The sequence below is a fragment of the Halichoerus grypus genome, chromosome 3 (assembly GCF_964656455.1).
Source record: "Halichoerus grypus chromosome 3, mHalGry1.hap1.1, whole genome shotgun sequence".
In the NCBI taxonomy this organism is placed as follows: Eukaryota; Metazoa; Chordata; class Mammalia; order Carnivora; family Phocidae; genus Halichoerus; species Halichoerus grypus.
The window spans coordinates 155,650,603-155,721,222 of record NC_135714.1 but is presented as its reverse complement, the minus strand read 5'-3'; the positions used below and the strand labels follow the sequence as shown (position 1 = coordinate 155,721,222).

The following is a 70,620-nucleotide window of genomic DNA, read 5'->3' as shown; positions in this document are numbered from 1 at the left end:
ATCATGGGGCTTATTGTGGACCCAGGGCCCAAATAGCGATTATGCTAGTTGCTCAGGAGCACAAAGCACTGGCCCAGGCACACCCCAGGGGAGAGACAGCGAGCGGCACGATGCCCCTGCAGCCCTGGAGAACGAGCCTGCCCAGCTGCACGAGAACACTTCCACGGAAAAAAATATCCTGAGAAACAGAACAGAGGAGCATAGGGGAAGGGAAGGAAAAATAAAACAAGATGAAATCAGAGAAGGAGACAAAGCATGAGAGACTCTTAATCATAGCAAAGAAACTGAGGTTTGCTGGAGGGGAGAAGGGTGGGGGGATGGGGTAACTGGGTGACGGGCATTAAGGAGGGCACGTGATGAACTGAGCACTGGGTCTTAGATGCAACTGATGAACCACTGATCTCTACCCCTGAAGCTAATAATACACTGTATGTGACTTAAAATAAAAATTTTTTAAAAAATATTCTGGAAGCATAACTGTTCAAACATCAAAATGTAAAATCTTATTTTGGACACAAGTGTTTCTGGGAGTCCGTTTTACCAAACATCTGAACTTCCTTATTCCATGGCTCCACATGATAGGGGACACAAAGATGAATTAATGACACCGTTCCACAGGAGACCGTGATCGAGACAACGCTGTGTGGCAAATGCAATGAGACAGTGTCACCGAGGTACTGAAGAAGTAACAGCTAAGGCTTTTCTGGTGGTTCTCCTGGGCCAAGCACTGAGCCGGCCACATCACATGCCCTTTTAGGCAATGCTCTCTGCACTGAGGTCATCCCCCCCTGCACCGACGACGAGGAAAAAGCAGCAGAGTGAGATCAGATCCTTGCCCCGGGTTAATACAGCTAGGGAGTCACAGAGCCAGACACATACCCAAGTCTGATCTCCAAGTTTGAGTTTTTAACTACCACCCCAGAGAACCAGTCAGCTTGTAGGACAAGCATGGGGAGGAGGGTGGGGGTTGGGGGGGCTTCAGGAAAGGCCTGGCAGAGGAGGGGACCTCGAAGCTAGGCTCTGCAGGACATTTCCCCTTACCTGGATATGGAGCATTGGGTTTCTAGGTGGAAAGGTGTAGGGTACATATAGTAGGTGCTATGGAGACTCAAAAATGGAAACTCACGAAGTCTCGAATGAGGCAGGCTTCCCAGAGGAGGCGTGGGCCCCGGGACAAGCAGACTGGTGAAAAGGGATGCAGTGGCCAGAAAGTGCTGGGGATACACCTGAAAAATGCCCAGAAGCCCACCTGACGGCCAAGAACCTAGACCAGGTAGCTGGGCGGGGGAGGAGGCTCTGAGAGGGGCCAGCCTGAGCAAAGCAGATGGGATGCACAGGACCAAACGGTCTCTACCGCTTCGGGCCCTGGCAGAGAGGAAGTGTGCTAGGACAGGGAACACCTGCTCCACTTACCCTGGAGCTCTGTGTCTGAGACCATCTGGTCTCCCAGAACCCGTCCATTCTCCCAGGTCAGCAGCAGCCCCACCAGCAGCAGGAGAGTCTTCATGGCGCCTCCCTCTCCAATTCTGGAATCCCAGCAGGCCTCTGTTTGTAGAGAACAGGAGACTGTCATGGTAACAGCTAGCCAGGCTGCTGGTTTCCGGCCCGGCCTGCAGCCTACAGCAGCTTCTCCAGAGCCCCACGGAGGCCCTGCCCTCAGCTGGCCCCTCGGCTGCCATTACTGTGTTTTTATCCCCCAGGGAAACTGGGAGAAAAGCTCAGTCTTGCCCCTGGACCCCTTCAAAAGAAAGTGGCTACAGGGAGGAACCGTAGGAGAAGAAGCCTAATACAGAAGAAACGAGAACTCTGGAGTCAGAGCTCTGGGCTCAGGTCCAGCCCTCCCCCCCAATCCCCCCCCCCCCCCCCCGGCCGCCCCAGAATCGCTGACTAAGCCTGAGCATGTGCTTTCTGCATCCAGGAAGGATGTCTATCTGATACCTGCTCATGTCAAATAAACCCTCAGAACACCTCTCTGGGCTGACTCACTGGCCCCTCTCCTTCCCCAGCCCTGATGTGGGGACTGCGTAGAGCCCCCCCTGTGCTGTGTGCATCACTAATCAGGCCCACAGCAGGCGTTCCCAATCCATCACAAAAGAAAAATCCCCTTTTTTTCCACCAAGCCTCAACACCCCCTAAAACGGCCTTTCAAGACTCTGAGGCAGTGAGAGCCAGCCCTTTGGGGGTTGGCAGAGGAAAATAAAGGTCATTTGCCATCCCTCGCATGAGACCTGAGATCTATATCCCTGCACAGATTTGGGGTATAAATGCAGTAGAACAGGAGGCAATTGTCTTCAGAGAGTGGGGGGGCAAAGTCAAAGGGTTAAAGGGTGGACCTCACGCCTCCCCAGGAGAAGTTTCCTCTGGATGGATGGGCCCCTCTGCCGCCAGGTCCCTTTCCCGTGGCTCTCCCCTTTAAGCCCACAGTAGCATGCCCTGCCAAGGTGCCCCTGCCACCACTCAGCTGACTGCTGGGAGCCCAGGACAGCCCAGTCTTACACAATGGACCCTTTCCCAGAAGCTGGAGCTGTTGCATAAAACAGAACCCCTCTCCCCAGCAGCCCATCTTCTGGCCTCCTCCCTCTCCCCCTCCCCCCACCGCACCACTGTTTATCTGAATTCTCTCATTTCCCCTAACAGAACAGGGAGGTGGGGTTCCCCCCTTCCCGAAACTGTGAACATCTAAAAACTGCCCTCAGCTCGGCAGGCCCATAGGGACGTATTTGGTAGCACGTAAATAAAGGAAGCCTCGCCCGGAAAGTCATTAGTCAAGCAGCCAAGCTGTGCTTCCCAAACCAGCCACGCAGAGCAAAGGAGCAGCGTGGGAGAAGAGAGTGGGTCATTGCCTTCCCCAAAGACAGGGTGGGTGGCTATTTCAGGCCTGATAGAAGGCCCAGGGCTCACGGGCTCTGCCCTAGCTGCTCACTAAGGCCTGAAATGCCTCAGAGAGAAACAGAGCTTTGGCCACGTCAGAGAGAGAAAGCTAGCAAGAACACCCAGCTCTCGGGGAGAGGCCCCGGGATACTTCTCAGAAATTCATACAAGAGCCTCTGAAATAGGTCTGAACCAGGAGACAGGGCATTGGGCCCTGAAGAAAAGAGAGCTGAAGGCAAGAGCACTGACTGAGGAGTCTGGAAACCCAGCATCCAGTACAGTCTCCCACCAGGAGCCTGGGCCACGGGGAGCAGTCTCCTGGCCCAATCCCTCTGCCTCCAAGGGGAGGGCAAACCCAGAGACAGCATGGGGCTCCCCAGGCCCGCAGCAGGCTGGCAACCCCAGGAGGACAACCCAGCCCTCCCAACCTTCAGTCCAGTGTCCTTTCCCTGACACCATGTCACTTAAATCTGAGCCTCAGTGTCTTCATCTGTAAAATGGCCCCAGCGTGGACCTCTGAGACCTGAATGCCTTCTGCAAACACAGGGGTCTTAGATAGTCATAGTAAATTCTGACTATTTCGAAATCTGACCTAGGACCAGCTGTGGGCATTGGCACTATCTTTCGGGGAAGTGGAAGGAGGTGGCATGTTTCAGAGGGACCGAGGAGCCTGTGGTCCCTCCCTGTGGGGCTTTGCTCCTTTAGAGCACCTAGGAATCACCCGGGGGGGGGGGGGGAGAGAGGGCGGGAGGGTGGGGGGTCTTATGACAATGCGGACTCCAACTCAGAACGTGACATTGACACTGCTCTTCCAAGGACAGCACTGGAACTGCCCTCCGTATGCGCCGATTCTCCTCTCCTCTCAGCTCAGGCCTGGGCACCCGGCTGCCAACTGCTCTGACTGGGACAAGCCCTGCCAAGGTCCTCCACTCCCCACCTCCGCCAGGCAGCCTCTTTCCCCCAAGGACGCTTCACCCGCGCAGATGGAGCCACAGGAAGCACGCAGAGACCTAAGCCAAGCAGTCACGCAGCTGGCGTGCTGCACGGTTTTTTAAAGCCAAAGGCCCAAGCTCCTATCCTACTGCCTCCCCAAATGTAGAAACCAAACCGAAAAGAAAAATGAGGCACCTGTAATTCACACCATCCAGACGCAACACTGTGGTAGACCTCCTTCTATTTTCTATGCATTTGTGCGCAATCAGATCCCTTACACCCACTATCTTCAAATAGTCTTTAAAAGCACACCTCTGAGGCTGCAGAATGGTGCATTTTCTGGTGTCCTCTATTTTGCCATCCCACAAGGTTGGGCATTTACATTGTATGTAATTTCCCACTGTTATTATAATGAAGACTCCAGCCGGCACCCTATCATTGTATCTGTCCTTATTCTTAAATTCCCAATCTCTCTTTAAAAATAAGCATAATAAGCAGCTTCTTCTTCTTCTTCTTCTTTTTTTTTATTAGGTCCAGAAATTCTGGAAGATCAAGGCTTCAGTTCTAGTCCTGATTCTGACACCTACATGCTGTTTATCTTGGGAGAGGATCCTAAACCTCTCCAGGCCTCAGATTATCATCTATAAAATGAGACAGCTGGAGCAGATGTCTGCGATCTGATGGCGATTGTGACTTTTCTCTGATGTATCCTGGTACATTAGGAAGCAGAAAGAGTGGGATTTAAGTGGTTGCAACATGTACTTAAATCAAAACATACTTATAAACACCCTATGGAGAGAACTACGGATTTCGGGAGCAGACAAGATGACCCAAGCAGGCAAGCTGACAACCACCACTGGAGCTCAGTACCTGGACAAGGAGGATGCCACAGGAAGGTCCGGGCCTCCGGCATTAGTTCTCCAAGTCTCGGTTCCCCATCTTTGCAAAAGGAGGGTCATTACACCTGTCCTAGTTACCCCACAGAATTGTGGCTGGAGCTAGCGAGCACGGGAGCTCCGGAGTCCCGGCCTGAGCGCCACCGCCCAGCAATTCTGCTTTCAGCTCGGCGGCCTGGTGATGGGGCTCGGGCCACCTCCCTTCCCTGGTTCCCCGACTCCATCCAAAGCGCAGCTCAGACAGCTCAGGGAGTACCAGCGATCTTCCTGTCCTCTCCTTGTTGCCACCCCTGCCCGCCCTGGGTCCCGGTGGGGCTCTGCGCCGGGTAGGAGAGGTGGGGACATCTCACCGGTCCGCGGCGCCCGGCGACCGTGCGCAGCTCCTGGCGACACCGCGTGGTGAGCACCGTGAGGCGCGCGTATTTATAGCGCTCTGTCTCGTCTACACCCCCTTTGGGGCTGGCTGCAAACCTGCATGACTCACGCCCAAAGAATGCTGTGGAATTCACCGGGAGCTTTCTGGAAGCTGGCGCCGGAGGGGATGCGGAGGCGGGGTAGGGGGGCGCTCTCGGGCAGCACCGGGCGGGGGGCGCGCGTAGGGTGTGTTTGGAGGGGTGCGGGGGAGGCAGGGCATCTGCACGGAGATGGGCCGCGCCGGGGTGCTCCCCACTCGCCGGCGGCTCAGAGCTGGGTGACAGTGCCCCCAGGAGGGGAGAGCTCGAGCTAACTTGCGCAGCTTGGCGACCCCTCCACGGGGTTCCAGGGGTCCACTGCGCTCCCGGCCGGTTCCCAGTCCAAAATAAAATCGCACAGTTCTTTCACATTGAACGTGAGCTTTGTTCCACTTAAGTAGAAAAGCATCAGAAATAATGAGGGTGGGATGGAGAGGGTGTTGTGGGAGAGAAGAACACAGAGGGAGAAAGAAATATCGACTTCTCCCCCCATCACAGAGACCCCGTGGGCCTTTGGTGCACCTGCTGGCCAGGAAGAAACAGAAGTGTATTTTTAGGGGTGAACAGAGCATACATTTGGGGAACCAGAATGTCCCCCTGGCTCCTTGATTCCTAAACCTTAAGCAGTTATTGTCCCCATCCACTTGGGGCCCAGAGCTGGGCGGGCTTCATGGTGTGGGATTCGGCAGCCCCACACTTGGCTTGAGGGCTCTCGATGCAGTCTTGAAATTCCTCATAGTTGTTGAACAAGGGGTCCCGAATTTTCATCTTGCACCCGGCCTTGCAAATTATGTGCAGGTCCTCTTTGCAAGGGGGCTCACTCACCTCTGTCTGTCTCAGTTCCCTCTGCTGACAGGAGGAGCTTATTTCTAGACTCCCTTTGGCAGGGCGCTTTGGTGTGACAGAGAGATGGGAGACTTCTCGTCACCCCCAGGCAGGGAGGCCACCAACCCAGACGTCCCTCAGGTATAACTACTTCTTGGGAAGGAAACAGAGCCACCCACTCTGGACCCCCAGGACATTTGCACTCCAGGTGAAAAGTCAAGCTGCCTGCAGGTGGTTCTCACACCAATGGGGGGAGATGGATAGGCAGAGGGGGTGTAGGCAACCTGGTTTGGGTGGCCGACTTTGAAAACCATGTGAGACGGAAGGCTTTAGGGGAGAGGAGACCTGTATGGTCAGGGGCTGAGTTTTTCCGCTCACAACTTCAAGAAATACAGCTTGAGTTCCAGTCCCTGGTTGCCCAAGGTCCGGGGACAACTGGGACCCCACCGTTTTTCCGGAGGGAGCACGGATGCAGCTTCTAGGCCTATGAAGAAGTTGGGGCACTTGAGCTGGCTGCATGGATTTCTGACTACAGTCTCAGCTCTGCCCTAGGGTGCTGGGTGACCTTGGACAACCACTTTGCCCTCTGGGCCTCAGCCTCTTCCCTGTGGACAATGAAGAATCTGGAAGGTAGGTGTCATCTCTAAGGTCCCATTCAACCTCACCTGAGACAATGCCAAGTGTTGAGCAAATCAGCCCAGAAGGAAAAAAAATCCAGTGAAAATGTGGAACAATATTTCTCTCCTGAGGCTTCCTTTTATTTTTCTCAAAAAAAAGAAGAAAGTCTATCAGTAAAAGCTACATTTTCTATGGAAACTGCCTCCTCCTTAGCATATCAATGGCTGAGGTCACAGGAGCTGTTTTTGAGCACATTCCTTGTAACTTTTCTGTTCTGTGCCCCCCCCCCACATCTGGCACAGGAGGCACAATTCTGTGATAATTATATTTGTAAAAATCAGACGTTGGAGGACAGGCAAGGAGATCTGCCTTAGTCAGCTGAAGTCGGGGAAGGGAGGAGAGGAAGAAGGGATTTGGAAGAAAATAACACGATTCACAGACAGGACTGTGGTCCCCTAGGAATGATTACTTGATTACTCTAGCTACTAAGCAAACAAGGCTCAGAAGATTAAACTTTAAGGGGGAAAGTGGGAATTTTGAAAGCTCTCACACCATACTTCATTCAGCGCTGACTCCCCACCACCACCAGCAACGTTCCCCCCAGGTGATCATCCTGCCTCTGTTTGAATGCCCCCCAACGACTGGGAGCTTACTACCTGTATGCAAACAGCTGTCTAGAAAAGCTAATGATAGCATTAGGTTCTCAGAGGCAGGCTCCTGCAAGGGCCCCAAGCCCAGTTTTGTCCTTTGGAACCATACAGGAAAACCCAACCCATCTCCCCTTTGCTAGTCCTTCAGATATTTGAAGGCAGCGAAGTGCTTCTCCCAGTGATCTCCGGGCTTGTGGCTGCCTGCCCTGTCCTTGTTTGTGGATTCCTCCCCAGCCGTTCAGCCTTCTGGACCTTGCCTCTCTTGAGGCTCTGAGCCCAGCTGAGAACCTGCCAGTACCAGGGAGAGCTGACCACCTTTTCCCTGGCTCAAATGCTCTAGATGAGCTTTTGTTCAGCTGCTGAGTCACTCGGCTGATTCATATAGAATTCATCATCTTTTTGGCAGATGCGGCTGTTTAATCATTTTGCACCCATCTTGGACTTGTGCAATTAGTTTGGGGTTTGTAACTTGATTTTTTTTCCTGGAACAGGGGACCCTGGGGAGGGGAGAGGGGGAAAGTGAAGAGCTTTACGTTTACCGATTTATCTGATTGATCTCTGTGTGCTTTGCCCCACCATCTCTCCCCTGCTGTGCGGTATCTTTGTCATGCATCCCCATCACGGCCACACTGTCCAGCTCGGTGCCACCAGCATGACAGGTTAACCAGCGCCGACATAGCTGGGACAAGCTAGAAATGGACAAGAGCAGTAAGGACCCCGTGGCCTGCTATTAATAATGCCTCTTCAGGCTCGAACTGTTGAACGGGGATATTCCGTCGATTACAGACCGATGAAAAAAATCACGCATAATACAATTATATACAGTAAACTCAGCCCACAGCTGGTGCAGAGGTGTCCTGAATGCTTCTTCAGGGCCTCCCCAACGTACAGAAAGTTTCACTCCATCAGTTGCATTTCCCTATCCTCCCATCTAGGGAATACTTTTTTGGGAAAAGATATGAAGCTAGCCTCCTCCAAGTTGCTTGTCATGGACCTCGAAGTAGACAAATATTACTTAAAATATCTTCACTGTTACACTTGCTATTGACTGACTATATGGTCTAGATTTTACTCCAGAGTTGGTCAACTCTAACATTTAGCTCCAATTCTTTGGTTAATGGGCATTTTTAAAAGCTTTATTTATTTATTTCAGAGGTGGGGGGAAGCAGAGGAAGAAGGAGAGAGAGAGAATGCTGGAGCAGACTCCCCGCTGAATGCAGAGCCTGACACGGGGCTCCATCCCAGGACCTGGAGATCATGACCTGAGCCGAAGCAGCTGCTCAACAGACTGAGCCACCCAGGTGCCCCAATGGGGGTATTTTTAATTGGCCCCGATCTGTCTCAGGGCAAACCTACTTTTTCCACAGCCACCAGGAATCCAAGTAGTTATTATTTTAGATCCGTGGTTTTCAATGGGACTATACAATGGAATCACCTGGGGAGCTTTAAAACTTACCAGTGCCTGAGTCCCACCACCAGAGATTATGACTGAATCAAGCTGGGGTGCAGCCAGAGAAAGCAGCAGGACTTTTCATATTCTCCAGGTAGTTTATTTTGTTTTGTTAAGATTTTACTTATTTAATCAGAGAGAGAGACAGGGAGAGCACAAGCGGGGGGGGGGGGGCAGGAGAGGGAGAAGCAGGCTCCCCGCTGAGCAAGGAACCCGATGCGGGGCTCGATCCCAGGACCCTGGGATCATGACCTGAGCCAAAGGCAGACGCTTAACCGACTGAGCCACCCAGGCGTCCCTCTCCAGGTAGTTTTAATGCACAGCCAAAGTTGAGGACCCCTGTTTTCCAGTTTACAAGTTACTGGCTTACACTGTGCCCGTTGATCGTCACTGTATCTCTATGTCACTGTTAAGAGTATGTGGTATTTTTCTATTTTGTAAAAGACAAAATTAGGGGTCAAAAGAATCTTAGCCGGTTTTGCTTACCCTGAGCTGAAATCTGCCCCTTTATCACTTCTCTGTCCCTCATCTTATTTCTAAGGTGCAATATGTTAAGTTAGCCCTCCTCTACAGGATAGCCCTTCAAACATTTGAAAACAATGATTCTATCTCAACTTAGATATGTTTCTTTCTTTTCTTTTTTTTTCTTTTTTTAAGATTTTTCTTATTTATTTAGAGAGAGCATGAGTTGGGGAAGGGGCAGAGGGAGAGAGAGAATCTGAAGCAGACTCCCCACTGAGTGCAGAGCCCAGTTAGGGGCTCCATCTCACGACCCTGAGAGCACGACCTGAACCCAAATCAAGAGTCAGACGCTTAACCGACTGAGCCACCCAGGTGCCCCAGACGTATTTCTTTATACAGGTCCTTCAGTCCCTTCTCATAGAGTGAGGTTACCAGATACCTCATTGTGCTCCTCCCTGACCCAAGGGTGCTCCATTTTGTCCCTGCTCCTCTGGTGTGACTTTAGGGACAAACACAAGACCCAGCTTTGGGCAGCCAGGCGGGAGGGCCCCGAGACACAACGTGTGATTTAATACGAAACTCCCTGTGCCCCCAAGGCACCCTCTGCTTACTTTTCTAACATGGTGTAACACACTGTGCTTCTCCAATTGGTTTACACTGACCCCTGGGGCAGGCTGCGGGGCGCTGGGAGTACACAAAGACACAGAAGCAACTGACTGCAGTTTTATTCAGATTAGGGCGAAAAGGTAATCTTTAGAGAGTAATCCATTTCCCTTCCTTGTCTTCCTTCCTTCATTTCTTCCTTTCTTTCTGTCTTTATTCAGTTTCTCCCTAAATCTCATGCTTGGAAAGTAACGGATGTCTACTCATACGTAAATTTATATTTAGAATGTATGTCTGTATATGTAATATATATACATAATCTGCATTACATATCTAAACAAATAAGGGATTTTGCCTTTTTCTTTTCTTTTTCAAAATAAATTTAAAATCGTATTATACATATTGCTTGCTCTTTTCCACAATATCACGGATATTGGGGATATCCCTCCAGGTCATACGTAGATAGATATAAACCATGCTTTTCCAAAGCTACATATTTTATTAAGCCATTCCCCTATTCCAATTTTTTTCTGTCACTATAAACTGTGACACAATAAACAGCCTTCCACAGGTATCCCTAATATGCGGGTGCCTTTACTACCATGAGTTAGACTCTCAAATTGGGATTGCTGGGGAAAAGGGAATGTGTAGGATAAAGGAGAATTGTAGTCTTCACGTTAATATTTACTGCCTGCTGGTTTTCCCAAAAGGTAGGGGTAACTCCCATTCTCTTTGACAATGTCCTTTCCCCATGTGATCATCAGACTGGATGCTGCTGGCCTTTTGAATTTTGGCCAATCTGATTTGTGAAAATGACATTTTGCCACCTTAATCCCTTTGCCTGTTTCACTGTTTTCAATGAATCATTTTTTTTTTTTAAGATTTTATGTTTAAGTAATCTCTACACCCAGGGTGGGGCTTGAAACCACAATCCCGAGGTCAAGAGTCACAGGCTCCACTGACTGAGCCAGCCGGGTGCCCCTCAATTAACCGTTCTTACATGAAGTTTCCTCTTCTGTCACTTGCCTATTCACATTGTTTGCTCATTTTATTGGACTTTGATCTTTTTTCCTATCAATTTATAGGATCACTTGAAATAAATAAATTTTATATGTATGGTGCAAATGTTTTTACCAAGTTATTATGTGTCTTTTACTTTTGATTATGGAGGCTCTTAAAATTTTTATGTAGTGAAATTTGGTTTTCCCTTTATAGTTTCTAAGTCTCCTGACCTGCTTAAGAATGTCTCACTAAAATATAGACAGTCATTCTCCTGATTTTCTTCTAGCTTTCTGTTTTTATATTTATATTTAGATATTTAATCCAAATGGAATGTGTGTGTGTTTTTGTGGGGTGTGTGTGTATGTGTATGGCATGATATGTGTGTGTGTGTGTGTGTATGTGTGTGTTTATGGTGTGTGCATGGTAGGTGTTTTTTTTGTGTGTGTGTTTGTGGTGTGTGTGTGGAGGAGGGAGGTGAGGCAAGGATGTAATTTCATTTTTTCCCAGACCTACAGCCAATTATGTCTACATGATGTAGCAAATAAACTACCATATTCATTCTGAGTTGAAATGTCAGTTTGTCATCTGTGAAGTTTCCCAAATAAATTTGGATCTGTTTTAGGACTTTCTAGTTTATTCCTCTGATTTATTTTTTTTATTCCTGTGTAACATACTGTTTTCATTACATAGCTTGAAAAAATAATTAATATTGAAAAGATAATCTCCCTCGCCCTTCCTTTACAAAAATTAATAAATGCTCTTCTCGGACATTAATTCTTCAGTATGAACTCTGATTTTGTCCCATTTGAAAAAAAAATGGTACTGTAATTATAATTGCACTGAATGTACATACTGGTCTTAGAAGAATTCACATTTTTATATTCTTTCTTCCTACTCAGAAGCATAACATAGGTCCAGAAGTAATTTAAACTATTATTTTTGTTTCTAAATAAAGTTTTCTTTTATTGAAGCGAGATATGTGTAGAATTTGCAAAGATCAAATAGTACAAAATGTACCAAAGCAGTAGTCCTCCACCACATTCCTCACCCTCGCTCTTGCCCAGGCTGCCGCCACGCCCACCCCCAACCCAGAAAAGCATTACTTCTATATTCAAACACATATCTTTGTGTCGTGATATGGCACGCAACGTTTACATCATTTTTCAAAATAAGAGGGAAGATTTCAAAGCCATTTTTGCTACTTCCGTCATTGTGGCGGTGGAAAAGTTAGAGAAATCTTGACGAAGCATAGTATACTGAAATGTATCCGACTAGACTTCAACTGTTCGCCCACTTCCATTCAGCTTTGTGCTCCCATTCTCTAAGACATGGCCCAGCATGCAGTAGGTGCTTAATAAATACTTGTTAAATTACCTGAGTCAGTTTTTCAATTATTGAGATCTGAGATCCCAGTTGGTTTTTTTTTTTTTTTCAGTAGTCTTATCCTATTTTTGATTCATATCAAAACTGTAATATCCACAAGGTTAGGGAACCTATCCCCAGCACTAGCACAGCTCCTTGCTACGTGTTTGTGTAATAAGGGAATGAAAGCTGTGCATGGCCAAATATCAACTACATCTTTTTCTCTGAATTACTAAGCTTCATCCTTTGTTAGTGCAACTGATGGTGAATCTTAAATATAAGGTTTAAATTTATTCCTCTTGAATTTTATCTTTTTTTCCCCTTGTATTTTATCTTATAAGTGTACTGTGGACACCTGTCCGGTTTGTTCTGAATTTTGTTCTTCCAGTTTTGAATGAGAAATAAAGAAATAAGCATGCCTTCTGGGTCTCCTCCATCCAGAGTATAAATAGGAATGTCCATTAGGACCCTTCTTATCACATTAAAAGCCCAATCTCCTGAAGGCCTGCTATCAAGAAATTGCTGTATACCAAATCCTTTGGAAAATATCTTCCTCAAAAGCTTTCATGTCCCTCCGGCTCTGGTCTTTCCATTTTGATATGTATGATTCTTCTTTACCTGGAGACAGGTGTTTTTCCCATCCTCTTTGCAGTAATCCAAATTACAGAGTTCCTGCAGGGATCCCTTTCCATTATCTAGTGGATGGTTTGGCTAAAAGAGGCTTCTCCTTCCTACACATCATCAAGGCTCCTTCTTCTTTCATCTATATCCAGCCCCAAATGAAGTCTGCCACATTCTTCCTGAATTTATAATTGATTCAGATGAAAAAGCTAAGTATTTTATCTTTGCTAATACCTTATTATATTAATCTGGAAGATTTGTTCAAGCTCTGATGCATCTCTGTAATTAAACTGCTTTAGGGGTGCCTGGCTGGCTCAGTGGGTAGAACATGTGACTCTTGATCTCAGGGTTTTAAGTTCAAGCCCCGTGTTGGGTGTAGGGATTACTTTAAAAGTAAAATCTTTTAAAAAATAAAAACAAACTGCTTTTCTTAGAACTTCACCCTTACAGAGTTCATAAAATAAGGTGTTCCGTTTGACAATATGAAGCCCCCTTTAAGAATTTGCAGGCTAGACATTTGCAACGATATGGATGGAACTGGAGGGCGTTATGCTGAGCGAAATAAGTCAATCAGAGAAAGACATGTATCATATCACCTCACTGATAATGAGGAATTCTTAATCTCAGGAAACAAACTGAGGGTTGCTGGAGTGGTGGGGGTTGGGAAGGATGGGGGGGCTGGGTGATGGATACTGGGGAGGGTATGTGCTATGGTGAGTGCTGTGAATTGTGCAAGAGTGTTGAATCACAGATCTGTATCTCTGAAACAAATAATACAGTATATGTTAAAAAAAAAAGAAGCAGAAGAAGAAGATAGCAGGAGGGGAAGAATGAAGGGGGGGAAATCGGAGGGGGAGATGAACCATGAGAGACAATGGACTCTGAAAAACAAATTGAGGGTTCTAGAGGGGAGAGGGTGGGAAGGTGGGTATTAAAGAGGGCACGTTCTGCATGGAGCACTGGGTGTTATGCACAAAAAATGAATCATGGAACACTACATCAAAAACTAATGATGTAATGTATGGTGATTAACATAACAATAAAAAATTTAAAAAAAAAAGAATTTGCCGGCTAGAAGAATTCATATTATATAGCATCACCCACTGGTAAAGAGTGGTATTGCAGGGCGCCTCTTAGCCACTATACATTCTCAAAAATTCTCATACTGATAAATGTGAAGTGAGGCAAGAATCCATACACATGGGAGAAATCTTAGGTGAATTTCTGGGGGAAAGCAATAAAAGATCGGAAACTTAAGAATTGTGAAAATAGCACATAGTTCAGAGAATGGGCCAAAGAAGGCCAATTTAACACTTCTCCAGGCAAACCTCTTCAACTGAAAATATCAATGGATTTTTTTCCCCCAGGAAATTCTATTTCTTATTTTAAATGGAGTCCAATAGGAAAATGGGATTTACATTTTCCTGGATGGCCGACATTGCTGGAACACTGTTATGAAATACCGTGGAATGGCCCTCTGTGTCCTTTCAAAAATTTACTCCTGGGCAGCATTGATGGTATGGTGGTGAGCATACCTGCCTTCCAAAAATATTTCTCTCTTTAGCTTCCCAGGAATGATTATTTGGGTGATTAACAAGGCAGCATGAACAAGGCGGTCACACTGCGAGGAGTTTTAATCCATGGCATTTGAGAGCTCATTGGGGGAGTAAGGGCGAAAACCTTGCTAAGGTCTGGGCTGGAGAGGGATTTGTTAATGCACCGAAGGTCTCACCAGCATCCATGTTTCCCCCTTTCCTCGTGGTAACCCAGCTAAGGGATATTTCCCTGCCCCCTTGCCTTTGGTTGAGGTCATGTGACTGAGATCTGGCGGTGGAATGGGGCTGACAGTGACTGTGTGCCTCTTCTAGGTCTGTGCCGTGCTCATCTCCAATCCACAATCCTCCGACCTCTTTTTCCATTCTCCATCAACCTGGGAGGCCACCTACTGAAGATGGCAGCATCTCAGGACGGAAGAAGCTGGACCCTCCAGCCAACATTTGTAAGTGAGCCACCTAACCTGCAATGGATTGTGAAATACGTGAGAAATAAACCACTGCTGTGCTGTCTTTAAAGTCTTGCAGTTATTTATCAGAGCCCGCGCTACTTGCTCTGACTACTACAGAAACTCTCTTGAAATGGGATTCCACGGTCATAAAAACATAAATATGTGGCATAGCTTAGGAACTGTGTAGCAGGGTGCAAAGAACCTGCAAATAGAGGCTGAAAATATGAAAATCTTTATTATGCAGTGGCAACATATTTGGTAACCTGTGTCCGTGTTATCTAGGACAGCAGACCACATGCCTACTGACACTCAGGGGCATTTGTTGGAAAGAAAGTGATAGCCTATGTTCTCTGCTGTTGGCGGTATTTGGCAAAGCAATCTTAGAAAAAGATGAGCTCAGGAGAAATGGATGGTTTGCAAAGAGAAATAAAAGGGAACAGAGAGAGTTCAGAAAATTTAAGCCTGATAGGGAGGAAAACACCAACGGCTTCTAGATCCCAAACAGCAGAAAAGGCCCATTGAGACCCAGCCTTGGTGAAAAGATCAGATTAAGAATATGACCTTCCCAGTCAAGTCTTGTAGCATCAAGGTAGCAACCTGCCCCTTGAGAGACAGAAAGAGGTACAGGGGACAGAAACAAGGAAATAAAGCAGGTTTGGAAACTATGTCTAGAAAAAACTCTAGGTGTGGTCACTAGCCCATGGAATCGACTAGAAGCAAATAGATGAGACTTTGCTAAAATTTTGAGGGACTTGATCATACACAAACACACCCCCCAAACCCCAAAACCAACCGAACACATAAAAAACCCCACTTGCCCAGACTTTTACCTTTTATCTCAACTATGGGAGCTGTAAAATAACCCTGCTCCAGAAGGAAGTGAGCTGGGAGAACTGAGCAACTTCAGGGAAGACTCAGCCCCCAGCACCCACTTCAGATGTATACAAAGAGGGTGGCAGGCCAGGAAGGTTCTTCTAGAGAGCATAGCCTAGGGTATAATAAACAAGAGAGCTCCTCCAGAGAGTTGAACGAGGGCCTAAGCAAAGACCTTCCCCCATCCTGGGGTTAGGGGCCTTTAGAGCAACTGAGGGGGTCTCAAAATATCCACAGACCTAAAGCTACTCTCTCTCTCTCTCTTCCCTTTTCCAAATGGGCGTTTTAATTGTGGTTATCTGATCCATGCTCCTCCATTTGAGATTGGAGCTACTTGAGCTGACAGAAAAGACAGAGTCACAGGGAGAGCCTGGACTGTGAGCTCGATGCAATGTCCGGGCGGGACGTGGAGTTGAAAAGCCCCACCCCAGGGCAGGAGGTGGGGAGTGAATGTGCTTTATGTGTGAAGACAAAGAAGCAAACAGATATTTAGTGGCCGGGAGAATGGACTGCAGAGAATGCCAGCACCTACTGATCGGTGCTTCTCTTCTCCATCCGGGGCCCACAGCTCACTCTGTTTTCAAGCCCCCTCACTGTTAGGTAGGCTCTGGCCAGTGGAATATGGGTCCAAGTGCTGTACATCAGCCCAACCCGTAAAATCCTACTTTGCATGGCCCTCTATCCTCTCTTCCCAAGATGGAAGGTCCCTGGGTCCCTGGGTCACCATCTGGAAGAGAACTGCCCAGCCCACCTGGGATTGTGATGTGAGTGAGAAATAAACTTTTGTTGTATTAAGATAGTGGGATGTAGGGTTTATTGTCACAGCAGTGAGTGTTACTTATACTGACTAGTGTCAGGCTAGGGAATGCCCATATTTAGAAAATATACTGAATAGGAGAAGCTATTAGAGAAAGAGAAGTCAAAGAAGCTTAGAAGAAACAGAAGTATGTTAGATCAGAGAAACCAGGGGAGAAGAGAGCTTTAAGAAGGAACTGTGAACTGTGTTTGTGATGGTTAATTTTACATGTCAACTTGGCTAGGCCACGGTACTCAGGTATTTAGTCAAACAGTATTGTAGATGCTTCTGGGAAGGTGTTTTTTCAGTTGACGTTGACATTCAAATCAGTAGACTGTGAGTCAAGCAGATTACTCTCCATCCTGTGGTGGGCCTTATCTAATCAGTTGAAGACCTTAATAGAAAAAAAAGACTGACCTCCCCAGGGAAAGAGGGAATTCTGTCAGTAGACTGCCTTTGGACTTGAGCTGCAATATTAATTCTTCCCTGGGTCTCCTCTTCCTGGCTATTTGTTCTGTTTCTTTGGAGAACCCTGACTAATACAGTGTTAAGTCTACAAAATGGTTGAAGACGATACACGTTTCAAAAAGGCTATTATTCTGGCAACTAAGAGGAAGGAAGCAATTTTAGCAAACATTGGGGGTTGAAGTTACAGCGGAAGAAGGAAAAGTGGAAGCAATGTCCTAATGCTGGTGAAGAACAGGATGGGAGAGGAGAGGATCAAAGGCACAGAGGGAGGAATTGAGCTTTAGGAGAAGGAGACGTTTTGTGTCTGTAGTAGAAAAGACAAAAGCAAGTCTGGGGGAGCTCCCTGGGGGGTTCTGTTCTGAGCAAACCACAGCACTGCTCAAGAACTGACATGAGACTCTCTACCTTCATTAATACACAGAGGGTTCCACCATTAGTGATTCTGGGTTTTTTTCCCTCTAAATGACCTCTGCCCTATAGCAATTTCCTCTGGCTTCCAACAGAAGTATGGCTCATGTGTCACAGTCAAATGCACCCACCCCCAGCCCAAGTTATAAACAATATTAAGCATTTCTCTCTATCCCACCCCACCCCACCCTGCCTGTGTCGTCTGTGCCTTTGTGCCCAAGTCCCAGCCTGAGCCCCATCTTGATAGCCCCTCATCATCTGGTCTCTTGGCACGGGGCCGGGGTGGGAGAGCTAGGAGGTTGTTTCGGTTGACCCTGGGTCCATCCCTCCAGCTGTTGGTAGAAGATGCCTGAAATTGAAGCTGACGACTTTCACCCAAGGGCTGGTGTAATCTCTAGGAAATCCCTGGCTCCTCCCTTGATCTGCGATCTGTGATCATCCTTTATCTTCATCTTTCTGCCTTCCCTCTGAACTATCTCAGTGCTTTGACCCCTCCTGCCTGCCAACTCACCTCCAGCTCTTACTTGCCACTCCACACTGCTGGGTCCCCTCTCCAACTGCATCCTTTCGGAACTGGAGCTCATCCTCTGAACCTCTTCAGGGCTGGGGTCCAGCCCTGCTCACTCAGGGCCCATGTGCAGCCAGACACAGGCCTATTTCATTTCTTTGCTGATGCATTTGCATATCATAGCAATACCAGAGGCTATATACACCCTCCAAATACAAAGGGTCAGGGAGAAGGGTGGGGGCCTTCCCTCACATCAGGGTTAGGCCCTTTTTGTCACTAAACGTCTTGGATCAAGCCAGCTAAAGAAAGCATGGAGAAAACTAAAGGTCATTTGCCTGTTCTTTCTGTCAATAAGTATTTGAGTGTCTGCTATGAGAAGCAGTGTGGTATACTGTAGCGATCCACACAGCGCCAGATTTAGCCCGCAGGGTTCAAGTCCCAAGGTCTCCACTTCCTAGCTACGTGACAGTGAGCACATGATTAATCTCTCCTTCCCTCCGTTTCCTCCCCTAAAAAATGAAGACATTTGTAGTGTTTGTCTCCTAAGGCCGCAGGGAAGATGAAATACATGAACCCAGAGGAAACTAGGTAAGGATTCCTTTGACGTGACTATCCCCCTGGTATTTAGGAAGCAGCTCTCCTGGTCCATGCCGCAATCCCAGGAGGCTGAGGTGGACTCGGAATCCAGATTCAAGGAGTACATCGTGACCTACTACGAGGTGGGCCACAGCCTCTCTGAACCTCAGGCTCCACCTCTGTAAAATGGGCACCATGGGTCCGGGCTCCTGCTCTAGAGGCTGTGGTGAGAGAACGGAGAGAATGTGCTTTACAAACTGAAACTTGCCACCCCCCCCACCCCCCCCCACCCCCCCCACCCCCCCCCCACCCCCCCCCCCCCCCCCCCCCCCGCCTTCGTGGCCCCTTCTCGGCTCCTGGCTTAGAAGAAAGTGTCTCTGCTTTGGCCCTACCTGCTTTACTCTTAGGACCAAACAGGGGTGGGCATGGAAGTGTGGGGATGTGGGGAAAGGCCAGGCTGGGTTGCCCCTGGGATGCGGTCCCCTCTCTCCCTGCACTACCCCGATACAGTGTTCATCACACCTCCGCACCATTTCTAGTTTCCTTGTTGGCTTTCCTCACCAGGTGCAACCTCATGGAGTATTCCTCACCCTCCCAGAGCTGGGCACAGAGGCTGGTACATGGAAGGTGGGCAGGAAATGTTCCATTAATGAAGAATGACATGTGAGGACCCCAGAGGAGAGCCTCTGACAAGAGTCACTACTCCTGGCTTGACGTCAGTTTCCCTCCGATGTCATTGTACAAAATCACAGAATTAGGAAGCGCCTGGGGCCCAACGCCCTCCTGCAGGAAACCGAGGTTTGGAGACATGAAGCGGCCGCCCCAAGTCACCCACCCAGCGCGGCAGAGCTAGGGTGACCAACCTCGCTGGCCTTCCCGAGACTGAGGGGCTGGCGGGGACTTGGAATTTCAGGGCTGAGGCGGGGCCAGTCCCCGGCAGCCTGGGGCTGGAAGCCGGGGATCCTGCCTTCCCCCCAGTCCCCTCTACCCCTGAGACGGGTGAGGAGTCCGTCCGGGGCTGAGACCCGCTCCCCCGCCGGCCCAGCCCAGCCATGAGGCGGCCCCCCGTGCGGGCGGCGGCTGGGGAGGTGGGGGGGGGGGTCCCCGCGCGCTCCCCCGGGGGCGCCGCGGCCGCAGGGCGGGCGGGGGGAGGCGGCGGGCCCGGGCTCGGGGACCCGCGGCGGCACAAAGAGGCCCGGCCGCGGCAGTTTTTTGAAACTACCGAGCTAGTGGATCTGGGCCGGGGCCCAGGGAGTGACGAGGAGGGAGGGAGCGCGCGCCAGCGAGCGAGGGGGAGGCGGGAGGCGGGAGGCGGGGAGCGCGGGGCGCGGGGCCGGCCGCAGACCTCGCCGGCCTCCAGCGGGAAGCGCGCGGGCGGCGGCGGCGGCGGGATGGGCGGCCCGGCGCCCCCCGGCTGCGACCCCGCGGACCCTCCCCTCGGCGCGCCGCCTCCGCAGCCGCGCGCTCGAGCGGGCGGCGCGTAGGGCGGCGAGCGGGCTCCGGCCGAGGAGCCGCCGGTTCCCCCCCCACCCCCCCAACCCCCCCAACCCCGGCCACTCGGCAGCTCGAGCCGCCGCCCCGGGGCGCTCCCGAGGCCCCGCAGGAGGGACCATGAAAGGTAAGCCCCGCGCGCGCGAGGCCCGAGGCGACCCCCCGCGGGCCCCCCGCGCCCACCCCCGACCCCGCCCGGGGCGCGGCGGGCGCCTCTCCTGCCGGCGGGGCTGCGGAGGGGACGTCTCCCCGGGAGCGAGCTCCGGGCTCTCCCGGCCCCTCTGATCCTCCTGCGGAAGGCATTGGTCGGGAGGACCGAGGGAGCCCTGAAGTCTAGAGGAGGGGGAGAGGAGAAGGAGCGGGGAAGAGTTCACACACAGCTCCCTTCACAGTCCTCTTCTCACTGTGCGTTGCTCTATCCCTAAAAACAGTTGTAAATTCCAGAGAAGTTCCTGATCCCTTTAACCGGTCATCGCAAAAAGATGCCACTAGCCCAACCTTCTGGCCGCGTTAAAGCCCCATCCAGGGGACCCATCTCAGAGGCTCCTGCAGCCCCTACCTAGCCTTCTGCCGGGTGCCAGGCCTAGGATTCTCCTCCAGGAACTTCAACCCCTTCCTCAGGAGAGACCTGTTGGGTCCAAGTCCCTCAGGCCAGACCCTGCCCTTCCTGCCTCTGAACCCTGGCTGACCCACCCTCTGACCTCCCAGGGACACAGCGGCTAGGGAAGGCGTGTGGTCCAGGCCTGAGCTCTCCCCAGGGCACTGGGTCATCATCCCCACCGTAGCCCTTGCAGCCAGGTCCTGGGATGGACACAAGAAAGGGACTTGGTCCCAGGTGCTCATACCTGGGCCTGGCTTTCTTCAGGCCTGGGAAAGAGCACACTTTGTCTTAACACTCATTTTCAGGCCAGGGGAGCAGCAGACATTGGAATCATCCTATGGGACAGGGAACCTTTCAGGTTTTGAATGCTCTCATCGGTGCTTGTCAGTAATCCTTCCCTAGCACCTCGGGCAGGTGCTGGGCTCCTGGCAGTGAGAACCTCCCCACTTCTTTGACTTCCTGAATGTGGGGACTGAAAAAGACCTTCGAGATCATCTAAAGGGCTTGAAACTCTACTCTCGGGTGTTGTTGAAGAAGCAGCTCTGTTTGCGTCTTTTACATAGAAGGGACTGAGGGTTCCTGTGAAGAAAGGGCTCACAGACAAACCTCTGACTGAATACAGCTGCCATGTTGTATAGTTGAAGAAACTGAGGCCCAAACAGATAGAAGCAGCTTCCTGGGTGTGCAAACCTGTGCCTCCCCACAGGTCCCTGCACTCGGAAGGCCTCATACATACTAGGTTTAATGTCTTGAAGTTCTTAATAACTCTTAAACAGGGTCCCCTCACGCTTTCATTTTGCACTGGGCTCTACAAATTATGTTGCTGATCCTGTGGATAGGAGAAGGAACGTGCTTACGAGTCACGGCTAGTCAGGGGGACCAGAGCCCAGGGGCCTGACTTCCAGGCCGGAGGACTGGCTAGTATGTCCCTGCCTCTCTGTCGCGTCCTTCCCTCTGGCCCCTCTGTCTGGGCTTCCCGATGGCCTCACCGTGTCTTGGGCTGTCTGGGATGAGGCAAGCCAGTTATAATGAATGCCAGGGAGTTCCCTTGGCTGCAGAGAGGAGCCTCACCCACGAAGTTCCTGCTCTCAGCTACCACATCTATGGAGCTGTACCCACCCCCGTTAGCCGGCCTGGGGTAGGTCAGTACCCAGAAGCCTCTGGAAGGGTCTTAGACCACATCTCACCACAGGCTTGGGGCCCACACTGCTCTGGACCTTAGTGACGATGGTAAGATGCTACACATACTCGGAGGGTTTGGCTCCACCAACATCCCCGACAAACACAGTAAGAGAAAATCTGGTGAGGGCAAGACAGGACAGAAGTCCTCTGAAATGGAGGAGACATCCTGCTCCCATAGAGGAGGGAGTTAGGAGCACATGACCTGCCTTCCTGAAACTCAGTGAGGCAATTCCACTCCTCTGAGTGGAAGAGAAACAAGCTGGTGTGGATGAGTATCTGGAGGAGGACGGGCTGTACCATGTTAGCAGGTCTCCGGGTCCTCCTGGCGTGCTGGCTGGAAGTCTGGGCTCCCTCCTTGGGTTCCCAAGGTCTGTGCCTCTCACCTCCTTTTCCCCATTCTCAACCAACAACCTCACCAACCACGTGGGGCCAAATTCCTGTTCACTGAGGCCTTTGGGGACAGCTCCCATGTGTTTTTCCTCCAGTCTCTGGGAAGCCTTCCATGATCTCCCATAACATCCCAGGGGCACGGGCTCTAGGGCTGCAGGGGAAGACAAAGGTTCATTTCCAGTACAGCTCCCTCCAGGGTCTTCCCTCATCCTCCCCAGGAGCCACGAAGAGCTGCCGCCTCTACCTGAGATGGAAAAAGCAGGGCAGACAGCAAATATTTGGCCTTTGGATCTGTGGAGTATGAAAAATCAGGACGTTTTTTCACCCACATGGAAAAAGGAAAGTGCCCAGCAAAGCAGGACGGCCCTTCCAGACTGGCCCTTCCCCAAGGGGAACTGGCTTCCAACCCTCCTCCAAAGGCCCCACCAATCTGAGAATTACATCTGTTGGCAAAGAGTCACCTCCCCCCTCAAAGCAAAACACGGTGATGTTATGCTTTGTGGGGGAGAGGGGCGTTGGTGAGGACGGTACTTAAACAAGAAAATGCATTTGCTGAGGAGCACGGCCACCGGTGGCCAGGCGCCAGGGCCTACTCTGCCAGCCACGCTGTTTCCACCCCGGGGCCCCTCCTGCCTGCCTGCCTGCCTGCCTCTGGCCAGGCCTCCCAGGCAGCCACATCTTTCGATACCAGCTAGTACCTGGCCCCAGGTGTAGGCCTTCTCATACCCGAGGGGCAAAAAGCTGCCACCAGGCCCTTGGTGACAGGCCCATCTTGGAGCTTCCCACTGGCTTGTGTGAGCCATTAACAGCCACCTGTGGGATGGTTTACACACCTGTGGTGAGAGGGTCCTGTGGGGGGAGCCCTTCCAGCTCTATGAGGCGCCCCCCCCCCCCCACCTTTAGAAGCAGCCTGGTCCACTGTGATTTGAGAGTCAAAGACACAGGCTCTATTCCTGGCCCCACGTGAGGCTCTGGTCAAAGTGTTTCCCTCTCTGGGCCTCGTCCTCCTACTGGGTGGTCCCTGAGGCCCATCCTGCCCTGACGCAATGTGACTCAGCCCAGGAACTCTGAGCCTGAGTGCCACTCGGGGAGCGGAAGTGACTTGGTGGAGAGGTGGCTGGAAGCAGTCCCACTGCAGGGCGACTCTGTGCCCCTGGGGGACTTGTCCTCAGCCGCTTATACAAGGCAGAGGCGCAGCCCGCTGTTCCCCAAGCATGGGGGGAACAGCCCCTCCCTACAGAATCAGAGACCCCTGCCCGCACTCCGTGGACAGAGGGCGGCCGGGGCTGCAGAGCACAGCCGTGTGGTCCCAGGAGAAGCTGTCACCCACAGCTTGGCAGAGGGGATTGTACCCACTCACGAGCAGGTAAACTGGGTCCCCTTTGAAAGTCTGACCCCCATCCCCAGACCGCGGGCGCTGGAAGGAGCCAGAGTCTAAAAGAAAAGGAGCTGATGTGTAAAGAGCAGGGCGTAAAGAGCCACTAAACAGCTCAATTCGGGGGGACCCGAGGGCTCAGATGATGGAGATTAGCTCCAAACCCTTAGAGACACACACACACACAGCTCACCTTGCCATCCAGCTGGGGTAATTTTGATAACCGAAGACTCACATCCCAAAGCTAATTTGAGAGAAAAAAGAATTCTGCTTCTCGGTAGATGTTTGCTGGAACAGCTTAGCAGTCTTCATGAAGGCCAGGCAGCTGCGCTGGGTGCGAGGCCTGTGAGCACAGCTGCAGGACGGACCATGCCCCTCATCACTCATAGATACGCTGCCCATGTTCGATTGTGCTTCAGTTAGCGCGTGCGCGTGTGTGTGCGTGTGTGTGTGTGTGTGTGTGCGTGTGTGTGTGTGTCTGTGCTGTGAGCACTGAAGCCCAGGGTTAGAGCTAGCCCGCTCACCCGCCAGCTTTATAAGCTAGTAGTTATGACGAAGTCATTGGTACTCCCTGGCCCTCCTCATCTGCAAGTAGACTGGATCAGCTTTAATGTTCTTTCCAGCTCTAACATTCTACTCTTGTTTCTCCTTCTGCGAGCGTGTCTTTATTTATTTATTTTTATTTGAGTAGCGTTGACACACAACGTTACCTTAGTTTCAGGTGTACAACAGAGCTGGGCTCACCACAAGTGTCGCCCCCATCTGTCACCACACAACACTGTTACCATGTCATTGACTCTGTTCCTTATGCTGTGCCTTTTATGCTCATGACTTATTCATTCCATAACTGAAAGCCTGTATCTCCTACACCCCTTCGCCCATTTTGCCCACCCCCCTCACCTACCTCCCTTCTGGCAACCATCAGTTTGTTCTCTGTATTTATAGATTTGATTCTGTTCTTTGTTTATTCATTTGGGGTTTTTTTCCGGTTTCTGCGTATAAGTGAAATCATATGGTATTTGTCTTTCTCGGTCTGACTTACTTCACTTAGCATAATACCCTCTAGGTCCATCCATGTTGTTGCAAGTGGCAGGGTCTCATCCTTTTTCATGGTCGTGTAATATTCCACTGTACATACAGGGTGTGTGTGTGTGTGTGTGTGTGTGTGTGTGTGTGTATCCATCTATCTATTAATCTGTATCTATTTTTCTCTCAGAATAAGACTGTGGAGCCCACAAGGTAGTGTCAGAATGTGAGGTGCATGAATGTGGTGACCCAGGCTGCCTTTTTCTTGCCTCACTCTCTCCCAGTGCCTGGCACTTAGGAGGTATCCGCTACATCTGCCAGTGGGTAAATCTGAGTCCCCCACTGGGCTGAAATCCTGAAAGGCAAAAGGAACACCATGGATGGGATCCCCAGAACCTAATGTAGGCCTCCAATAAAGACTCGTGCTTCTATTTCATGTTTACTGACCATCTGCCAAATGTCAGAGTTTGTATGTCTATTTACGCCTAAGGGCCAAGAAAGATGCAAAGAGCTCAACATCCTTTCTCTCAAGGAGCTTACCCTTTGCCAGGATTGGTTCTTTTCCTGTCTCCCTCCTTTGCTGCTCCTCTTCTGGATGAGTCTGGTATCAGCTGTGGAGACTCTGGTTCTTAGGGGGCACCCATTCTTGAACGGTCTTACCCAGCCGTGTGGATTTGACACGTGGGGAGAGGCTGGTGATGAAAGGTTTACAACACTGGGCTCCGGACGCGTATTTCTGACGGTGTCCTGAACCACCTCTCGACAGAGACCTGCAGACACCTCCTTCAAGGCTTGGATGAGATACCTTCACGTCCACCTGAACCTACAGCTAAGCTATCGGTTATTCTGGGATGTTGCCCCACACTCTGATAGTTTCTGCCCTCAGGCAGACGAGACAGACACACTTAAGAGGAAAACCAGATAACGAAGGGAGAAGAAGTAACAGAACAGATGAATGGCATATACAGTGGATTCGGTAGGAATCCTGGGGAGAAAGAGCATTACAAGTTGGGGCTGCTTGGAGGGGCTTTCAGGAGGAGTTGAAGGGTGGGCAAAACTTGGATGAGGTCATTCAGGGGATTGTCAGGAGAGACAGGAAATAATGTTGGGAAAAGCTGGGCTTCTCTCATCTGTAACTGTTTAGTGATGGGTAGGGAGATTTGCCTGGAGTTGAGAGTCGGTTCAGAGACTCGGGGAGCCACAAGACCAGGAGGCCTCGAGTGCCATGCCAAGGACTTCCTGTTGTCCTTTTGATTTTGGAGCGGCCCTGGAAGGGTTTGTCAGGAGACAGCCCTGTTGCTGCTTCTCCCTGGGGACGTGCTCTAAGGACTTCAGCGCACATTAGAAAATCTCTACTTCCAGAGAATGGGAGGAAGAAAATGAGTGAAGAAAGGAGCCAGGATTGGTAAGGGACACAGGCAGAGAACTGTGTGGGTCATGTCACAGAAGCTGAGAGGAGAGAGTTCCAAGAAGGAGGAAATGGCCAACAACGTTGACCGTTCGTCAACAGGGTCAATTGATTCGAGAAAGCCAGGCTGCCCAGGCTGAGGGCAATGGGTAGGTCTGAAGCAAAGGTGCAGGGAGACCTCGCATTAGAGAAGTTTCAGGAAAAGGGAACTGAGTAGTGACCGTAAGAAGCAGGGCCAGGCAAGAAGGGGTTTTTGAGGTGGGGCCGGCCTGTGCTCATTGGAAGGAAGAGGGAGAGAAGACGAGGGAAAGGGTCACGTGGTGAGGAAGGAGGTAGCAGCAGGAAAGCTTTGCCTCAGAGAAAAGAAAGCCTCTCTTTTTGGGGACCTGAGGGAAGGGAGAAACGACATATAGAGACATAGGCTTGTTGCATTTAATCTTTTTATAATAAATACGCCTTATGAAAATTTTTGGAAAATTCAGTAAAGGGGGAAAAAAAAGTACTTACAGGAACTCCTACCCCTCCGAGATAATTGACAAGATTTGAACGAACATTCTTCCAGAAATCTTTCTGGGTATATTTGCACACAGATTTTTTTTTTTCATATGGATAAGATTATACTTTCCATGTTATTCTGTATATGTACTTTTAAAATTCAACAATAGAATATAGATATCTTCCCTGGGCAAAAAATAGAGAGCTGCACTATTTTTTAAATGGTTGCATAATATTCCATATACGACTTTTATGATCACTTATTTAACTAACCCCTTATTGATGGGCATTTGAGTTATTTACATTTTTCCTTGGGCTTATCATAGCATGCAGTGGTAATTTTTATACAACCATCTTTGCCTCATTGTGTAAGTATCCCTGAGGAAAAAACTCCTAGAAGGGGGTTTGGGGAGTCAAAAGGCATGCTCATCTGAAGTTTGCTCCAAAGGCACAAGCGGGCCCTTCATTCCCACTGGGCTCGAGGTGTAACACCCGCAGCGAGTTTGAGGAAGGTGGAGAATTTTGATCTTTTCAGAAAAGGAGGAAGTAGGTTCATCTTTGGGGAATAACGGGCTGAGAAGAGGAGGAGTAGTGAGCAAGGATCCAGGTGGCAGGACTTGACTGAAGACAAATCCACACTGCTCTCCGACATGCTCCCCCCGGGCTGGGTTCCCCCCCGCCACCCCGAGCAGTGCAGAGAAGACAGGCTGAAAGGGTGAAGGGCACAAGGGCCAGAAGATAAAGCTAACCCAGCGAGCTGAAGCTTATCCTGGGGGGCTAGACTGATGGCAGAATGGAGTGAGGAATGAAAAGGCTTAGTGCAGCAGGGAGTGGGAAGAGCAGTGGGAGAGGTAGAGGTCCTTGAGATCCTACAGAGGGAACCGCAGGGAACTTTCTGTTCCTGAGGGCGCAGTGGCTGAACTGTGGTTGAGGCGGAGAAGAGACCCATAGATCCCAGGCCTAGGAGCCCTGAGGTCCAGAGAACCAGTGGACTTTCAACAAATGTTGCCTCCATTAAAGTTGATGGCAGGAGACAGGATAAAAAAAATAATCCAGTCCAGGTGATGTGCTTATCCAGAACAGTGTTCCCCGAAGCTGGTGCACCTCTGAATACCAGTTCCATGGGATTTAATGCATCTTTTTTTTTTCAAGAATGGCAGGAAGTTCTACCATAAAATGTTTGAGAAACATAAAAATAAACACAAATTGAAGTGAACTTTTTTTTTTTTTGCGGGACTTGTCAAAATCTTCACTATGTTAATGTGAGTTTCTAAGATGGTAATAGAATATGCAGCATTTTCTAGACTTACTTGATCAAACAACTTTTTTTTCACAAAGAATAATTTGGAATTCCAGAGTGGTTCACAGGACATTGTTTGAAAAATAGGTTTCTTTCTTTTTTGGCGGGGGGAGGGACAGAGGGGGAGAGAGAGAGAGAGAGAGAGAGAATCCCAAGCTGGCTCCACACCCAGCAGAGAGCCCGACAAGGGGCTCGATCTCATGACCCTGAGATCATGACCTAAGCCGAAATCAAGAGTCGGATGTTTAACCGTCAGATGCTTAACCGACTGAGCCACCTAGATGCCCTGAAAAATGGATTTCGTGAAAGTTGGAAATTGGTCTTGAGCATAAGGGGCACTGAGAAAGGACAATAAAAGACAGTAGCAAGTCCAGTAGGATCGAAAAAAAAATCCCAATAAAAATGACAGCTACGACCATTTATCAAGTATTTACTGTGGGCCAGGTACTTGTCATTTGTCATCTCGTTGGGTTTCCACAGCAGCTCTGTGAGTAGATGGTGGGCTCTCTAGTTTGCACATGAAGCTGAGAGAAGGGAAGAGAGTCTCCAAGAGAGAGAGCAGAGACCTCAAGCGGTGAAACACAAGGAGAGTGAGGGGCTTAAAGATCCAGAAATGACAACAGAGATCAAGCAAGTGGTGATTCCCACCCCACCTCCCCATTCCCATGGGATTTGGGGGTTCAGGGGGACCAGAGGAGCTGCTGTCTACACAAAGGAGGACTAATGTGTATGTGATGGGGGAGGGTTGGGTCTGTTGCATGGAGTGAATAACCAGGGTTGTTTTCTCGACTGGAGGCTACACCACCCCTTGAAGCGGTATCTAGAAATGGGGTGGGCATTTGGAGTTATCACAATGACCAGGGACCACTGCTGACATTTAGGATGCCAAAAGTCTACACAGCACGGGTAAATCCTGTCTAATGAAGAATTGCGCCACCCAGAGGCTGAGTGCTCCTGTTGGAAACACAGGGTGAGAAAGGGGAGGAAAGTCCCTGGGGACAGAGAGGGCTTAGGAGAAAGGGCGAGTTTCCCCTCAGCCTGCGTGGTGACCAGGAGAACAGTGGAAGGCAGGCTGTGGGCTGGCTCAGAGGATTCAGACAAAGGTGGCAGGAGAGAGAAAACCTGTCCCAGAGCATCGAATGGGATTTTAGGAATGAAGGAGCAGAAAAGAGGTGATTGTTGTATGGAAGCAGATCACGACAACTTGATGAGCAGGAGAATCTCAAAGGGAAGGACCAGATTCATTAGAGCAGAGAGGGGCAGACCGATTCCCACCGGACTATAGATGTATCCACACAGGAAGCCTGCGGGGAGGGGGTAATGGTGGGAGGGTTCTAATGAAAACAATTTTGCAACTTTAATTATAACATTCTCCGACCTTAAACTACAGCTATTTTGCAACTTTAAATATAGCATTGGCTCCTGAGAAGACTCTGAAATTTTTATTTTTACCGACCCAATTGGCTGTTTTGAAAACCCACTCTGTGAACTCCGTAGAAGATAATCATCAAAATATGTTCCTTGAAGTTCCCAAAGAAAGACCTTTTATTCAGTTCCTCGAATCTCTCCCCCTTGCTGACTCTGACGGAAGATTGCAGTCCCAGAAAGGCTGAGGAGTGAATTAACTCCATATTTTTGGTCAACCGAAAGAAAGCCGGAGTCGGCAACCACAGGCAAGTTAGCAGTTTGTTCACAGGTCCGGGCTGTTTTCCACCCCCCGGGAGAAGGGAACAGAGCTCAACCCCAACAGAGTCAGCAGTCACCCCTAACAATGTGCCAAGACATGCACCTTCGATCACACTTTCTACGTGGCTCTGTGGGAGCAGAGGCTTAAGAAAAAAAAAGTGGTTTCCCTTGTGGCTGTCCTGACATTTGAGTCGGCTATTATGACCTTAGGAATGAGAGGAACAGAGGCTCTTTCAGATCTTCAGTGGTTGCCACTGCTTTAGGAGTCTGAGCTTGCAGCACTGGCCTTCGAAGGCTCTTGGATTGTTTGTTTGTTTAAAGCACACTGCCTGCAATTTGTGTAGAGAGCACTAGATGAAGAGTAGAGAGCCTGACTGTGCCTTTGGTAGGTCATTCACAGACCTGGCTTCTTTATCACAGCGACCGGGATATTCCCTCGTGACAGCTATAATCCCTTGGGGCCTCTGGAATAGGGGAGGCAGAAACTGGCTTAGATGTTTGCTAACTGGAACAGCTTGCTGTCCCAAGTTTGCCGTGAGAGCGGGGACTTCCCAGAGACTTTCAGTCCAGGCATCATCTCTTCTCTAGTGTCCTTTCCCAAGCCCACCCCCTCTTGTCACAATTTATCCTGGAGTCAGCAAAATGGGAAAAGGAAGGAAAAAAAGATAGAAGGCAACGGAGCCAGGGCGCCTGGGTGGCTCAGTCATTGGGCATCTGCCTTCGGCTCAGGTCATGATCCCAGAGTCCTGGGATCGAGTCCCGCGTCGGGCTCCCTGCTCGGCCGGAAGCCTGCTTCTCCCTCTCCCACTCCCCCTGCTTGTGTTCCCTCTCTCGCTGTGTCTCTCTCTGTCAAATAAATAAATAGATCTTAAAAAAAAAAAAAAAGAAGGCAATGGAGCCTAGTTCCCTTTCTGGAAACATAACCTCCCTTTAGCTGCCCATCGCCTGCAACATGGCCTCTCCTTCAGCCATTGCAGACACCTGGCGGTCCGTGATGTCTGACACGCAGGTCCCCTCGGTTTTCGGCATTGCCGGAAGTCCTCGATTTCACTGATAACTTATGTATGGCACAGGGAAGAGCCACAGCCTTATTTTAGAGGGCCGTAAAATGCTGCTGGTATTCTAAGGTAATTAACTGGGACACCACTGGAAAAAAATACCCTCCCCCCAAGAGGCCTTTTAGCTTTAGGAGAGGAATATCCTATGCCTTGTTCTAGTTCTGAGAAAGGCAGGGGAAGCAGACCCTACATTCTCCTGTGCCCTCCCGCTTTGTGCCTTTTCAATTCAAACACTAGGCCCCCGGATGTTAATGCTAAGCCAAGCCTCAGTCTGCTGCTTTAAGCCTTTGCATCCTCAATGCTTTAGCACTCCCCAACGCCCCCTAGTCATGGAGAACCTTAAATAAACCAAATTTAAACCATATTTGAAGTCATTAATCTTTCTTTTTTTTTAATAAAAATGAGCTCTTAATCAAGACAGTGGAAGTTAAGAGTTAACTAGGGATGCAGGCCTTCTCGAAGGGTCAGCAAACCCATCTTTCTTAAACACCCACTCTGCGATCAGCCTGGGGCTGACTGAGGCTTGAGGAAGATTGCAGACCTCAAGGAGATGTAAAGAGATGTCCGGCCTGGATGGAAAGGGCTTATCCCAGCTCTGCAGCCTGGCTGAGCTTTAGCTGTGTGCAGTCCCGTGAATACTCTGTACGTGGGTTTGGATCTGCCTTCCGATCCCTGGACATTCAGGAACTACAAACTAGCTGGCGGGTCACTTCACCTCTCCAAGCCTTTGTACCGTGACAGATGGGCTCTGTGATTGTCAGCTCCTTCCCACACTCCCTGTCTCTGAAAACCCTTTGTAAAGCCGGTGTACCCAACACTAAGTCAGATCGCAGCAGAAGGCAAACTCGTTTCCTGTCTCTATCCAGCCGCCGCCACCCCTTGGCCCAGCAAGAAGAGGGAGTACAGACTCCTGTCTAATCAGTCATCCTCTGACCAATCATAGCCTCTGTATCCTCAAGCCAAGCTTTCCCCAGTGCTCCCCGTCTGTTTCTTCCTCTGTCCCCGACCGGAACAATCTTGGTGTAATGTGAATATAATGAGCCTGGGCTTGCAAAGGGCTTGGCTTATAAAAGCCTCCCAAATGCTTTGGATTATGTTCCCATTTACACGAACAAGGCTAAAGTGGAGAGTTGCTAGAGCATTCCAGACATAGGTAAATTAGGGGTCCCCAAGGCCTGCAGCGCAGGGCTGGTGAACAGGAAGTCCAAAGGATTAGAAAAAGGAGGAGACCCCTTCGGGGATCAGGGAGGGTGTGAGCTACAGAGCTGAGATGTCAACAGAGGGAACAGCGCCAAACACTTGTGAGCCCCTCGTCTACAGAGAGCCAAGTTCCGGGCTGGCAACTGTCATTTCCCTGCCCATGGGCCGCCAAGTCCCAGAACGGGGTCTTTCTTAATTCCCACTCGCTAACGATTGCCAATTTTGGGGGCCCTCAATGGGAGAGCAAAGTGATGACAAAGCTGTGTGCTTTTGTGAGGGCGTTTGCTGAAGGTCAGTGTCAGCCTCGCTTGATTTAAGTCCTCCCAGCTCCCTTGCAAAGGCTATAAACAGCCAAGTGGTGAAATTGGCCCTGGAGCCAGAACAGGGAGGAGGCCGAGTCCCAAGGGAGGGCAGAGAAGCACCATCAAGGGGTGGGGAGAAATGAAGAACAGGGGCAAGAAGGCCTTTCTGCTCCGACGGATGGAAGGAATACCTCCCCTGGGGACCAAGGCGGCGGTAAATCTGACAGCACGCAGCGCGGTTCTGGCTGAGATCATCTGGGGCTGAGAGGGTGGTTAGGGTGAGGTTTTGGTCAGACGGAGCGCAGAAGGTACCAAGGGATCCGAGCCTGCCTCGTCTGAGGCATACATTTATGGGAAAGGGATGGCAATCCTGGTAACCACCCCCGCCCCCCAGGCATAGTTACCCTTGTAAACTGTTGGTAGATTGATGACAGGATGGCAGCCTGAGACAACACAGTGCTGGCAAGGTTGATTTCCTAGGTTATTGATGAGGGGATCAGTGGTAGCTGCCATGTCAGCCCTCCTTCTGCAGGTGGACCCCCCCTCCCCAGACGTGCACGCACACACGCTCATGCACACATGAGAACACACTTGCTCTAGCGGAGAGACGCTAGCTGGAGGCTGTTACAGTGGAAAGGAAAACAGCCAGGATTCAGGAGGTTTTGCCAACGGCCGGCTCTGTGACTGTAGCCAGGCGTTAAAAGGTAACCCCCTGCCCCCAACTCAGTTTCCTCACCTGTAAAATGGGGAGAATGACTTCCCACCCTGTTATCTCTCAGGCTAGTCATAAGGACCAAATGCAATACTGGCTATGAGCCCAGCTCTCCACCCTCCCCCCCCAAATTAGCTCAATCTTTGAGAGTGGGACACTAGCCTTGGTCTCTTGACCCAGCTCCCCGCTGAGTCCACATGCAAGCCCAGACCCACTTGTGACTGGACATACCATGTAAAATCATTCATAGATTCCTTTAAAATCGTGTTTGTTGAGCATTTTGCAGTGCCATCCACTGCACTCGGGTCTTTGGATAAAGCAGAGAACAAGACAGACACATCCCCTGCCCTCAGATCTTAAACACTGGGGAAGAGAGCTGTTGGAGAAATAGTAAAAGGTATATTGCTGTCTACAATGGGACGACACAGAGCATGCCCAGGAATCTATAACAAGGGACGGGTCCAGTCTGGGAGCTCAAGGAAGGCCACTGAGGAAGTGACGCATAAACTGTGACCTGGAGGACAAGCAGAAGGCATGATGGCGGCATCTTTAACTTGGGGTCACCCTCCATCCCTCCCCTCCTGAGCCCATTTAGGGCTGCCTTCACTGACCTAGTGTCCTTGCCCCTCTGCCTCTTGGCTCCCGTCCTGATCAGTGGTCACAGCTGCACAGCGTTTGGGAAATGAGGTCTCAGGGCCACTCAGGCTGCTTCCAGGTCATGGCCAGAGCCCCTGAGCCGCCATCACATGCTCGGGCGGCACCAGCCCCCTTCAATCCTACCCGCTCACCTTGTTGCAGAAGCCAGGTTTCTTGCACCTGTGGGACCTTCGCTCATTTCTCCGAGGAGGCAGTTGGTATGGCAGGGAATATTTCCGAGTTCAGATCTCAGCTTCACCGCATAGTCTGTGTGCTGTTAAGCAACAGTCTTAACTTTTCTGAACCTCAGTCTTTTTGTCCATAGAAGTGACACTTTAGACTGTAAAGTTTATAGGGTTGTTGTGAAGATTGCCACAGGGCAGGACCCAAATTTTTATCACATTATAAAAGGGAAGAAAGAAAAACAAAACTTCAAGCTTCTACTTCTAGCGTTCCCAGCTTAAAATATTCTTGGATTATGAAGTTTAGGTAGTAAACGACAAGCGGACTACTAAATGCATAGCTAAAGTTGAAAGAAAACTGAGGAAGTTTCTGAAGACCAAGAAAAAAAAATTCCAATTAGGAGCTGAAACCCACATTCAACAAATACAGAAGCTGGATGTCAGGAACCTAGAGTCTTGGGTGCAGGAGGAACAAGGTTACGAATGGCACAAGGAGGGGGGCAGCCGGCCCGAAGACCCCCACCAGAAAGCCTGTCACACTGTGTCACCCTGTGAAGCCCTGGGATAGCCATTCTACCTGTTTTATTTTGTTTTCTTGTCCCAGTCTTTTCTGATTGGTCAAAGCCCATACCTCTGGTTAAAGATTTTGAAGCTCCCCCCCCCCGACCCAGTCTGCTCCTTGGAAAAAAGGGGAGGGGAGGGGCAAGAGGTTGGAGGAGGTGGGGGTGCACCTGCCAGAGAGCTGACTAGGAAACCAGATGTCTCCAGAGAGTCCAGAGGGCGGAAAGGGCTGTGCCAGGTAAATACAAGCTTGCCCTCACATGGGCCAGGGGTCCAGTTTATATTCAGTGCGCATACTTGGGCAACCCAGTTTAATCACTCAAACCACAGTGGTCCCAGACTGGTAGTTCCCCTGGCACTTGGCAAAAGTCAAGGAAATCCCCTCTGGAAGAAAGAGTCCTGAATCCAGACAGACTCCTCAGGATTCTGCCATTTAATCAGGGGGTACAATGTGAATGCCCTTCCACACCTCCCCGCTCCTCCCCCCGCCCCCCACCCCACCCGGGGAAGGCACTGTGGCCAGGGACCTGTGCACACGCAAGCTTTAACACTTTTAGAAATAAATATATTGAAACATCTGCAAGACACGTGATAAAAAAGTTATGTTCTTACGAAAGCCACACACACACACACACACACAATCCACAGCTCAACAGAAAAATGGGCAAAGGCTACATATAGACAGTGCATGGAAAAGAATGGCTTGTAAGCACTTGATAATGGTCAGCCTCTTAATCGCTTTTAAATGTGCAAAATAGAATACGGAGAGGCTTTGAGTTAAACTTGTAAAAACATTTATTTTTATGATAAGAACCACCGGGGAGGGACCAGAACGTCAGTGTCTATCATATGCTGCGTGGGCAGGAGTGTAATTCGCATGCCCTTTCTAGATGGCAGTTTGTTCGTTTGTTTCCAGAACATTAAAATGTCCTTTCAGTCTGATCCAGTCAATTTATTTTTAGGAAGTTATCTTGAGAAGATCCTACATGTGCGTAACATTTTATGCACAAGGATGTTCAGTGAAGTGTCCATGCACACGCACATACGCATATGAGCAGACGTATACACACACATAATCTTTTCTGAAGCACATACCTCATGGCCCTTCTAAACATTCAGGGTGGATTTCCTAAGAATAGGAATATGTCAGAGTACAGTCGTAAACGTCATGAACTTGCTTTAATACTTTATCTACCCTACAGTGTGCATTCCAGTGTTATCGCTGGCCAACACTCTCCTCTGCGGATTGCCTTTTCTCTCCAGCACAGGATCCAGTCTAATGTTAAGGATTGCATTTCGTCATCTTGTCTCTTTCACCTTTATTGTCTTTTATGACTGACATTTTTTGCCAAAGACAGCCCCCCTCCCACATACTTTCTTTTAATGTGATGATTCTCACTTTGTGTTTTTCTCATGTTTGCTTGATTGGATTGGGGATTATGCATTCTTGGCCAATAAATTGCATGCACGATGGTGTGTGTTGCTTCAGCTGTCCCATCTGGAGGCACACAGTGTCCATCTGTCCCTCATAGGTGATGTTCATTTTGATCACCTGGTCGGAGTGTTGCCTGATTTCCCCATGAAATAATTACTGGGGCTTCCCCCCTCCCTCATAACTAAGAAGTCGTCTGTAAGAAGACACTTTAAGACCATGCGTATATATTGCTCTTCGTCAAAATTTTCCCTAAAGGTAGGATCTGTTGATGGTTCTTACCTGATTTGGTCTTTACTATAATGGCTGCAAAGTGCTGATTTCCCAGCTCCTGCACTACTGTAAGAAAGAGCCTTTCCCTTTTCCTCCCTGGCTGCTTAAAATTCGGCCGCCATCATGAACGACACACTTAACTAGCCAGACTAGGAAGTTTTTGACCCACTGACTCTTTCAGCAGAAACAAATGGCCACTGATGTTCTTCACCTAGGAAAGGCAACAGTACCTAAGACAGAAATTTGGGGAAAATCTAGCCAAAATATACAACACCACACCAGATAGCCTCTTTATATTTGGATTCAGAACCCATTTTGGTGGTGGTAAGACAACTGGTGTTGACATGACTTGTGAGTCCTTGGATTATGCAAAGAAAAATGAACCCAAACATAGACTTGCAAGATACAGCCTGTATGAGGAGAAAAAGACCCCGAGAAAATGGGAAGGAAAGGAGTCCAAGAACAGAATGGAGAAAGTCAGAGGGACTGCAAAGCCAGGGTTGGTGCTGGCAAACAGTGAGCTGGGAACGGGACAACAGAAGGTGTAAAGATTCCGCGGTGACTTTACCTGCAGTGATGGTGCAGATTTTTCAAGAGAGGATTAATAAACTAAGAACTTAAAAAAAAGAAAGGAAGAGCCCTTCCTTCTATCATCTATCTATCTATCTATCTATCTATCTATCTATCTATCTATCATCTTTCTATCTATCTATCTATCAGTGGTATGGATTCATGAATTCCTATTTTTTCAATGACTTACAATAGAATTATTTTTTATTTTTTATTTTATTTTATTTTATTATTTTTTTTTTTAAAGATTTTATTTATTTATTTGAGAGAGAGAGAATGAGAGACAGAGAGCATGAGAGGGAGGAGGGTCAGAGGGAGAAGCAGACTCCCTGCCGAGCAGGGAGCCCGATGTGGGACTCGATCCCGGGACTCCAGGATCATGACCTGAGCCGAAGGCAGTTGCTTAACCAACTGAGCCACCCAGGCGCCCCAATGACTTACAATAGAATTATTATACTTAATTATTTTAGGGCTCAAATTATTCCAGAGTTGGCCAGTGAGGACATCTTCAGGATGGTTTCTGTTTCCTTATGACATGCCCCTATCATTTTTTTTAGTATTCTTTTAATTTCTGAAATAAGATGTTCCAGATTCATCTTTTACCTACCTTCTACCCCAACCCTAGAATCAGCCATTTCTCCAAGGATCCCTGGCTTTTTTCAAGTGGGAAATGGTATTAACCACCAATATCTGGGTTGCTCAGGGTGTTCATTGCGATTTCAGTGTCTTTGCTTCCTAGACCTTTCAGCAAAGTTTATGTATACGTATACCTACACATACAGATACATATACATGTTATATATGCACATAAGCGTGAATATATACATGCTAATTAACATATAGCACCTTATCAGTTTATGTCGATACCTTCAATTTCAGTCCATCCCCAAGGGTTCTTTCTTATCTCCCCGTTCCATGTTTCTGGAAGTGTAATTTCTGGAAGTGTAATTCTGGGTTCCCTTTTCCATAATGAAAAACCCTGGGTCCAAACCACATCAAAGCATTTACTCATTTGCTCAGTCTTTTTTTTTTTTTTAAGAGTTTATTTATTTATTTGTCAGAGAGAGCGAGCACGCACAAGCCAGAGGAACGGCAGGCAGAGGGACAATCAGGCTCCCTGCTGAGCAAAGAACTCAATGAGGAACTCGATTCCAGGATCCTGGGATCGTGACCTGAGCCGAAGGCAGACGCTTAACCGACTGAGCCATCCAGGCGTCCCTCGTTTGCTCAGTCTTGAATTAATCTAAAATAATTTCAGAATTGCTTTACCCATGCTACAATAATAAATAAAATTACCTTAGAAATTTAAGATTTGTTTGCACTTCTTCCCCAATTATACCCTGCCATATCCCAGAGATTGCATAGTCAAACCTAATTTAGTTTACTTAGATTAAATAATCTTAGCCCATTTATTAGATTAGTTCTTCTTTCCTTCCCAACCCCCCCCCCCCCCCCCACTTCAGTATGCTTATTGTATTCCTTCAGAATGTAAGTAAAGTTCATTTGGTTCTAGGTGGGGTATTTTTTTTTTTGATCAATCACATTTAATTTTTTGAAAAGGTAAAATATTAATATGTTTTCAAAAGTCAAAACTACACCAAAAGTTTCACTCAGAGAAATGCCACTCCTTCTGTGTCCCTACCACCCCATTTCCCCCACCCCATCCTTCATAGGAAACAACTTTTTGTCTTTTGTTTTTTTCCTTCCTGTGTTTCTTCTTTGACCGATAAGCAGATATATGCATGTTTTCTTATTTTCCCTTCTTTCTCACAAAAAAGATAGCATACTATATATGCTCCTTTGCACTTTGCTGTTTTTATTTAATATCCCCTGGAAATGACTCCATATCAGTGAATAGAGATCTCCTTATTTGTTTGTATAGCTGCACAGAGTCCCACTGTGTGTATATAACCATAGTATATTAACCAATCTCCCATAGTTGAACATTTAGATAGTTCTCAGTTTTTGCAATTACAAATAATCCTGCAGTGAATAACCTTGTCATATATGTTTTCAGATTGTTGGAGGTGTATATTATGGATAAATTCATAGAAGTGTGATTGTGGGGTCGAAGGGCAAATGTATATGTTAAATTCCCCTCCACCAGGTCTGGGCCATTTGCATTCCCACCCCAACTCCCCATAGTGTGACCAATGGAGTATATTGTCAGCCTCTGCATTTTTGGCAATCTGATGGGTGAGAAATGTTTTCACACTGTAGTTTTAAATTGCATTTACCTTGGAGCACCTGGGTAGCTCAGTTGGTTAAGCGTCTGACCCTTGATTTACACTCAGGTCATGATCTCAAGGTTGTGAGATTGAGCCCCACATCATGCTCTGCACTCAGCGTGGAGCTGCTTAAGATTCTCTCTCTCCCTCTCCCTCTGTCCCTCCCCCACCTCTAAAAAAAATAAATAAACTTTTTTAAAAAATTAAAAATTGCATTTATCTTATGAATAAAGTTGAACATCTTTTCATTTGTTTAGGGGATGTTTTTCTCTTTTTTCAAGATTTTATTTATTTTTTTGAGAGAGAGCATGAGCAGGGGGAGGGGCAGAGGGAGAAGGAGAGGGAGAAGCAGACTCCCCACTGATCAGGGAGCCCGACTTGGGGCTGAATCCCAGGACTCTGCTATCATGACCTGAGCCAAAGTCAGACGCTTAACCAACTGAGCCATCCAGGCACCCCTCATTTGTTTTATTTCTTAAATTCCATATACAAATGAAATCATGTGGCGTTTGTCTTTCTCTGACTGACTTATTTCTCTTAGCATTATACTGTCTAGCTCCATCCATGCTGTTGCAAATAGCAAGATTTCATTCTTTTTATGGCTGAATGATTTTCCATTCCATGTGACATATATATCTATCTACCACATCTTCTTTATCCATTCATCTATCAATGGATACTTGGGCTGCTTCCATAATCTGGCTGTTATAAATAACGTGCAATCAACATCAGGGTGCATATATCCCTTTGAGTTAGTGTTTTTGTATTTTGGGGGTAAATACCCAGTAATGTGATTACTGGATCATAATGTTACAGGGTAGTTCTATTTTTAACTTTTTGAGGAACCTCCATACTGTTTTCCACAGTGGCTGCACCAGTTTGCATTCCCACCAACAGTGCATGAGTGTTCCTTTTTCTCCACATCCTCACCATCACTTAACGATTACTGTATTGTTGATTTTAGCCATCTGACAGGAGTGAGGTGATATTTCATTGTGGTTTTGATTTGCATTTCCCTGATGATGAGTGATATTGAGCATCTTTTCATGTGTCTGTTAGCCATCTGGATGTCTCTTCTGGAGAAATGTCTGTTCATGTCTTCTGCCCATTTTAATTGGATTATTCATATTTTGGGTGTTGAGTTTTATACATTCTTTATATATTTTGGATACTAACCCTTTATCTGTATGTCATTTACAAATATCTTCTCCCATTCTGTAAGTTGCCTTTTAGTTTTGTTGATTGTTTCCTTCGCCATGCAGAGGCTTTTTATTTTGATGTAGTCCTAATAGTTTATTTTTGTTTTTGTTTCCCTTACTTCAGGAGACAAATCTATAAAAAGATCATAACAGCTGATGTCAGAGAAATTATTGCCTGTGCTCTCTTCTAGGATTCTTATGGTTTCGCGTCTCACATTTAGGTCTTTAATCCATTTTGAGTTTATTTTTGTGTATGGTGTAAGAAAGTGGTCCAGTTTCATTGTTTTACAAGGAGCTGTCCAGTTTTCCCAACACCATTTGTTGAAGAAACTCTCCTTTTCCCATTGCATATTCTTTCCTCCTATGTCAAAAATAAATTGACCAGATAATTGTGGGTTTATTTCTGGGTTTTCTGTTCTGTTCCATTGATCTATGTGTCTATTTTTGTGCTAGTACCATACCATTTTGATTAATTTAGCTTTGTGATATTCCCAGTTTTGTTTTTCTTTTCAAGATTGCTTTGACTATTCAGGGTCTTTCATGGATCCATACAAATTTTAGGATTGTTAATTCTCATTCTGTGAAAAATGCTGTTGGTATTTTGATAGGGATTGCATTAAATGTGTAGATTGCTTGGGTAGTATAGACATTTTAACAATATTTGTTCTTCCAATCCATGAATATGGAAGGTCTTTCCATTTTTTTGTGTCATCTTCAATTTCTTTCATCAGTGTTTTATGGTTTTCAGAGTATAGGTTTTTCACCTCTTTGGTTAGGTTCATTCCCAGGTATCTTATTGGTTTTGGCACAATTGTAAATGAGATTGATTCCTTAATTTCTCTTTTTGCTGCTTCATTATTAATGTATAGAAATGCAACAGGAGTGCTTGGGTGGCTCTTGATCTCAGCTCAGGTCTCACTCTCAGGGTCGTGAGTTCAAGCTCTGCATTGGGCTCCACACCCAGTGTGGAACCTACATTTAAAAAAATGCAGTAGATTTCTATACATTGATTTTGTATCCTGTGACTACTGAATTCATTCCATTTCTTGAATTTTTTAAAGCTCTTTATAAACTTGGTATATTAGCTCTTTATCTGTAATATGTACTGTTAATATTTTCTCCCAGTTTTTTGGTCATGCAGAAGCATTTTATTATCATATAGTCAAATATATCAGTTTTTTCTTTTATTGCCTCTGGATTTTGAGGCATAGTTTGTTTTTTTTTTTTAATTTTATTTATTTGAGAGAGAGAGCACAAGTGGGGGAAGAGGCTGAGGGAAAGGGAGAAGCAGGCTCCCCGCTGATCAGGGAGCCCAGTGTGGGGCTCAATCCCAGTACCCCAAGATCACGACCTGACCCGAAGGCAGACGCTTAACCCACTGAGCCACCCAGGTGCCCTGAGGCATAGTTGTAAAAAATCCCCTCAACAGACATCTCCCGGGAATTTGGTTGTCATGATCAGCTTGCACATCCCCCTGCCCCACACACACTTCCCAGGGCAAAAGCACTGGTTAGCTCAATTCTTAAACACCCACTTGGAAATTTGGCTCACTCTGCCTATTTTGGGCATCTTTCTCCTCCTCATTTACACAAGACCAGGTCTTGTAAGGAGGAGGTATGAGGTGTCTGGGGGACAAGAGCACTCTTCTGAATGAGGGAATCCATCACCTAGGTCTTATTTAAGGAACACATGATCCCAGGCAACCAGTACCAGATCAGCCTTCCCACATGAGACCTACTCCTCCCATGGTCCCTTCCACACCCTGTCAGGTCCCGGATGAGGCAGTGTGTGAGGCAGAGGTCTGTGACCATCTCCTATCCTCTTCGCTCCCACTTCCTCCTCTCTGCAGGCCCCCAGCTGGGCTGGATGCAGAGTCTTGCAGATTCACCCTTGACCTTGGAGCAAAGGAATTCTGCTTGTGTTACCACGTGCCGGGAAATGGAAGGATGCTGAGCTGGATCAAACAACCGGCTCTTATTCCTTCTTACTCCACCCCAAGGGTTTGAGCAAGGTGCAGAAGACAACAGGCAGTTGAGCTGGCCTGTGTATCTTTACCAGCCTGTGGGAGATCAGAACATCTCCTTACCCACATGTGTTGGGATATCTCAGTTCCTCAGTCACTTGATTCTTACCTCCTTTCCCTTTTCCTCTGCTTACTGTCCGGCCACCTGGAGCTCCAGCAGGCTGACTTGGATTCAAGGGCAGGAGTGGGCCTGGGGTGTGGGGATTGGGGCAGCTGGAGAGGGGTGGGTGTGGCTCCAGGTTCCCACCCCGGGTCTGATCGCACTGGCTCCATCACAGTGAGGTCGCCCACCGGCGACGGAGATGCGTTGTGTGTTACAGAAGAGGAGCTGGCTGGTGACGACGAGGACATGCCGACCTTCCCATGCACACCAGAGGGTAAGGGCCCTGGGGGCTGCCCTCTGATCTCCTTGTCCCCATCCCTAGGCTGGTGACTTATTTCTCCACATGGCTTCAAAATCCTGGCTGTCCTTTCTCCACTGCTCCCTGGAGGGTAGAAGGGCAGAGTTGCATCGGCCTGGGTTATGCGGTGTAGATGACGTCAATGTTTGACACAAGTGACATCTGTCTCCAGGCTCCTCCTGAGACCAGTCAGGGACCTCTGCCATCTCCCCCACAGCCTGTCCTCTAACTGGCCCAGAACTGTCCCCTTCACCATATCCCATGCCACCCAAGTGGCTCATCCCCTTGACCTTCTGGACCCACCTGATGGATAATGGATAATCTCAGAAACCAATGCCACCTGAACTGTTACTTAGAGGAGGGCTTCTGGGTGGGTTTCAGGATAGACTAGCATAGCTATTCTCAACCCATGCTGTATATTGTAATCACCCCAGGAAGCCTGTGACCAGCCCTCAGAAATTCTGATTCCTTTTGGTTTGGTGTAGGAAAGGGGCATCAGGAGTTTTAAACGTTCCCAGTACTCATAATGTGCAGCTGAAGTCGAATCTGCCTTAGAAATGTCACAACAGTTTCACAGTTGCATTCCTACTGGACCTTGGCCACCTGGCTTCCTTCTTCTTCCATACCAGGGACCCAGCCGGTGGGCTAAAACCGTTCGTTCCGTTTCCAGGAGAACTCCTTGTCACCTGAGACGTTTGGGGGCTGAGGGGTTTCCCAGGGTGTGTGACTGGTCGGCCCCATACTGAGGAATTCCCACAATAGGAGATTTTTCGAGGCTAAAGCCCAGAATATCCTGGGCACAGTGGGACACGTTAGTCACCCAATGGTGACACAGGCCGGCTGCCCCATGTTGTGGACCATCATAAGGCCAATGTGTCAGGAAGAGGTGTTTCCCTACACCTTGGGCCCATTGATGTTGCCCTAAGAGAGAGGATGGCACTGATGGGGGTGTTCTTTGAAGACCCCGACTCCGGTCTCTTCTATTGCTAAAAGCTCGAGGACCTAGAGAGAACACGGTGAGATGGGCAGACATGAGGATGGGGAACAACTCCCCTTCTGAGGCTGGTTTGAGAGGTGATGAGATAGGTCGGAGCGGGAACATGAACCTGGACCTTCATCTGCAGCCTCAGCCACTGGTCTCCTTTGTCCCCCAACAGACCGGCCGGGGCCCCGTTGCAGCCGCTGCCAGAAGAACCTGTCTTTGCACACATCGGTGCGGATTCTTTACCTCTTCCTGGCCCTGCTGCTAGTGGCCGTGGCCGTGCTGGCCTCCCTGGGTGAGTGCAGGCGCCCCGCAGCCTCGGGGTAGGCCAGCATCTTTCTGGCTGGGGAATCTTCATACTTGATTCAGACTTCAAAGACTGGCCTCTGATTTCCAGTCCGTAAGTAGTTGTGTGGCTTTGAGCGAGGCACTTCCCCTCTCGGGACCTCTGTCTTCCTACTGGTAAGATGAGAGGACAGGACCAGCCCCGTGTTTCCCCGTTTCAGCTCCACGTTGGAATCACCTGGGGGCTTTGAAAAAATACTGGTGCCTGGGCCCCCCGCCCAGGTAATGTACATCCAGGGCTGAGATCCCCGGATTGGGCGATTTTGAAGCCCCTTCCATGGTCTTTGTGAGGTCGGATGGCTGCCTGCGTCAAGGTCATCCCGAGTCTTTGTTAAAATGCAAAGTCCTGGGTCTCACTTGGACCTCGCTGGTTAGAGCGGAGCCCTGCAGGTGAAGGCCAGGGACCTGGAGTGTGGTGGCTGTCATACACACCACAGCTTGTATGGCTATGGTAGCCAACCCAGATGGTGGCGCACAGCCAGGTTCGGGCAACCTCTGCCTTCTGGATGCTAATAGATCATGCTAAACGGAGGGAAACGAATTTGACGGCTTCTCGCTGCAGTCCCAAGCCAGTCAGCTTCAGATTGAGAAAATCCAGATGTCTTTCCTAAGGGAGGCCAGTAGTTTGTTTGTTCCGATGGACTAGACACTGGGGACAAGGCCGGGACTCAGGTGAGACAAGTGAAGAATGGGGGCGGGGGGCGGGGGTGCCTCAGTCTAGGAGGCACCTGCTCCCGGGCCTGGCTAGAGATATTCAGCAACTGGCTTTCTTGGCTTGAGGGCAAGAGGCCAGCATGCTAATGACTAGAATAGACACTCTAGTCATGTCCCAGGAGTCCTGACGGTTTTAACTAATCCAACAGAAGCCAAGCACCTACTTTGTACCAGGTGATAGGAACATCAAGGTGAGTCCCTCACATTTCACCATCAGAGAGAGCAATTCTCCATTTTGTCTGGGGGATTCTAACCGTTCAAAGAGCATTGAAAATACCGACGTCAGAGCTCCTCCCTCCAGATGAGTGAGATCATAATCTCTGGGTAGGACCTCGGCCTTGCTAGTCTATAAAAGTCCCTCAGGTGATCCCAATGTGCAGCCAGGTTTGAGGACCGTTGATTCAAGAACTTTCCAAGCGCCTCACCCCGTTCAGCCCCACTTCTTTCTACTAAATCACTTCACGGGGCTTGGCTTCTCAGAAAAGGGGCCCAGATCCTGCCCGGGAAGGAGGGAGGAGTTGCTGTCCACCATTATGAGGTAGCAAACAGGACTGAACTTCCCAAGTCTGTTCCTGGCCAGGCCTTATAGGGCCTCAGCTCTCCACACCTGCAGGACCATGAATAAAGCTCCGGGAGCCACAGGCCTGAGCCCAGAGTGGAACACAGGCGCCGACCCGCTTCAGAGGGTGTGGACAGTGATGGAGTGCCCACCAGGTGCCAGGTCCTAGCGCATACATGATATCCACGAATCATCTCAACGAGCCCCGAAATGGGAGGCCGACCTCATTCCACATATCTGGGAAGGTGAAATGATTTGCCCTAAGATCCAGAGTGAATGAGCAGCAGATCATAATAATTTGCGGGTGAGGAGTGCATTCGGGGCATCCAGGGAGAATTTTAGGCTTCCTTTTTGTTTTTGTCTCCAGCCTGGGTATCCCAAGTCCCTAGAGTAGAGCTGACACCATCCTGACCTGGTTGGTAGGTGCTCAATAATATTCGTCAAATGAATGACTAGAGATTTGTGAGTATATATGTGGACCGTCCTTGTCAAGGTACTATGGTCAGGACTGTGGATAAAGTCCAGAGGGTTGAGCAAAATCAGTCTTCCTCATAGGGACTCGGAAAATCCACTTATTCATTTAATTGGATTATCTGTTGCATGCATACTATAAGCCAAGAACTGTGATAGGCACTGGGCATATACTGCTTAATAAAATATAGGCCTTGTCTTTATGGAGCTTATAATCTAGAGCAAGGTATTTGGCAAATATCCTGTAAAGGGCTAGGTAGTAAATATTTTAGGATTTACGGGCCACACATGGTCATTGTCAAAACCACTCTGCCATCGTAAAGCCAGAGACAATACGTAAATGAATGGAGATGACTTTGTTCCAACAAAGTGACCCTGGGTTAGATTCGGCATGCAGATCCTGCTTTGCCAACCCTAGGCCTAGAGCAATAACCTATGAACTTTTTTTGACCGTGCACCCCATCAATAAAAGGTTTGATTTAAAATACATCAGGGGTGCCTGGGTGGCTCAGTTGTTAAGCATCTGCCTTCGGCTCAGGTCATGATCCCGGGGTCCTGGGATCGAACCCCGCATCGGGCTCCCTGCTCAGCGGGAAGCCTGCTTCTCCCTCTCCCACTCCCCCTGCTTGTGTTCCCTCTCTCGCTGTATCTCTGTCTGTCAAATAAATAAATAAAATCTTTAAGAAAAAACAAAATAAAATGCATCAAAAAATTAGATGGGCTGATGAATGGATAAAAAGATAAAATGGGCAGATGTACAAGAAAGTAAATATAGTAAAATGTTAATTATAGAAAGTAGACAGTAGATACACTACTGCCCACTGTACGAGTAGGACAGTCACTGTCCAAGCCTTGATTACTGTGTTTGAAAATTTTTATACTTACATATTAGGAAAGAAAAAAATGATAATCTCACACCTGTAAAATATACATATTTATTTATAAATTATATATGTGTACTTTTTTTAGTATACATTATAAGACATAATTTTGAAAGGATGAGAAAAAATAAGATCTAAAAAGTAAGGAAAACAGTAAACAAATTAATATGTGATTACAAATCTTGAAATGCACAGTGAAGAAATGAACAGGGTGAATTACATGAATGAACCCTTGGCTATTGGCTTGGAGGTAGACTTTATAAAGCATTAGGATAGGAATCCAAGTCATTCAGCTTCTCTATGCCTCTGTCCCCCCCATCTATATAAGCAATTTTAATTTGGGTAAGGCTCAAATGGAATAATAAATACTATAAACTCTAGGGAACTGTTCCTAGGATCTCTCAACATGTCACTGCTAGTATTTAAGTCTCAACAGCTCTGAGATGTACAATGTTAATTAAAAGCCAGAGATTCCAAAAAAATGGAATTTTGGAGCTGAGAAGAACATTAGAAGTCATCTAGCTTCATACTTTCCTTCTACAGATGATTCAGTCAAGCTGCAGAAAGATTAACTGACTTGCCTGAAGATACCCAACAAATCTGAGGCAAATGTGGACCAGAAGTTGCATTCCCTAACTCTGTTGTTGGGGGTCTTTCCATCCCCTGGAACTTACCTTCATAGGCTCTGTGGGAAGCATCTTGTCTACCCCGTCCTCTCCTCTCACTTCCCCATCCAGCCAGGCATTTGCTAGAGAAAGCCAGGGATCCTGCTGCTGCCCAGATGTGCTCTAACCCCTGGCCAGCACTGACCCCTGAGAAGCTGGTATAAGCTGGTAAAATCTTTCCTAGGGGTCTCTTTGGAACCATGTGTCCAACTTCAAAAATATTAATACCCTTCGACCCATTAATTCTACTTCAAGCAATTTATCCTAAGAGAATAACCATATACACACAACCATCAAATATAAGGATTATTTCTAGGAACAAGTGTTACTCATATTTACACATCAAGTTTTATTTGTAGGCTCAGAAGGGTCCCCCAACCACAGGGGATTTTTATATAATCGCTGAGTCATTTATATAGAGTATGATACAGACATTAAAATTAATGATCTTAAAAGTGATTTAAACCTCAATAGGAAAATGTCCATGACATGATACCAGTGAAGCAAAATGAAAGAAAATAGATGAGATATTCCAAACATTCCAGGTTTCTGTTGTTGTTTTCTAAAAGAGTATACATATATCTATGTAACTACAGAATGGTTATGGAGAAAAGTAAGAGTCTAAGAGATACACGAAGATATTGATGGCTATTATCTCTCAGTGGTAGGATTAAAAATAATTTTTATATTCTTTTTGTGTTTTTTTTTTCTTAATTTTCCCTATTCTAGTCTAGCCTGTGGTCAGGTCCTAGTTTTAAAATCTGGAGGGGGATATATATATGTATACACACACACACACACACACACACACATATACATATATACACACAAGTATATGTATACATACATGTAAACACTTAAGGGAGATGTATAAAGAGATATAGATCTGCCTAGATCTATAGATAGATGTAGATATATATTTTTAAGGAATGCATGACGAACTCTGGCCATAAGAAGCATCTTCCCTTACCACCCACTGAAAAGCCCCATAGAAGGGTGAAAGGTTTTGGTGGCAGAGAGGCTGGTAAAAATACCTTCTCAATAAATGATTGCCATTTCTCTGAACTAAGACCCTGCCCCAGTTTCTCATCTGTATTTCCCATACAGTTTTCAGGAAAGTGGAATCTCTCTCAGAAGACATCTCCCTGGCCCAGGCCATTTATGACAAGAAGCTTATGTCTATGCAGGAAGATCTCCAAGGACTGGGTAAGTGTCCAGTATCCAGGTGTGCTCATGAGTATGAAGGGAGACCAGTATTAATGGGGGAGGGGTGAGTGTCCACCTCAGGCCATGGTGCCCTGGAGTAGGGCAGCCTTCACCAACCTTCCAGGCACAAGGGAAAGGCAGATATGGCTCCCTTCCTCCCTGTCCACTCAGAGAGGGCTGCTGCCCTGGGATTCACCCAGCACTGGGGTCAAGGCTTCTGTGAGTGGTACGGATCTAGCTGGAGCCTACAGGTAGAGAAGGAACCCAAAGACAGTCAATTCCTCAGTCATCCTTATGTATCTGAGATTATTATTATTTTTTAAAGATTTATGTATTTATTTGAGAAAGAAAGCGCAAGTGCAAGCAGGGGGTGGGGCCGAGAGAGAGAGAGAGAAGCAGACTCCCCGCTGAGCAAGGAGCCCAACCCAGGGCTCGATCCCAGGACCCTGAGATCATAACCTGAGCCAAAATCAAGAGTCAGACGCTTAACGGACTGCGTCACCCAGCCACCCAGAAATTATTTTTAAGAACTTCCAAAGCCTCTTGATAAGTCTACCCTACCCTACCCTACCCTACCAATTCATGATACTCTTTATCTCCTGCTTTAACCAGGGACCTTCTCGTTCTGAGACTGAGACAGAAGGAGCCACAATAGAATGTGTAGAGGTGGCCTGCCCTAACAGAAAGAGAAAGTACTAGCTGAGTGATATTTGGCAAGCCTCTTCTCTGTGCCTCATTTCTCGACTGACACAGGGAGAAATAATCCCCACACCATCTTTTCCCCATAAGTTTATCGATAGCAAATATAAAAATATTTGGAGAAATACTAAGATAAAGTGTAAATGGGTGGTTCTTGGCAACCTTAGAAAGTTATGAAGGTATATATTCTCGAGAATTTGGTGGCGAGATGGAAAAAAATGTCCCCACTTCTACATTTCATGTCAGAGTAAAGACATTTGGTAAAATAATATTTCATAGAGATGATAAGGCTTTTCCAAAAAGGATTTCCTAGCAGGCTTAGGATAGGAAGAGGGATCAGGAAGCCACTTGACAATCCATTATGCTCTGAAATAGGTAAAGAAGCAACTTTTGTCCCATGATCCTTCTGCAACTCAAAATGTTGTCTCTTTCCCCTGAAGATCTGAAAGCCCCAAACAACTGTTCCTTCTGCCACGAGGCTGGGCAGCTGGAGCAAGAGATCAGAAAACTGCAGGAGGAGCTGGAGGGTATTCAGAAGATGCTTCTGGCCCAGGAGGTGCAGCTGGACCAGACCTCTCAGACCCACGAGCTGCTCTCCACCACCAGCAGTCAGATCTCCCAGGAGATGGGCAGTTGTTCATTCTCCATCCACCAGGTCAACCAGTCTCTGGGGCTCTTTCTTGCCCAGGTGAGAGGCTGGCAGGCCACCACGGCTGGCCTGGACCTCTCTCTGAAGGACCTCACCCAGGACTGCTATGATGTCAAGGCTACAGTCCACCAGATCAACTTCACTGTGGGGCAGACTTCGGAGTGGATCCACGGGATCCGGCGGAAGACTGACGAGGAGACCCTGACCCTCCAGAAGATTGTCACTGACTGGCAAAACTACACCCGGCTCTTCAGCAGCCTGCGCACCACCTCAGCCAAGACTGGAGAAGCAGTCAAGAACATCCAGGCCACCCTGGGGGTCTCCTCCCAGCGCATCAGCCAGAATGCCGAGAGCATGCACGACTTGGTGCTGCAGGTCATGGGCCTGCAGCTGCAGCTGGATAACATCTCGTCCTTCCTGGACGACCACGAAGAGAACATGCATGATCTGCAATACCACACCCGCTATGCCCAGAACCGCACGGTGGAGAGGTTCGAGACGCTAGAAGGACGCATGACTTCGCATGAGATCGAGATCGGCACCATCTTCACCAACATCAATGCCACCGACAACCACGTGCACAGCATGCTCAAGTACCTGGACGATGTGCGGCTCTCCTGCACGCTGGGCTTCCACACCCATGCCGAGGAGCTCTACTACCTGAACAAGTCCGTCTCCCTCATGCTGGGCACCACAGACCTGCTCCGGGAGCACTTCAGCCTGCTCAGTGCGCGGCTGGACTTCAACGTCCGAAACCTCTCACTGATCGTGGAGGAGATGAAGGCTGTGGACACGCAGCATGGAGAAATCCTTCGCAACGTCACCATCCTAAGAGGTAAGAGCCAGACTTGGGCCACCCCTGCTATGGAGCTCTCAGAGGGCTGTGGTGATCTTGCCCGACGCAGAAGTACCTGGTTTCAGGCAAAAGTCTTGGTAGGCTCATGCAATCCTGTAGCAAATGCCTAGGGCAACTGGAAGCTTTAAAACACAGTTGCTCCCCTTTATCTGTGGTTTCAATTTTCTCCTAATGAGGTATCCCCAGAAGGTCAATAGTAGCCTAATGCTATGTCACAACGGCTGTGTCCTTCACCTCACTTCATCTCATCACTTAGGCATTTTATCATCTTAGGTCATCACAAGAAGGGCAAATGCAGTACCATAGATATTTTGAGATAGAGAGAGACAACATTCACGAAATGCCTAATTTATGCATTAAACTTTATCATAGGTAAGTATATATAGGAAAAAGCAGGCTATATAGGGGTGTCTTGGAACATATCCATCACAGATAAGGGAGGTCTACTGTACCTACAAACCTCTTTTGTAAAGGTGCTATGACTCCTAACTTTGCCTGCCATACAAAACTGGATTTTCGTACGTGGATGTGTTTGATTGGGTCCACACAGAGAAATAGAGAGACCTCGTCTTGGAAACTCTGTTTTCTCATTTTCTCCCTTCCACCCCATCACTGGGGTACTCAGCCACCTGCCCCTTGGGATGTTCATTACTCTGATGCTCTCTTCTCCTCTCATCTCACCCCTGCATTAGTCAGGGTTCTCCAGAAAAACAGAACCACTAAGAGAGAGAGAGAGATTATTTTAAAAATTGGCTCGTGTAATTAGGGAGGCTGGCAAGTCCAAAATCTGCTCAACTAATGTTCCAGTTTGAGTCGGAAGGCCAGATGCTGCTGTAGAACAGGAAGAGATGATGGGGAGTTTGAAGGCCATCAGGCAGGAGAATTCTCTTTTGCTTATGAGAGGGTCAGTCTTTGGTTCTATTCAGGTCTTCAACTGATTAGATGAGGCCCACCACATTGAGGAGAACAATCTGCTTTACTCAGTACCAGTTTAAATGTTAGTCTCATCAATAAACACTCCTACAGACACATCCAGAATAATGTTTGGCCAAATGTCTGGCCACTCTGTGGTCCAGTCAAGTTGACACATAAAATTAACCACCACAAGTCAACCTGGCACCCATACACATCTCCTTAAATAATACTTAATCCCCAAATGGAGATACTAACAAGGTTACAATTCTGCCTAATGCTCATGATGCGAGTATCCTGTGTACAATCAAAACCACACTAACCCCTTCCCCAGAAGAGAAGGTAAAATCCTTGACGGATATTTACTTTTCCCTTTGATATCTCATAATTTATATACTATGACATAAAGTTAACAATACTGTGATATAAAGTCAATATATTTTATATTTTATGTTACATGATAAGGAGATAAGAGAGGGAAGAAAGCAAAAATACTTACTATATATATATATATATTTATATATTTATAACACAACTAGGAGGAAATACTCTTGACAAGGAGTACATGGTCATAGCTGGTATCTATAACTTCCTCCTTCCACTACCCATCTGTATTTTCTTTTCCCTCGGCAAGCACCTCAGCTGGTTGTTATTCTTTACCTGGTAGGGTGATCCAAACTTTCATTCCCAATCTAGGGTCCTTCCTAGATTGGACTGGGCCGTTATAGTTTTCCAGTGAATTTATTTCAGGGCATGGTAGCACCGAGAGACACTCTTCGGGATCTTCTGAATTCCAGACATGCTCTCCCTTACCTCCATTTTAGAGTAGTGGACCAGTTTCTCCTTGGTAGTCAGGATCAGTCACCTCAGTCAGCACAATAACTTCTTTGCCTATTAATTCAGAGCCGTGAGAAGCCCAAAGTGACTAGGCAGCAGTCTTAACTTCCAGTTCAATGGAGTCATTGTTGTATCTCCTGGCAGAAACATTCCTTCCTTTGGAACAAAGATCTCTAAGCCAGCAGAGCATAAGGTTGTGGGAATAAGAAGCAAACATTTTGCTAGTGGGTCACTAGGGGTGATAGTGGGTGGTGTCTTTCCCATCTCCACCCCTTGATCCCAGTTCCAGTGAATCCTGGCTATCAGAAGAACAGCACCATATATACTGGACACTGATTCAGACCATATACAGCCCTGCAAGATATGGCCACCTAGCTAGCACTGGAACTGGGTCTTCAAAGGCCATTTCAATCTTCTGTCAAGCCAGCTGTGTCAAGATGGTGGGGACCATGGTAACACCAGGGAATTCCATGATCATGGGCCCATTGTTGAACTTTATTTGCTGTGAAGTGATTTCCTTGATCAGAAGCAATGCTACACTGGAATACCATGGAGTACCACGATGGTGGATAATGCATTCTGTATGGTATTTTTTGGCACAAGCACTTCATGCAGGGAAGGCAAATGCATATCCAGAGTAAGTTTCTATTCCAGCAGGAACAAAACATTGCCCCTTCCATGATGGATGTGGTCCAGTGTAATTAACCTGCCACCAGGTAGCTGGCTGATCACCCTGTGGAATGGTGCCATATTGGGGATTTGTTGGTGGTCTCTGCAGTTGAAGATTAGGCACTTGGCAGTAGCCATAGCCAGGTTGGCCTTGGTGACTGGAAGTCCATGTCGCTGACCCCATGCACAAAATCCATCCCTGTCATCGTGGCCACTTTGTTCATGAGCCCATTGGGCGGTGACAGGGGTGACAGAAGGCTGACTGATATCCCACAGAATAGGTCATGCTATATCCACTTGACTATTAGAATCCTCCTCTATTGAGCTCACCCTTTGGAGAACATTCACAGAGGACACAAATGTCTTCACATTTTTTTTGCCCCTACAGAGAGGACTCTCCACATACCTCTTCCCCAAATTTTCTTGTGACCAGTTTTCCAATTGTATTTCTTCTAAGTCCCTGACCATCCAGCCAAACCATTGGCCACAGCCCATGAAGCAGGTGATAATCACACATCTGATAATTTCTTCTTCCAAGCAAGCACGACGGCCAGGTACACTGCCAGAAGTTCTGCCCATTGGGAAGGTGTTCGGTCACCACTGTCCTTCAGGGAAGTCCCTTCAAGTTGTAATGTAGCAGCTGTCCACTTTCAAGTGATGCCTGCATATCATGCAGAACCAATTGTAAACTAGGTCAGAATCTTCTCTTCCTCTGTCAGCTGGTCATAGGGAACTCCCCATAATACCATCAGTGCAGGCTGGGAGAGGAGGTAGTATAGTAGGAGGGGGGACCATGGGTACTTGGGCCACTTTATCCTGTAACTTACTTGTGCATTCAGGGCCTACTCAGGCCTGATTACATATATACCACTTCCATTGGATTATGGAATGTGGCTCTGTATGCCCAGCTTTATAACTTGGTGGGTCAGAAAGTACCCAGTTCAAGATGGGCAGCTCAGGTCTCATGGTAACTAGATGGTCCTTGGCTAGCATCTAGTCTCTACCCAAGCCCTATAATAGCCCAAGAGCTGTTTCTCAAAAGGAGAGTAGTGATCCACAGAGGATGGCATGGCTTTGCTTCAAAATCCTAAGGGTCTATAGTGCAGTTCACTTATAGGGATCTGTCAAAGGCCCTAAACAGCATCCCTATCTGCCACCACCACTTTAAGCACCATTGGGTCTGCTGGATTATATGGCCCAAGTGGCAAAGCAGCTTAACCAGCAGTCCGGACCTGTTTCAGAGCCTTCTCTTGTCCTGGGTCCCACTCAAAACCAGCATGCTTTCAGATCATTCAGTAAATGGGCTGGAATAACACACCCAAGTGAGGAATGTGTATGTTGTCTCCAAAATCCAAAGAGGCCCACTAGGTGTGCCTCTTTTTTTTTTTTTTTTTTTTTTAATTTTATTTATTTATTTGAGAGAGAGAGAATGAGAGAGAGAGCATGAGAGGGGGGAGGGTCAGAGGGAGAAGCAGACTCCCCGCTGAGCAGGGAGCCCGATGCGGGACTCGATCCCGGGTCTCCAGGATCATGACCTGAGCCGAAGGCAGTCGCTTAACCAACTGAGCCACCCAGGCGCCCGGTGTGCCTCTTTTTTAATTGTAGGAGGGGCCAAATGGAAAAGTTATTCTTCACCTTAGAAGGGATATCTCAACATGGCCACATCACTGGACCACTAAAAATTTCACTGAGATAAAAGGCCCTTGAATTTTTTTTTTTTAATTTATTTGAGAGAGACAGAGAGAGAGAGCATGAGTGGAGAGAGGGAGAAGGGGGCTCCCTGCTCAGCAGGGAGCCTGATGCAGGGCTCGATCCCAGGAACCTGAGATCATGACCTGAGCCGAAGGCAGACGCTTAACCAACTGAGCCACCCAGGTGCCCCAAAGATCCTTGAATTTTTGTCGTATTTATGTCCCCTGCTCTGACACATAAATGTCTCACAAAGCCAGCTACTACTTGCCCGCTAGGTTCAATCAGTGTAATATCATCAATGTAGTGCAAAGGAGAACAAGTTCCCTAGGAACTGAAGTATGACATAGAGCTGGAGCATCGAGATCCCCTGAGGCAGGACAGTGAAGGTGTATTGCTGGTCTTGCCAGCTGGAAGCAAACTGCTTCTGGTGGGCCTTATGAACAGGTATGGACAAAAAAGCATTTCCCAAATCAATAGCTGCATCCCGGGGATGCGCTAATTTTCTCAAGCAATGAAGCTGCCTCTGGTACAGCAGCCACGGTTGGAATCCCAACCTGGTTCAGCTTGTGAACATCCACTGTCATTCGCCAAGGTCCACCTGTCCTCTGCACCGGCCAAATCAGCAAATTTCAAGTTCTTGGTGGGGGCACTAATCTCTGCAGTCCCTCCAGGAATGCAGGATTGCGTTCAGTTAACTATTTTCCTAGGTAGAGGCAGTGCCTCTTGGCCTTTTGCACCATAATACCCCTTACTCCATAGATCAGGGAACCAATGTGAGATTCTGCCAGCTTCTCAGGATGTCTGTTCCAGTCATGCATTCCAGAACTCGGAAAACAACCACAGGGTGGATTCAGGGACCCACTGGGCCTCCTGTGAGATGGGCCTCAGTTAAAACCCCATTGATCACCTGACCTCCATAAGCCCCTGCTCTGACTGGAGGACCACAGTGGTGTTTGGGTCTCCTGGAATCAGTGTCCGCTCAGAGCCAGCAGTCCCCCAAAGGGATGATTATTTCCTTTTCCCCAGTGTACAGTTATCCTGGTAAAAAGCTGTAGGTCCCATTGGGGAAGGCTAGGAAGATTAACAGAATAAATATTTGGTGTATACTGGGGTCCTTCCTCAAGGGTACCCAGCTTCCCTTTCATTTAAGTCATTCTGGGTTTGTAAACTGGCTCAAGTCCGAGGAGAAGCCATGACTGTTTTTATAATTTGGATTAGACTTTTGTTCACTTGACCTAGAACTTCTCCGCTTATTCAGAACAAGTAAGAATTTAGTAGGCTTCCTATCTATTTCACTTCTAGGCACACTATGACCAACTAGCCAACGCCATGGGTCTGTGCACGTCAGCCTATCCCCATCACTGCGTTGACTCTGCTATTATGGTATCCATGCTCTCCTTGCCTTAGGCAGTTGAGTGCCACCATTAGGTATCTGCCACCCCAGGACCCAATTACTCTAATTGTGGTTAGGTTTCCCAGTTCAGTGACTGCAGCTCTCCCTGCAAGTTCTGGCTTACAAAGAATGATCACAGAGCTCTTCAAGGATTCTAAGACTCTCCTCACAGATTTATTTCTCACAGTCGTGGTGAAAGGCATGTCTTCTGGACCTTCCCAGGGAAGGTGAGTGGGTCTCGGATGACAAACCCATTCCAACATCCCACCTTCCCTGTCTTTGAATCCCTTTCTTTACATGAAATCAAGGCAGATCCAGCATTTCTCTCTCACTCACTGTGGGACACCTTTTGGCCCATGCTTCAGCCAACCAACCAAACACACTGTTAGACCCTTTCTAACTCCTCAAGATGCAACATTACATAGAAAATCTCTGCTCAGTCAGCCCCTATCAATAAATTCTGCCTGATCCAACATTATGTTTCTTCCACCATTATCCCACCCCTCTAGTATCCATTTCCACAAATACTCCCCAGATTTCTATCTGCATGAATTAGAAAACTCAAGTAGTTCTTTTGGAGTATAGCACACCACCTCATGGGTCATACGTTGTACCTCACCTTTAGGGTCCTGCTGAGAACTGAGTCTAGTTATAGGTCTAGAAGCAAAGAGGGGTGGTGGAGGTGCGTCCTCAGGAGCATCAGCATTGTCTTGCTTGGCAGTGGGGAAGGCCACTGCCCTCTCCTCAGGCAGTGCAGGCTTCAGACAGGGGTTGAGAGGTCATTTTTTAAAAAAAGATTTATTTATTATTTTAGAGAAAGAGAGAGTGCAGTGGGGAGAGGCAGAGGGAGAGGGAGAATCTCAAGTAGACTCCATCTGAGTATGGAGCCCAATGCGGGGCTCAATCCCACAACCCTGAGATCATGACCTGAGCTAAAATCAAGAGTCAGATGCTTAACTGACTGAGCCACCTGGGTGCTCTGAGAAGTCACTTTTACTGGGGGTGGAGAAACTGTTTCCACTGTCAAAGATGACTCATCATAATTTAGGGGTCCAGTGTCCCCAGATCCATCAGGGTCTCCCCAAATATCCCCATTCCAATTTTTAGGATCCCATTCCTTCCCAGTCAATGCCTTTACTTTAACAGCAGACACCCTGGGAAGCTGGGAATTCAATCCACATTGCAATTCGGCCAGTCACAGGATGAGATATGTTAGATTTTCAACAATCTCATCCCCATATCTACAGGGGATAAAGGCAGACATAGAAGCTTGCAGGTCATTTATGTGACACTTGAGCTGGAAATTTGAATCCTAAGCTCAACCTTTTCTTTCCGTACTTTGTCCAGTAACATCAGGAGCAACCAATCCTCATTATATTCATTATTTTGACAAAAAGTATTCGAAAGTATCATACACATGGTCACCCAGATCCTTGCCTCTCATAAGTGGTTGATGAGGAGTCTCCAGTACTTTTCGTATCTCTATTATCACATCATACCTTGGACTATTAGGCTATCTTTACTACTTAGACATAAGGTCATTAGCATCTTTAAATCTTAGAGAGTCAATTCCAGAAACCCCAGATCAATTTAGAAAACTCATCTTTAAAATTCTGTTCCTTTAGAATCACTCTTGGTACCCAAGTCTGTATTAGTCAGGGTTCTCCAGAGAAACAGAACCAACCAACAGGATATATATATCCTGTGTCCATTAGGATCTCTGAAAAGAGAGATTGATTTACTATAAGGAATTGAAGGAGTTGGCTCACATGGTATAGAAGCCAGGAAAGCCCAAGATCTTCAGGGTGAGTCAGCAAGCAGGAGACCTGGGAGAACCAATGGTTTAATTACAATCTGAGTCCAAAAGTCTGAGACCCAGGAGAGCTGATGGTGTAGCTGCAGTCTGAAGGCTGGCAGCCTCAAGACCCAGGAAGAGCCAATGTTTCAGTTCAAACCCAAAGGCAAGAAAGAGCTGATGTCCCAGTTTGAAGCAGTCAGGCAGGAGGAGTTCCTTCTTAGCCTTTTTGTTCTAGTAAGGCCTTCAACTGATTGAACGAGGCCCACCCACATTGTGGATTTACTCAGTCTACTGATTCAAATATTAATCTCATCCAAAAGCACCCTCACAGGCATACCTGGAATAACGTTTGACCAAATATCTGGGCACCCCATGGCCCAGTCAAGTTGACTCATGAAATTAACTATCAGATCTGAGAAAGAAGGAGGAATAAGTCAAGCATAACAGGGTCAGCATGGATGAGCAGAAGAGTTCCAGGTGGAGGGAGTGACACATACAAAGACCCTGGGGAAAGCGTATGGCATACACATTACCTTCTTTCATTCCCAGGATCCTTGAAACCCAAAAAGCCTGCAGTGAAGAACTGGGTACCACATGAGGTCTAGCCAAACTCGCACAGCTATCAAGGAATGGACACAGGATTCAAATTCAAGGCAGTTCAGATCCAAAGTTGCAAGCTGCCTCGAATGGCCTTCTCCAAAGTCACATAAAACCTTGTCCCTCTAAAAGCACCCGAGCAAATGCAATGTGCTCCTCGGTGACAGCACAGGATGTTCAGCGGCATTGCTGTCTACTCCCCATCAATTTCCCCAGCCAGGGTACCTCCATCCCCAGCTTACCCCTAGATTCCATATTGAAGGTGGGTTCCCTGGACTACTCCTTCAGTTCACTTGAAATGCTCTATGGCTTCTGCTTATGAGAACTTCATTGTGAAATAAACACCGTATTCATCTGCTCAGGTTGCTGTTGCAAAGTACCACAGACTAGGAGGCTTAAAGAACAGAAATGTATTGTCTCACAACTCTGGAGGCCAGAAGTCTGAGATCGAGGTGTCGGCAGGATTGGTTCCTCCCAAGGGCCGTGAGGCTCTGTTCCAGGCCTTGAATTGGATGTGGCCGGCTTCTCCTTGGGTCTTGTCATTTTCTCTCTGTGCGGGTCTGTCTCTGTATCCAGTTTCCCCTTTTCATAAAGACACCAGTCATACTGGATTTGGCGTTACCTAATGGCCACACTTAAAATTCATTCTGTGAGGACTCTGTCTCCAAGGAAGGTCATATTCCAAGGTACTGGGGGTTAGGACTTCAGAATATGAATTTTGAGGGGACACAACTCAATCCCAAACAAATACTATTACTTTTTCATTCTACTCTTTCACAGCAGTATTCCCAACAGTTTTTCTCTTGGAAAGGAGTCCAAAAGACTCCTAATCGGGATTCTTTTATCCTAGGAATCTGGATGGCTATACCCAGGTTCCCTGGACCCTTCCTGAGGAAGCCTGTGTCTTTGTGGAAAGAATGTTCAACCTGAAAATATAACTAGTCTTCGCTCTAGATAATAGAATTAGTTAGCCACTGAGATCTGGCAGTTCCAGAATTTATGGTTTACATTTGGGGGGCCAGACATCTGGGCCTGATAACCTGGGGAGCTCCAAGGAGGAAGGAGGGAGGGCCCCACGATCCCAAACAGCTCTGTTCTCTCCACAGAGCACAGACTTGGAACCAACCTCTCTGATTCTCTATTTTGCTTTAACCTAGTCTCAAACCTGTATTGCCTTTATTTTACATCAGTGAACATTTCTACTGCCACTAGGGTTAATTTTTTATTTAATCTAAATTGGTGGTGTTGGGTGGGGGTAGGTCTTGTTTGCCTGTTGTCACATTTTTGCAGCAAATCTAGGTACTGAGTGTTTCTTGGGTAACTGAAACCTTCCCTCAGTATTTCGTCTAGCATACGTATCTCTAGGATACATCCTCTAGGATGCATTTTTCCAGCAAAGGCATTACTAGATAGTTCTTATGGTTCATTCTCTGGTAATTTTGTATTTTTGTTGCACTGAGCCCAAGAATAAGTGAAATATAAAGCTTTCCCAATGACAAAGCCCCTTCACACGCTTTGTTTCATTTTGGCCTCACAACCACCTTTGTATAGTAGACAAGGCAACACCAAGGAGTTGGTGTCTCTATTTTACAGAAAGGTGAGCTGAGACTGGGGAAGGCTAAGGCATTAACTCAAGGTCACACTATGATTTTAAGTGCTGACCCCTTTCCGTGGCTCTGAGATGCACGTGTCCAGTGTCCAGCCTGAAGAGGAGACACTGAGAGCATGAGCTTGCAGGCACCAGAAACAACTTTCCACTCAGGTCCTGCCTAGGTGTAGGGGTGCGGGGCAGAGAGTGAAGAAGGGAAAGATGATACTCAAAGCGTCGGAGGGGAACCTCACTCTAAGTACCACCCAACAGGAGTCATGGGGATTTATACTTGCTCTTGTGGTAGTAATGGCAGAGTTGTCATCAAAGGACCTCATCTTAGCTGGTGAGCAAGGTGGACATTTGTTTCAGCTGTACCCGACTCTTGGTTCAACCCCTGCACATCTATCTCCATTCCTCTTGTTGGTAAAGCAGCACAGGTAAAAGCTTTCTCATCAGAGAGAAGATTTCAGGTACCAAATGTACATCCTTTCCTACAGGCACTTGTTTCTCATTCTTTCCTGCACAGACAGGGGCCGCCAGCCTCACGTGTTGGAGCTGGCCATGAGGTCTCCCCCTGCCTGGAGCTGAGCCGCTCTCTAGAACACCGGGGGTGGGACAGCAGGGACCACGGCCAGTGTGGAAGGTGCCGAGTGCTGACTGAAGGGCTGGACTCTTAAACAACATGGGAGAGAAGTCTGACTTCTAATTTGCTCTGAGTCTGTAGACAGAATCACTTAATCTTCCTCAGCCTCTGTTTTTTGTTTTTGTTCTTCATCTGTAAGTGAAAGGATAAGACCAGCTGATCCTTGAGACCTCTTCTAGCTCCATTTGCTCAACAGAAAGCCTGTGATGCTTCCACAGTCTTTGTGCCTCCCATAGGATAGTTCTCACTTCCTACTCTGTAGGATGATTTCTGTGTCTGTGATAGATAGTGTCTGGGCTAGGACTGTTACTTGGGAACTGGAGACAGGAAACCATCACTGCTTATGAGCCAGGTGACCTGGGATAAGGCTCTTGGCTACTTTCAATTCAGTTTCCCTCATCCACAAATAAGAACATTAATACCTGCCTTACATATATCCCACGAGTATCATTGTCAACAACGGGTATGAACAAGTTTTTGTAAACTATAAAATGGTGTCCTAATTTCAGGGATGATTCCAAATCTAATTTGCTTGGTGATGGGCTCCTTGTCTCACTCACCAAAAACCTAGCAGAGTGCCTGCCCTTGGAAGGCACTCAGGAAACATTTGCTCAGTGAATGCATAATGAAAGCATAAACAAGGCTAGAAGCTGAGGGTGGGCAAGGAAGGTGACACTTGGCCTATTTTTTTTTTTAAGAGAGAGAGAGCATGTGCTCGAGCGGGGAGGGGCAGAGGGAGAGAGAGAATCTTAAGCAGGCTCCATGCCCAGCGAAGAGCCCAACTCGGGGCTCAGTGTCACCACCCAGAGATCACGACCTGAGCTGAAATCAAGAGTCGGACACCTAACCGACTGAGCCACCCAGGCGGCCCGACGCTTGGCCTGTTTCTGACACACTCGTACTTACAATGCATGGTCCTGGAGGACTGTTTACTAGGGCCCTACCACCTTGTCGGTCTTGAACTCCAATTATTGTCTCCCCAGCACTGCTGAATGAAGCTGACTGTTCTGTTCGACTTCTCTGCCCTGTGGTCCTTACAGCAAATGTACTCACAGCCTCGCATCCTCCTGAATCTTGGCAGCCCTGAACCCGAGCCCCAGGGAAGCTGCTGAAAGCCTTGCTCAGCTTCTCAGTCTGACAGCTGCAGCCTTCTGTGCGGCTTCTCAGCTGCTCGGCCCGCACTAATCACTAATTGACAAATGCCTTGAGAAGAAAGGTGGCAAAGAAAGCCAGGCTTTAAGTGGTCTCCCTTCTCCCTGTGATTTTGGCCTTTGGTCTCTCTCCCAAGCCACCAGAAGGGTGTCTTGCTACTTGATCTGCTGATTCGGATTGTTCTCCGTGGGAAGTTTGGTCTGCTGCAGTCTGGTGTGCCACAGAATACAAGTGCATTGTCATTTTTCCCGTGTTCCTCGGGTAACAGCTGCCTGTACCGACAGTCCCTGACCCAGGCCAACGTATTCAGTGAATAGAGGGAAGCCTGAGGTGCAAGGAGGGACAGACACTTACCCAGCTATCTGATTTGTTAATATCAGAGCTGGGGCCCAAACCCGGGTCCCCCAAAGGCCAGGCCAGCGTGCCTTCCGTGGAACCAGTCTTCCGAGAGGCGCCCCTTCTGTTTCTACTTCTTTCTATCCTTGTAAGCTGGCCTGCTGCTTTGGACCATGAGAAGGACTGTGGGCCCCTCCTGCCCACACGCTACCCCACCCATGGGTGGGCCGTGTTGGGTGCTGACAGACTGGGTGCTTCTGCTCACACACACACACACACACACACCCCTCCGGTTCCCAGTGCGGACCAGGAGCAGACCACCTACTTGTCCCAGACATGCAGTCAGTTGTGGCTCTACCCTAATGGGCCGGGATGGCCTAATTATAGTCTCTGGCTTCCTGAGTAATTATGGGCCTCCCCAGAACTCCAGGGTGCTCCGTGCCTCTCTCCCAACTCTGCACCTCCGCCTCTGCCGCTCAGTTTCCTCCTTTGCCTTAAATGTCCCCCGGCTGCCCAGAGCAGGATCCAGCCCGCCCCTCCTTTGCCCTTAGCCCTACTGATACCAGGATTGGATTATGGGCTGCGTCAGGGGCACCCTGTCCTGCAGAGTGCCTCGGTCAGCCTCTGTCCACATTCCTGGCTCCTAAGCTAACCACGAAACTACACTTGTTTACTTCCTCCTAGGCTAGACCCAGGGCCCACCGGCCCTCCCCTCTGACTGCATGATTCACAGCCGGCCCAGGAGGGACCAGTTGAGGCTTGGCTCACCTTCAGGTTCCCCTTCCCTGCTCCGTGTGGACCATCCCTCTCCTCTGGGCAGCACCAGGCAGGAGGCCCCGGGCAGGGGGAGGCCGGGAGGGGCTGGGGAAAGGACCAGGAGCCCCAGCCACAGCGTGATGAGGACCAGAGGCAGCAGGGTCGGGGGAAGGAGCATGGGTTTCAGAGCTGCAGGCCTGGCTTTGAGTCCTGTCTCTACCCCGTTGGGCAAGCCGCCAGCCCCCGCACCCCCCGCTCCTCATCTGTAGAATGGGACAGCAAGCTCCGTGTGGGCGCCGACACAGGAGAGACTCGGTAGACACATGTTCGCTGCTCCCATTGTCCTTCCCTTCTCCAAGAGAAGGCAGGTCACAGAGAAGTTAGAGAGTGAGCCGGGGGCTGGGTGTCGCAGGCACACCGACACGGGGCAGGCTCCATCCACTGGTCCCTGATGTGGGCAGCGAGGGAAGCCTGGTAAGTAGCCCCAGACGCAGCCACCCCGACTGATGTCTTCAAGGGGACTGTCTAGGACACCCTTCTGTGTCCTCAGAGATGGGGTCAGTGGGGGCAGCCACGACTGGGGGTGTGGAGAAGGGAGGTGGCTCTTTTCCCTGAAGTCCTCCTTCCCCCTCAGGCTGGGGGCTGCCATCTCCTGGGGCAACGAGGTGGGCATACACCTTCTCCCCGGGCATGTGGGTGCCCAGCCTTCCCCATCCAGGGAAGCCGCCAGGAACTCCCCCAGGAAGAGGAGGCTTTGAGGGCTGGGGGGATGGGCAGAAGAGGGGGCCTTTACCCTCTGCCTTCTCTCCCTCACTACCGGCGTAGAGACCCTGAGAAGTCCTGGCAGCCAGCTGCTGTGTCCCTTGAGCAAGAGAGGAGCGGGTACCTGATGAAGACAGTGGCGAGGGAAGGATGGGGTCCCGGGGAGAGAGTGAGGGGGCTCCTGCCGGACCGGGAGGCTGCTCAGAGCAGGGCGCCCTGGTCGAGAGGAGACTTCTCGTGCTTTTCCTGAGTCTCTGCTGGAAACGGGGACTGTGGACCCCTCCATCCAGGGAACAAGGATGGAAGGCACAGCCGTGGTTGTAAGGAGAGAGGGTGAAGAACCAGGGAGCAGGCAGAGGCTGAGCCCAGGGAAGCAGGCCGGGGAGCAGGGACAGAGGCAGGAGGAGGGGTGGTGGCGGAGCTACAGGGGCCCTTCGGAGCTGTTAACTGTGACTCTCAATTTTATAGACGAGAGCCGAGCTCCAGAGTGGGCGGGAAGGCACCCAGCGTCGCTCCAGGGCCCTCTGAGTCCCATCTGCCCGCCCAGCCTCCAGAGGCCTCTCCACCTCTGATGGCTCTGCTGGCCCAGGTGCCGAGGCCAGAGCTGGGGTGAAGACCGACTGGTGCCATGACTTTGCCAGCTCCTAGCATGTCCTGCCAAGCTGCGGGGGGGTGGAGGGGTCCCTGTGTGGGGACAGGGCCCCTCCCTGTCCCAGGTTGTTTGGGCTGCCTCGCTGCAGGCTGCAGGGTGGGTGAGGGGCTGGGGGAGGCCCTCTGCAGACTGAAGAGCAGGTCCTGCCTCCTGGCTGCTCCCAGGCCAGGTCCCCTCCAGAGCCCTCCAGCCCCACCCCTGCCCCCTCCAGCCCCACCCCTGCCCCCGCCAGCCGGTGACGGAATCCCTGCCTGTGCAGTTGGCCGGCCACGTGAGCCAAGCCCACACAGGGCCACATCCCCCTGTGTGGGGGAAGTGGGCATGGGCAGGCGGGGGCAGGGAATGGCTGGAAGGTTTTTACTGGCCCTCGTGGGGTTGACTCTGTCTGGGCTCCAGTTTCCAGTTTAGATCCCAATTTAGATCTTAAAGAGGATGGTGTCACTGACACTCTGTTCCACAGAAACACTCTGGGAAGCAGACACGCAGGGAGCAGCAGGGGTGGGGAGCATGGGGGGTAGGTGGGTAGTGAGGGTGGGCAGCGGGTAGCATCCACCAGGATTCACAGCAGTTGCTTTCTCATTAGCTGGGGAGGAGGCCTTGGCATCGCAGGCCTGGGTCACGGCCATTGGCAGGGCTCCCAGCTTCCAGCTGCAGGATCCCTCCCCCCCGAGAGGCCCACCTGGGTTCTGGTTTCCACTCACGGGCCCCTGAGGATACTGCTTCACCTCTCTGGGCCTTCGCTGCCTCCTCTGTGAAATGCAGGAACTGGACTGGCTCCCACCTCGCTCAAAAATGCTGCAAGTCTTTTGCAAGAGGAATGATGTAGCAGCAGAATTCTCAGGGAGAGCTGAGTCCGGGCATGAGAATTCATTCCCCAGGCCAGCCCTGGGGCCCACTGCTCCCACCAACCTTACCCAGCATCCTTTGCAGAGACCACTGAAGAAAGCCAGGTCTTTGCTGGGCCTTTGCTGCATGATCCTCACGAAGCCAGAGGGTCCTCTTTCCTCCACGCCCTGGGCATTGAGAGATGCCTTGGACAGAGTGATGGCCACACTCTGCTTTGTGTCCTCAGGGTTGGTACAACTCTGGGAGGTGGTGACTTTCAGACCCACATGGTCAGAAGGATATTATGGTTATCTGACCCCTGGCTTGGGAGCTAACCTGGGCTCTTTAAGGACAGACCACATCTTTATCTGGGCATCTCCCCCAGGTGCTAGGCCAGAGCCGGGTGGGAGCAGGGGGCCACAGCTGTGGGGGAGTTCTCTGCCACGTGCCAGGCGCCATGCCCAGGGCGGGGGATGTGAGCCGTGACCCTCACTCTCTTCCTGGGGTTCCACAGTCTAGGGGGGTCTACCAGATAGGCACCAAGCGTTTGCTTTCGCTGTACTGTGACTTTTTTTTCTACGCGTCACCTGCACGATTCAGCAAGTAGTAGCCTCAGGAGCTCAGAGAATAGGCTGGGGTAGTCAGGGTGGGCCTCCTGGAAGAGCTGTCCTTTCTCTGGGCTGTTGTGCCCATGCACTCATCCTGGGAGGGGTCTGCCTCTCGTGCCTCACTTTTTTGGTTTTCTGCCCCATGTCACCTGACTCCATCTCTGTCTAGTCCCCTAACAGTCATGCGCAGAGTCTACGGTGTGATGTCCGTGGCGCGGGGGGTTATCAAAGGCCACAAGAAGGTATAGAAGGCCAGGCCGGCCTCCAGACCTGGACAGTCTTGGCCATTTCCCAGAGCTGTCCAGCTCTCTCAGTTCCCAAGCTGAGCCCTGAAGTCGGAACAATGAATTCTCACTGTGCACCAGGCCTCAAGCACACTTACACGCCTTGTCTCCGAATCCCTGCTGGTCTGCAGGTGAGGCTTCTCATCCCCACTGCACAGGTGGTCCGGCTGACCTAGAGAAGTCACGGAATCAGCCCGAACTCTGTCAGTTGGCAGACCTGGCCTTGATGTCTGGCTAACCCTCGGGCTCGTCCCTGTGGCCTGGGCACCACACCTGCTTCATGGGAAAGCCTCAGGAGTCCTGCCCCTCGTGCACTGACTTCTCCCCTCTTTTCTCTGACCCTAGGTGCCCCCGGCCCTCCAGGACCAAGAGGACTCAAAGGAGACATGGGCACGAAGGGGCCCGTTGGCAGCAGAGGACCAAAAGGAGACCCTGGTAGCTTCGGCCCCCCGGGACGCCAGGGGCCTCAGGGGCAGCCTGGAGACAGAGGACCTGTGGGAGAAAGGGGGCCGGTTGGCCTTCGAGGTTTCCCAGGCCTCAAAGGCTCAAAGGGAAGCTTTGGAAGTGGAGGCCCAAGAGGACAGCCAGGCCCCAAGGGGGATGTGGGGCCCCCAGGGCCAGAGGGGCCCCCAGGGTCTCCAGGACCCTCAGGGCCTCAGGGAAAACCAGGGATTGCTGGGAAGACAGGGTCCCCGGGCCAGCGGGGGCCCATGGGGCTTAAAGGTGAACCAGGGATCCAGGGGCCCCCTGGAGTCCCAGGGCCCCCAGGCCCACCAGGAAGCCAGAGCCGCTACTAAGGGCCCCAGTCCCGGACACTGCTACACAGGATGGCAGGAAGGGCCTCAGGGCAGAGCGAGCCCCCCAGCAAGCCACACCTACAGACAGTTGTGGTCCTTTGATCCCAAAGGGGCCTCCCCCGGGCCTGTCCCTGCACCTCCGGGCTCCCCAGTCCTGACTGTACCATAGAAAGCAGCCCCTCACACACACGCGCACACACACACGTACACGCACACAACGTTTCTCTGCCGCCCAGCGGGGCCAACCAGGCTTCCCTGGCTGGGCAGGAGGAGAGGGCAGGGGGAGACGCCCCCTCTCCTGTGAGTGAGCCTGCCAGGGAGGTGGCTACCTTGGGAGGAAGGTCTTGAATCTATTTCTGAATTCCCGACCAACTCAGCTTTCCAGCATCTTCAGAACCAACCTGGCCAGCAGTTCCCTGTGGCTCCCAGCGCTTGAGAAGACCCAGGAAAACCTTTGCAGGGGATGTGGTTCAAACTCTAGGGACAAGGGGGATTTGGCGACCAAAACATTCTCCTCCTAACCGTGGGAATGGAGTCCCGGGAGCTGCCGCTGCCTCACCCGGGCCAGAGGGACTCCACCTGGGCCGCCGTCCCCAGGCTCTGCGCACCGTGCTCCCATGAGTTCAGCAATTTTTTCATGTCTCCAGAAAATTCCTCACCTCATCCTTGCCTCCTTCTCCCAGGAGCTTCCTAGAAGAAATCCAAGGAGGAGTCTCATCTGCATGGGAAGGCTATCTAGGCCCTGGAACATTCTCCCAGAGTGGTGCCCAGCAGCTGGGACGCTGGAGGAAGGTGGGGTGGGGGGACAGAAGCAAGTGTGAAGAGGCCGGGGTCAGCGGGCTGTCTGTGGAGTTGGCTCCCTTGCTCTGCACCAGGCCAGCCTGCTCCACTCCTGGGACGAGCCCCTCTGTGGCGGCTGATGGAGGCCAAGCCGGGTAACAACAGCTCTCCCCTCCTGCACCCAGCTCTCCTGCCCACAGGTGCCCGCTGACCTCACCCTACCATGACTCAGAATGGCCCGAGGCCTCTCTGCATGGGCAGCAAGACTGGACGTGAGGACAGAAGGGCCTGAACGTGCACAAGAGGCTCACTTTGACATCACCCCTCACCACCTCCAGCTTCCTGCGTGCACGGGCACGACGGAGTCCTGGGAAGCTCCCCCGGCAAGGTGAAGGCAGCCCACAGGCTAAACTGGTTGTGGAGCTGCCCTCCTTTGTGTTCAACAGATTCCGACCACTCCTGGGCCGGGGCACGGAGCTGTCTCCTCCCCGGCCCGACTCAGACACCAGCCCCTTTCCGCCTTCCGAAAGCCTTCATGCCACCTCCCTTCTCGTAATAGGTGTGCAACTGGTTTGCACTCCCGCCCGCCCCCACTGCCGTGTAATCCTGTCTACATATGATATCATGCGACGTAGTATTACTGACTCAGTAAAGAGCTCTTTCCAGGAGGGAGGTGTCTTCTGGTCCTTTCGGCCCCAGCAGGGTCATAATGCCTCACCTGCCCTCGAAGGGAAACCAGTGGACGAGGGGTCCCCTAGATACTCACTGTGGAGTTTGGGTCTCACCCCCTTCCCCTCCATCTAGAAACACTGAGCTCTGCCAGGAATTCATGGTGGTCCTGTTGGGGCCAGGGACCAAGAGCATGTGGGGGAATTACCCACAACGAGCAGGAACCCAGTGAGAAACAAGGTGAGCTGGACATCTGAGTGATACCTTCCCGAGGCTTCCCTCTGCCGCCTCTAAGACTGGCGGATAAAAGAGAAAAGGAGGAAGAGACCAGGCTAGACCTTCCCCTGAGGGCCTGGCTCTCCAGGATCCACAGGAAACAGAGCACAGCTGGGTCCCCCGTGAATCAGCCAGGCTGATGGACCAGGCTAATGTCTTAGTCCATTTGGGCCTCTATCACAGAACACCACAGCCTGCTGACTTATAAACAGCAGATATTTCTTTCTCGAGGTTCTGGAGGCCAAAAGTCCATGCTCAAGGTGCTGGCAGATTTTAGGGTCTGGTGAGGCCTTGCTTCCTGGCTCACAGCTGGCCATATTCTCACCCTGCCCTCACATGGCAGGACGGGGGAGGAAGCTCTCTGGGGTCCCTTTTATAAAGGCACTAATCCCATTCGTGAGGGCTGCACCCTCAAGACCTAAACACCTTCCAAAAGTTCCACGTCCTAATACCATCCCACTGGGGGTTAGGGTTTCAACATATAAATTTGGGGAAGACACAAATATTCAGTATGGTAGCATAGTGTATTCATTTGCTGGTAAAACATGGCCTAGGGTAAGTCCTATGCCCTGTTTTGCTTTTGTATTTTGTACTTTTGTATTTTTGTATTTTCACCAGAGAAACAAAACCAATAGACTATACAGTAGTCCCCCATTATCTGTGAAGGATATGTTCCAAGACCCCCAGTGGATGCCTGAAACCACAGATAGTACTAGACCTTATATATATTATGCTTTTTTCCCCAAATATACATACCTATGATAAAGTTTAATTTATAAATTAGGCACAGTTAAGAGGTTAACAACAACAATAATAAATAGAACAATTATAACAATATACTGTAATAAAAGTTCTGTGAATGTGGTCTCTTTTTCTTTCCTCTCAAAATATCTTATTGTACTGTACTCACCCTTCTTGTAAGGATGTGAGATGATAAAATGCCCACGTGATAGGATGAAGTGAGGTGACGGACGTAGGCATTAGGACCTACGTGTTGGGCTACTATTGACCTTCTGCCTGTGGGTCAGAAGGAGGATCATCAGCTTCCGGACTGTGGTTGACAGTGGTAACTATAAACTTGGAAAGCAAAATTCTGGTTAAGGGCAGACTACTGTATACATATGTGTGTGTGTGTATATATTGGGGTGGGGAGGCGGGGCAGAGGGAGATGCAGAGACTGAAAAGTCCCATGATCTTCTGTCTGCAGGCTGTAGATCCAGGAGCATCAATGGTGTAGTTCTAGTCTGAGTCCAAAGACCAGGGAACCAGGAGAGTCCACAGTGTAAATTCCAGTCCAAGGCAGGAGAAGACCCATGTCCTAGCTCACACAGCCAGGCAGAGATAGAATTCTCCCTTTCTTCACCTTTTTGTTCTACTCTCTCACCCTCTGCAGATGGGATGATTGATACCTACCCACTTTAGAGAAGCTGATCTTCTTTACTCAATCTACCCATTCAATTGCGAATCTCTTCTGGAAACATCCTCACAGACACACCTAGAAATAATGTTTAGCACAGAGGCCTTGTGCTGTGGGGGTCACCTCTAGGAGGGGAGGGTGGAACAGAGTGAATGATAGGTCTCCACCTCAAGCCGCACATGAGGCAGGCCAAGGGTGGGAGAAGAAGGGGGCCCTGGGGACAAGAGTGACAGGTGAGGCTGAGTAGGCCAGGGAAGGCGTCACCCAGGCCGTGGCAGAGTTGGTGGGCCTTGAAGGAAGCAGTGGGGACCATCCAGTGGTGTCATTTTACAGCCTGGGTCCCCAAGAACACCTCCAGGAAATTCCAGACAATCACTGTCCAGGGTGGGGTTGACGGCATGTCTGGCAGGGGCCATGCTCCCCAGCATGAGCCAGGGGTCCCGGGAGCTGGGGGAGCCCAAGCCCGAGGGCAAGCCAATGTCCTGGAGTCAAAGTCTGGAAAAGTTAGATCTGCGATCCATTCCAAGGGATGAGTTGGGATCCAAAATGAGAGACAAGGCTCCAAGGATCAAAAACCGAGCGATTCGAGAGCATAGAAGCAAACACATAAGAAAAACTCATGTGTCCTGGACAACTGTCACCAGCCTCTCTGGCCGTGTGGTTTGGAGGGGGGTACACAGGGAGGGGGTCATGTGGTAAAATTAGAGACACGAGAGCAAGATTGACTATGAGCAAAGCTGGCCATTAAGTCTGTGGTTGGTAATAAAGGAATAAGAGAATCATAACGACATTAATAGTAACAGACCCCAGTGGAGGATTTACTATGCAACAGAAGACCATTCTAAAGACTTTACATATCATAACACATCTAATCCTCACTACAATTTAGAATGTAGCTATTATGTCCATATGTACTATTATTATTCCCACTTTACACATGGGAAAACTGAGGTTTGGAGAGATTAACTTCCCAAAGTCACACAGATAATGAGTTTTTAGATGTACCTCTATTGAAACTCAGCCTTGGGCGAGTTACC

General features: G+C 49.1%; 2 protein-coding genes and 1 long non-coding RNA gene across 6 annotated transcripts in view; 2 read left to right on the top strand and 1 right to left on the bottom strand.

Annotated features, from left to right (window-relative positions):
* The window catches only part of CLU (clusterin), a 17,035-nt gene extending 11,854 nt beyond the window's left edge, over positions 1-5,181 (bottom strand). Inside the window, exons 1-2 of one of the 2 annotated variants that reach the window (XM_036104424.2) lie at positions 5,051-5,181; positions 1,414-1,545 (exon numbers count right to left, since the gene is read on the bottom strand). In XM_036104424.2, the coding sequence (XP_035960317.1) occupies positions 1,414-1,507 (94 nt within the window). In that variant the 5' untranslated portion in view covers positions 1,508-1,545; positions 5,051-5,181. Of the gene's footprint in view, positions 1-1,413; positions 1,546-4,674; positions 4,733-5,050 lie in introns of those variants that run through there. The other variant, XM_036104423.1, reaches the window with a different exon arrangement.
* LOC118543404 (uncharacterized) lies at positions 5,137-11,007 on the top strand. The gene is made up of 3 exons (XR_004921058.2): positions 5,137-5,254; positions 6,519-6,607; positions 8,399-11,007. It is a non-coding gene; the product is annotated as an uncharacterized LOC118543404 (long non-coding RNA).
* Positions 11,008-19,717: 8,710 nt separating this feature from the next.
* SCARA3 (scavenger receptor class A member 3) lies at positions 19,718-67,889 on the top strand. 3 transcript variants are annotated; one of them, XM_078069484.1, is made up of 6 exons: positions 19,718-19,997; positions 41,988-42,086; positions 43,268-43,387; positions 47,835-47,933; positions 49,073-50,116; positions 65,990-67,889. In XM_078069484.1, exons 1-6 carry the CDS (start codon positions 19,991-19,993, stop codon positions 66,439-66,441), a joined length of 1,821 nt encoding a protein of 606 aa, XP_077925610.1. In that variant the 5' UTR covers positions 19,718-19,990; the 3' UTR covers positions 66,442-67,889. The 3 variants fall into 3 exon arrangements, with proteins under 3 accessions (XP_077925610.1, XP_077925612.1, XP_077925611.1); XM_078069486.1 differs by lacking the exon at positions 19,718-19,997 and adding an exon at positions 29,051-29,320 and having other exon boundaries at positions 42,030-42,086; XM_078069485.1 differs by lacking the exon at positions 19,718-19,997 and adding an exon at positions 29,051-29,320.
* The last annotated feature ends 2,731 nt before the right edge of the window (positions 67,890-70,620 follow it).

Bases quoted from the DNA above. Each gene is read 5' to 3' on its own strand.
- SCARA3 (XM_078069484.1), top strand. The intron at 42,087-43,267 runs GTAAGGGCCCTG...GTCCCCCAACAG, and splicing joins CTTCCCATGCACACCAGAGG to ACCGGCCGGGGCCCCGTTGC. The intron at 50,117-65,989 runs GTAAGAGCCAGA...CTCTGACCCTAG, and splicing joins CAACGTCACCATCCTAAGAG to GTGCCCCCGGCCCTCCAGGA.